This window comes from Odocoileus virginianus, chromosome 3 (assembly GCF_023699985.2).
Source record: "Odocoileus virginianus isolate 20LAN1187 ecotype Illinois chromosome 3, Ovbor_1.2, whole genome shotgun sequence".
In the NCBI taxonomy this organism is placed as follows: domain Eukaryota; kingdom Metazoa; phylum Chordata; class Mammalia; order Artiodactyla; family Cervidae; genus Odocoileus; species Odocoileus virginianus.
Window position 1 is genome coordinate 55,819,168 of NC_069676.1, and position 72,089 is coordinate 55,891,256.

General features: G+C 37.4%; 3 protein-coding genes across 4 annotated transcripts in view; all 3 read left to right on the forward strand.

The window, feature by feature from the left end:
* The window catches only part of LOC110135893 (serine protease inhibitor Kazal-type 6), a 15,114-nt gene extending 10,327 nt beyond the window's left edge, over window positions 1–4,787 (forward strand). For both annotated transcript variants that reach the window (XM_070459417.1, XM_070459421.1), the window contains 2 exons: window positions 2,960–3,075; window positions 4,553–4,787. In XM_070459417.1, the coding sequence (XP_070315518.1) occupies window positions 2,960–3,075; window positions 4,553–4,598 (162 nt within the window). In that variant the 3' untranslated portion in view covers window positions 4,599–4,787. The remainder of the gene's footprint in view (window positions 1–2,959; window positions 3,076–4,552) is intronic.
* Window positions 4,788–20,453: 15,666 nt separating this feature from the next.
* Window positions 20,454–28,174, forward strand: LOC110135892 (serine protease inhibitor Kazal-type 12-like). Its single transcript, XM_020891241.2, has 4 exons — window positions 20,454–20,531; window positions 22,140–22,165; window positions 27,622–27,746; window positions 27,991–28,174. Exons 1-4 carry the CDS (start codon window positions 20,471–20,473, stop codon window positions 28,034–28,036), a joined length of 258 nt encoding a protein of 85 aa, XP_020746900.1. The 5' UTR covers window positions 20,454–20,470; the 3' UTR covers window positions 28,037–28,174.
* Window positions 28,175–34,840: 6,666 nt separating this feature from the next.
* Window positions 34,841–41,066, forward strand: MARCOL (MARCO like). The gene is made up of 3 exons (XM_070457993.1): window positions 34,841–34,988; window positions 38,984–39,834; window positions 41,019–41,066. Exons 1-3 carry the CDS (start codon window positions 34,940–34,942, stop codon window positions 41,064–41,066), a joined length of 948 nt encoding a protein of 315 aa, XP_070314094.1. The 5' UTR covers window positions 34,841–34,939.
* Window positions 41,067–72,089: the final 31,023 nt, after the last annotated feature.

Sequence of the window (72,089 nt, forward strand, 5' to 3'; positions counted from 1 at the left end):
GAGGCCACATTAGGCATCTTCCCCATATGCTGCTTTGTTGTAGACATCTTTGCCACAGGTGTTTTAGTCCTTGTGTAACTAATGCCATAAAAGATAAACCAGTTGCTGGCTTGGGTTGGTATTTCAGCTTTCACTGGTTGACAGTTTGGTTTCATTTCTCCATTGATACGTATTTCCATTTTTATATTATATAAATCTTGGCCCTTATAATGGTCTGGATAGTGAGGAGCACGCTGGCAGTTTTAAAATAGTGGCTAATAAAAACTTCACATATGGGCTTGACAGAAAATATGATGGTAATACTTATTTGGCACTACACCAGGAAAAAACAACAGTGTGAAAGCTTTACAAACTAAAACAAATAGTTACAAATGTGTATTCTAGTATTTGGAAAACAATATCACTCTTAATGAAGGCAGAAATTTTAGTAAAAAAGTGTGATGCCAAATGAAGAGACAAATTAGCAGAAAAAGGTATAATCCTATGAACTAAAGATGTTGAAAGCACATACTTAGGTACAACCCATAAAATTAAACTAGGTATTTGTGCAATATGGCCATGAATCTGACACATTTTAAGTGCATTCAAATATGCTTATATTTTGCAATAAAGTCTTTTAAATTTTGCTATGAAAAATAAATTTCATTATATTCTCATTAATGTCTGTCTTTTATTTTTAGTAATTTTATCTTTTATGGCAAAATTGCTTTATAGTCAATTAGCTATCCATGAAAGTGTTTGTGGCAAAGATGTTTACAGCAAAGAAGTTGACAATGAAAATATTTAGAACCTGTAGGGAGACACATATCTCTGAATGAGATGCCCTTTTTCTCAGTTTCCACGTTGGCTATATTTGTCCCATTGTGGCCTTTATGACAGTGCTGTAATTATCTGCCCTTCTCTGATTCCCAAATGCAGATAAGATGGTAGCTTATTGATATATTTATAACTGCTTCCTTCATATATCACCAGCACCAAACATTGTGTTCTCAAAATACTAGTTACCAATTTGCTCTTTGTGAAATTAAAAAAAAATATGATGATTCTGTAGTTTAAAGAATTTTCTTGACTCAAGCACATAACTGCAAATGTGTACTCTAGTGACATAAATAAAAAATGCATTGTTTTTGTTGTTGTTGTGATTTTTTTTTTTAATATTCTATGATTTCCCTGGTGGCTCAGACAGTAAAGTATCAGCCTGCAATGCGGCAGGTTCGATCCCTGGGTCAGGAAGATCCCCTGGAGAAGGAAATGGCAACCCACTCTAGTATTCTTGCTTGGAAAATCCCATGGACAGAGAAGCCTAGCAGGCTACAGTCCACATAGTCTCAGAGAGTCAGACACAACTGAGTGACTAACACACACACATTCTGTGGTTTATAATATCCTAAAGATTTTCCAGCTTTTATTTTCGATTTAGAGACCTAAAGAAACGATTACCCTCCTGAAAGGGTATGAGAAGACGGAGTTACCTGAAAGAGCAGAGGAGAAAGTGGGCCTATAGGTAGAACAATAAGAAGCCTAGGTATCTTCTATCTGACCCAGCCCTAAGAAAATCACTGGTTAGTGTCATACTACCCAATCTTAATAGTACAAGATGCCACATTTCAACAAAAAGTTATATTCAAGAGTTTTGGATACCTTAAACCTGATATATGTGATAATATTTTTACAACTCAGTTGTATGGCTTTTTTGCTGGGCATCTCCTCATGCAAGGTATATAATGGTTTGCTAATACTTTAAACAAATAATTCATCTTACCTGTGACCAAACAATCCCCTAATAAGTTACTTTAATAAAGTCTACATGGCCTGACTATAAGCAAGGTCAAGGTATATCATGACAGTTGGTCTTTATTTCTCTCAATGAAGATTTGTTGGAAATCAACAATTGTATATTGCCAGAAATTCTGGGTCAGCCATGAAAAGTATGTTCAAGCACTGGTCTCAGTGTTTCTGGTTGTATGGCACTGGTAAGCCACTTAATTTCCTAAGGATCAATATTCATGTCTGTAAACTGGCTAATATGTTTTATACTGTTCAATGTGAATCTCAGCATTAATGTGAGATGACGGAGTTGATACATGTGAGAATCGTTTGGAGATTATGAAGCAACTAATAAACATAAGACAATATTATTTTAATGAAACTATGATGGGGTAAAGTATGGTCCCTATATTCATGTTTAAATGTCACTTCATTCCACACAGCTGCCATCTGAAGGAGTTCAGTTTTACCTACTGCATTTTGCCTGTTCTCTGGAATAAAATGGCTCAAATGTTATCTACACACCAAGTACTGACTCAATTGACAGTGAATTGAAAAGAATCTTAAAACTCCAGACTAATTCCAGGAGATCACTATAACTAAGGAGATATATTAGTAGCATAATCATTCCTTCTATAGAGCTCATGATTATAATTAATTGGTTACAGCGTGTTTTCTCACCAAGGCTTGATGCAACCTCAGAATCCTTCAAAACAGAGCAGTTTAGGGCAGTCATTACTCGGTTATTGTAGTAGGCACAAAAGTTCAAATTCTACAGATTCTGGGACAGAGTAAGTTAATGTAAAGATATTACAATTTTGTTTTCAAGAGATAATAAACTGATATAAGGAGCCACGGGAAAGCTGACCAGTTATCAAATAACATCTGTTAGCGTCTTGCAGTGACCATCCATATCTTTACAGCAATTCAGGAGGAGTGTTTTTGGAGTTACACTAATACAAATTTTCTTAATTATGTTTAATATATTATTTATTATATAATTATTTATCTTAATTATGTTTAATATATTCTAGTTAGAAAAGGAAAGTGATTTTTACTTAGAAAACTTTACACCACAACTATATTTAATAATATGTATAATTTTAAGTTTACTGTCCACAACTTCTGTTCTGAGGGACAGTCCCTTAGACAGAATGCACTAATATCAATGTCACTGTGTTTACTTTGCTAGGTTGACTGTGGTGAGTTCAAGGACCCCAAGGTCTACTGTACTCGGGAATCTAATCCCCACTGTGGTTCTGATGGCCAGACATATGGCAATAAATGTGCCTTCTGTAAGGCAGTGGCGTAAGTATCGTATTCACCAAATCTACCCTGCAAACACAAACTTCCAGAATAAGATTATGACACTTTCCTTGAGACTTCTAGAAAGTTCTACTCATACCCATCCATAGAAACTGAAGTAATAAGCTTCAGGCAAATGAGTTGAAAACAAATGAAACAAAAACAACCCCCTCTCCCTAAAGTTATCTGAAGGTTTCTAAATTATCTAAAAACATAATCTCAGTTATTTCACTTTGTTAGTATTTTTGACTCAGGTAATTAAAAAAAAAAGATTTTATATATCTTTAAGCATTTTGATACATTTTCTTATTTATTTCTAATTAAAAGTACAATCATTTTCATACAACTATGTTTGTTGTTGTTATTGTTGTCATAATTTTGGAAAAGATGAAAGAAAGTTTTAGAAGTGTAGTCAAGTTAAAAAATTCCTCAAAATCAGAAACATGAAAAACTTAGGAGAAAATTTATTATAAAAATATTATCCAAATTATTTTCTGGTATTTATTTTACAAAAAATAATACATTTTGAAGGCACGAAGTTCCATTCATTCTGATGAAAACAGTCTTTCAATAAACAACAGAGAGGATTATCCTTTATTATCCAGACTATACAAATTTTACCAATTATATTAGGAAGATTCTACCAAAGAAAAATATTTATTGAGTTTATATGTTTAAAGGAAACAGAACAAGTGCTATAGATTTTAGTCTATATTATTTTAGTTGACTATTAGATTCCTGATGAAATGTAATTTATATTAAATAAAAATTTATTCAATCAATCAATCAATCTGACTGCCCTAAAAGCCAGGGGATTTAAGCAAGATAAAAATGATCTCACTTCCTTTACCACCGTCATCATTTTCTTGTATTAGAGTTTCTTCTATGAATACCTTAACTTTCCTTAATTAACCCATAAAATTCCTAGGCACAGGGAATATATAAATCTCTATCAATAACAGGGCTAAGCATGTAGAATAATATTAGTAAATACTGAATCAATAAATAATACACACATGCCTGTATTTCTATATATCTGACAAATCACTACCAAAAGTTTCCCAGGAGAAGGGTAGTAGGGTAAGGTGAGATTTGATTTAATGGGCCCATATTACTGAGAGGGCCTGAAAATATGTCTGCTATAAAATGCCAAAGGCCTGAATATTTGGTTCAACTTCTTACATCTTCTATCAGGTATAGTCTCTGCAATTATATCTCCTTTCACTTTTACATTTGTATACATATTGACTCTTAGATAACAAACGGTTAAAACCAAAAGGTCTAAACCTTAGTAAAACTCTGAAGTTTAAGATTCATAACCTTCTGCAATTAGGCCAGATGTTACCTCCAAGTGCATTTAACTAACACCTAATCATAGACATGGATACCTGTGAATCAACTGATTCTATGAAAGAATCAACCTCTGTGATGGATAGTAATGATATCACACTGAGCATATATTTGTGTTTCTTTTTTGTAGGAAAAGTGGTGGGAAAATCAACCTAAAGCACCGTGGAAAATGCTGAATCAGAACCAGTGTTTTCTGCTGATTTGCCAGCTCTCTCATATTTCTTTACTTGCCTCTGCTTTTACTTTACTTTTCTTTAGTGAATCCCTTCAATTTATAAAGACACACCTTCTACTCTACCTTGAGCTTAGGGTGTTCCATATATATTTCCCTTGATTCGCTTGTCAATAAAGTAAATTCTGTAAAATCACTGTTTTTTTTTCTTTTTATAATTTTTCATAAAAACAAAAGAAAATAAAACCTACAGATACAATATAGAATACTGACCTGGCATAAACTTGAATAAAAAGACCTGTTTTTCTGATGGAAACCAACCATGCAGTGGTCACCATGGGAACTTAGGAAAACCCCCTCCCTCCTCTTTTTTTTTTCCACTTTATTTTTTAATTGAAGGTTAATTGCTTTACAGAATTGTATTGGTTTCTGTCAAACATCAACAAGAATCAGCCACAGGTACATCCATGTCCTTCTTTCTCTTTATTCTCAGAATTTCAGTGTATACAGTGAAGGAATTTTTACTGAGACGACCATATGTCTATAATTATTTTACAGTATCTATGATTTAAGTCTTAGATCACAAATTACAGTTTCTTCCCAATTTCAGGAAAAATATTTTATATAAAACATTTATCCTCTCTGGAACATAGTCTTCTTATCTCTAGGGAATGATGGATTATATTACTACATAATAGATACTTCATAAAGACCTACTTTATTTGGTTTCCCAGCAACATCAAAGGATCTAGAAGAAGTGAATATATGTTCAATGAATAGACACAAAGTCTCTAAATGTGTACATTAAGGAATTAAATTAACTGATGTTAATCATGGAATGAGAGAGTTGGATGACATGTGAGAAATCTAAAGGCCCAGAGAAAGCTTACTTATACTGTCAAAGCTCCAGTTAGTAGAAAAGCCAAGGCTAAAACAGCTCTTTTGATAACCAGTTCAGTCTCCACGTAGCTGGCTCAATCATGGGAAGACAAGCTAGATATATAAATATCTCATTCTGAGTCATCCAGGTGGAAGTGCTGAAAAACTACCATTTGAGTACTCTAATTCAACATAGCATGTATTTACAGATAACACCTTCCTGGGTGAAATCACACAGAAGACCCATCTAGATGCATTTACTAGATGATCATCCCTCTGCCAGAAAATATTTACTGGGTGCCTACTCTGAAGGAGGCTCTGGTCTCTATGATTGAAATACAGTTATGGATAGGGATGGGAAAGGAAAAAACATACAAACAAACAAAAAACAAAAAAACCCTATCTTGATGAAGTTTATATCACAGGAAGAGGTAACAGACAAAAAATAATCATAATAAGTAAACAAATAACATAGCAGTACTTAAGGAGAGACAGTAGCCAATTGCAATACTAAGTCAGATTGTTAGAAGAGTTCTAACTAGAAGAAATGGAGATGAGGGAGTTGGCCAAACAAGTATCTTGTGGAACAGCAAAAGGAAAAACTAGAACACAGTCCTTTAGTCTGAAGGACACCTCATTTGTTCAAGGTTCAGCAAGGAAGCAACAGTGACTGAAGAGGGGTGAGTGTGAGGGCAAATTTCTGGTGATAAGGTCAGAGAGGCATAAGCCTAAATCATGACTTTATAGTCAATGTTTTCTCTATGTAGCTTTGTAATCAAGATTTTTTTTTTCCTTTGTCATTCCCATTAATAACTGTATTCCAAGCATGGAGAACAGAGCCTCATTCACAGTAGGTACCCAGGAAATTTTTGCTGGCAGAGGGATTTTTTTCTTTTATTCTTATGTATAAAAGTATGATAACTAAAAACATTAAGACAATTTTTTTTTCTGTTTGTAAAATCTCAATTATATCTTGTGCACATAGATGTTACTCTTTATGTATAAAATTGAAGAAGGTCTAACCAAAATGGGGGATGACTCTGATATTTAGGTAAAGAGCCTGGTGGGGGAGGGGTGCACTAGCTTGAGGAATAATTATTAAAAATAAACACCTTCTACTCGTGTCAAGTGTGGGATTTGTACTCTTCCCTGAATAAAGATGCTCTGCTCTGTGCTTCGTGGTTCAGTTGTGTCAGATGCTTTGTGACCCCATGGACTGTAGCCCGCCAGACTCCTCTGTCCATGGAATTTTCCAGGCAAGAAGACAGGAGTGGGTTTCCATTTCCTACTCCAGGAGATCTTCCCAATCCAGGCACTGACGAAAACCATCCCAAAGAAAAGGAAATGCAAGAAGGCAAAGTGATTGTCTGAGGTGGCTTTACAAATAGCAGAGGAAAGAAGAGAGCAAAAGGCAAGGGAGAAAGGGAAAGATATACTCAACTGAATGCAGAGTTCCAGGGAATAGCAAGAAGAAATAAGAAGGCCTTCTTAAATGAACAATGCAAAGAAACAGAGGAAAACAATAGAATAGGAAAGACTACCGATCTCTTCAAGAAAATTGGAGCTATCAAGGGAACATGTCATGCAAGGATGGGCATGATGAAGGACAGAAATGGTAAGGACCTAAAAGAAACAGAAGAGATTAAGAAGAGGTGGCAAGACTACACAGAAGAACTATACAAAATAGGTCTTGAAGATCTGGATAACCATGGTGGTATGGTCACTCACCTAGAGCTGGACATCCTGGAGTGTGAGGTCAAGTGGACCTTAGGAAGCATTACTATGAACAAAGCTAGTCGAGGTGATGGAATTCCAGCTGAGCTACTTAAAATATTTAAAAATGATGCTATTAAGTGCTGCACTAAATACATTAGCAAATTTGGAAAACTCAGCAGTGGCCACAGGAATAGAAAAGGAGTTTTCATTCCAATCCCAAAGAAGGGCAATGCCAAAGAATGTTCAAACTACTGTACAATTGGGCTTGTCTCCCATGTTAATAAGGTTATGTTCAAAACTTTCAAGCTAGGCTTCAGCAGTTCATGGACCAAGAACTTTAGATGTACAAACTGGCTTTAGAAGAGCCAGAGGAACCAGAGATCAAATTGCCAACATTCGTTGGATGATGGGGAAAGCAAGGAAATTCCAGAAAAAATATTTACTTTTGCTTCACTGACTACAATAAAGCCTTTGACTGTGTGGATCACAACAAGCTGTGGAAAATTCTTGAAGAGATGGGAGTATCAGACCACCTTACCTCTTTCCTGAGAAACCTGCAAGTGAGTCAAGAAGCAACAATTGAACAACTGACTGGTTCAAAATTGGGAAAGGGGTATGACAAGGCTGTATATTGTCACCTAGCTTATTTAACTTCTATGCAGAGTCCATTATGTGAAATACCAGGCTGGATGAATCACAAGCTGGAATCAAGATTGCCAGGAAAAGTATCAACAATCTCAGATGATACTGCTCTAATGGCAGGAAGTGAAGAAGATTTAAAGGACCTCTTGATGAGGGTTAAAGAAGAAAAAGCTAGCTTGAAACTCAATATTCAAAAAGCTATGGTCACGGCATCTAGTTCCATCACTTCACAGCAAAGAGAAAGGGAAAAAATGGAAACAGTGACAGATTTTATTTTCTTGGGCTCCAAAATCATTGTGGACTATAGCCATGAAATTAAAAGATGTTTGCCTTTGAAAGAAAGTTATGACAAACCTAGAGAGCATATTCAAAAGCAGAGACATTACTTTCCTGACAAAGGTCAGTACAACCAAATCTATCTTTTTCCAGTAGTCACGTATGGATGTGAGAGTTGGACCTTAAAGAAGGCTGAGTGCCGAAGAATTGATGCTTTTGAAGTGTGATGCTGGGGAAGATTCTTGAGAGTTGCTGGGACTGAGGAAATCAAACCAGTCAATTCTAAAGGAAATCAACACTGAAAATTCACTGGAAAGACTGATACTGAAGCTCCAATACTTTGGCCAGCTGATGCAATGAGCCAACTCATTAGAAAAGACCCTGATGCTAGGAAAGATTTAAGGCAGGAGAAGGGATGGCAGAAGATGAGAAGGCATCATCGACTCAATGGACATGAGTTTGACAAACTCTGGGAAATAGTGGAGGAGAGGGGAGGCTGGTGTGCTGCAGTCTATGGCATTGCAAAGAGTTGGACACAAATTAGGGACTAAACAACAATGGGTAAAATTATTCCTCTTGTGAAAGGGGAAAACCCACATAATACAAAATTAGAGTAAGGCCATTGTAAGAGAGGGAATCTTTGAATCATACTGACCAGAATGTGAGTCATGACTCTGACATAAGCTATGTGCTTTTGAACAAGTCATCTGGCTTATTTGTATTGTGGTTTCAGTTCAGTTCAGTTGCTCAGTCGTGTCCAACTCTTTGTGACCCCATGGACCACAGAATGCCAGGACTCCTTGTCCATCACCAACTCCCAGTGTTTACTCAAACTCATGTCCATTGAGTTGGTGATGCCATCCAACCATGTCATCCTCTGTCATCCCCTTCTCCTCCTGCCTTCAATCTTTCCCAGCATCAGGGTCTTTTCAAGTGAGATTGTGGTTTACTCATCTGTAAAATGGTGATACTAGTCCTTACCTCCTAAATGTACTGGGAAAACTGACTGCAGTAGCTTCTACTATGATGTTCTGTCATCAATTTCAGCATTATACTAACTTTATAAACCATTGGTCAGGGCATCTTTGCTCTCTTTCTCAGTATTTACACAGTTTTTAAAATGCCTACAGAGATTCCTTAAAAAACATTAGGAATAAAACTATCATATGACCCAACAATCCCACTCCTGGGCATATACTCTGAGGAAACCATAACTGAAAAAGACACGTGTACCTCAGTGTTCACTGCCGCACTATTTACAATAGCTAGGACGTGGAAGCAACGTAGATGCCCACTGGCAGATGAATGGATAAGGAAGTGGTGGTATATATCCACAAGTGAATATTAGTCAGCTATAAAAAGGAGCACATTTGAGGCAGTTCTAATGAGGTGGATGAACCTAGGGCCTATTATACAGAGTGGAGTAAGTCAGAAAGAGAAAGAAAATACCATATATTAACACACATATATAGAATCTAGAAAGATGGTACAAATGATCCTACGTGCAGAGCCACAAAGGAGACATGGATGGAAAGAACAGACTTGGACTCAGTGGAAGAAGGAGAGGGTGGGATGATTTGAGAGAATAGCGTTGAAACATACACATTATCATATGTAAAGTAGATAAACAGTGCGAGTTTGATGTATGAAGTAGGGCGCCCACAGCCCATGCTCTGTGACAACCTGGAAGGATAGGGTGGGGTGGGAGGTGGGAGGGAGGTTCCGGATGGAGGGGACACATGAATTCCTGTGGCCGATTCATATTGATGTATGGCAAAAACCTTCATAATAAAGTAATTATCCTTCAATTAAAATAAATAAATTTTTTAAAATGCTTATCTTCTATTCATTTACCATTTTTGAAAATTCACATGGTTTTATTTTCTATCACTTTTATCTGTATACTAAATTCCCTGCTTATTACAGAAATTAAGCCCTCTTTGGTTTCTAATCCTTGAAATCATTTAGCTATTCTAATGTCAACATGTAGAGTGCTATGTGTATTTTGATAACTGAATCCCTGCACGTTTTTGGAAGTACTACCTTTCCACATGGCTCACTCCTTCTTTCCCCTGTTAGAACTGTCCCCTCCGGCCAGGTGAGACTCCTGTTGGCTGTCCACATAAAAATTACATTTCCACCACTTCACCTTCTCCTGCCTAAAAAGCCTCTTGTGCCTTCTTCTGTCACTCTGCCTGTCCTGTATTCCTCATACAAAATTCTTATCTACATCTTAAGGCTATTATTTATTCCCAGGCTTATTTCCAGTGCCATAAGTGAATAAGTGAGCAAAATACCATCTCTCGTCTAGTTCTAAGCTATTCTTTGGGTATGAAAGGGAAGCATGTAAAAAGCAAACCAGAGAAGACCAGCCAATAATGTTTCTTAGAAGAAGCAAGTCACGTATATAAAAATAAACACTCAAAATATAGAAGTCTGGGTTTGGTGATGCATACATTTTTTAAAGTCTAGTGAATACACATTAAAGATTTATGTATATCACAATTTGCAAATTTTATATCAAAACAAAAAGTATAAACATGCACTGCAGTCTTAGCTATAATATACATAGTGAAGTTCTTACAGCAAAGGGTAAAGATATCTGCAATTTACTTTGAATTGCATTAAAGGTGGATTAATGAATAAATGGATCCATATAGGATGAAACAAGTGCAGTGAATACTGACAGTTCAATCTAGAAGATGGGTTCATTATAAAGTTATTTTAACATTGCTGTTATGTTTTAAACTTTTCTGTAAGTTTTTTTTTTTTTTTTTTAGTGATCTTTTAAAACACAGACACTCTGCCAACAGGAGCAGAGACTCATAATAATCTCATTTATGTTCCTCATTGTTGTGATCCAGGAAAGAACACAATGTTTCAAGTATAGTTTGTACTCTTCAAAACATAAAAAAAAAATTCATTTGATCTGAACAACCATACCTATCATTATAATTTCAGATAAAAATGGGAACTTTGTCAAAACTGGGTCATAATAAACTTATAACCATTAACTATCCTCAGGCAAGTTTTTTTTTTCTTTTTCTGTGCCACCTGTTGCCAAGTCACGTCCTCAGCTTTTCTCTTCTCACTGGTTTTTTGAAGTGAAATTCCTTGCAAATATGACATTCTATGTTAACAATTAGGCTTAAGTGAAGGAGGCAGGTATAGGGGCTTTTCTGTGCCAATGTAAAGGTTTATTGAAGTAGACACACAAACTCACACACATGCACTCTAAGATAAAAAGAGGGACAAACAAGAGGGAAGAAAAGAGCAGAGAAAAAAGAAACTAAGATAAAGACTGAAATAATTCACCACTAATAAGGTTAATCAACTACTTACTATTTCCCACGTTCAGGATGATAAGCACACAGTCATATTCACATTTAAAGTTAGTAACAGCTGTGAAGTTATAGTCCCATTTTATAAAAGAGAAGCCTTTAGTAGAGAGAGATGATTAGGCCATGATCCTACAGCCAGTGAGTTTCAAAATCTGGATTTACTCAATATGGTTGCACCAACCTCATGTTCATAAACTTTCACGTAAGCATAGTAACTTGAGTGACTTGGATATGTGTGTTAAATTAGACAGATTGTCAAATGTACTTGGAGACATCAGAAATAGAAATATTCATAATTCAAAAGGCTTAAGTAAATACATAAAGAGGGTGACATACATCTACCATAATTTGTAATACATGAACGTGTCCAATTCGTTGCGACCCCATGGACTGTAGCCCACCAGTCTCTTCTGTCCATGGGATTCTCTAGGCAAAAATACTGGAGTGGGTTGCCATTCTTCTCCAGGGGGGTCTTCCTGACCCAGGGATCGAACCTGGGTCTCCTGCATTGCAGGCAGATTTTTTAACATCTGAGCCACCAGGGAAGCCCAATATGTGAACAATTATGTTAATTGTGTGATGGTCTACAGCTCTACCTGAGAAGTCCTGGTTCGAAGAAGCTACTAACCATAAAACAGGCATTTAGTGAAATATTTTCTGTGTCTCTATAACTTTCCTTTTTACTTTCTCAGTGCTGGTATCTGTGACTTTACAGAATTTTCATTCATCACAGTTCAGCAGTTTGACATAAAGGAAAATAAGCTGAAAAAAAATTTTTTCTTTCTTTAGTTTGAAAAGATAGTTACCCTGCTTATTTAACTTATATGCAGAGTACATCATGAGAAACACTGGGCTGGATGAAGCACAAGCTGGAATCAAGATTGCAGGTAGGAATACCAATAACTTCAGATATGCAGATGACACCACCATTATGGCAGAAAGCAAAGAAGAACTAAGGAGCTTCTTGATAAAAGTGAAAGAGGAGAGTGAAAAAGTTGGCTTAAAGCTCAACATTCAGAAAACTAAGATCATGGCATCTGGTCCCATTCCTTCATGGCAAATAGATGGGGAAACAGTGGAAACAGTGGCTGACTTTAATTTTCTGGGCTCCAAAATCACTGTAGATGGTGATTGCAGCCATGAAATTAAAAGACACTTACTTCTTGGAAGAAAAGTTAAGACCAACCTAGATAGCATATTGAAAAGCAGACATTACTTTGCCAACAAAGATCCATCTAGTTAAGGTTATGGTTTTTCCAGTAGTCATGTATGGATGTGAGAATTGGACTATAAAGAAAGCTGAGTGCTGAAGAATTGATGCTTTTGAACTGTGGTGTTGGAGAAGACTCTTGAGAGTCCCTTGGACTGCAAGGACATCCAACTGGTCCATCCTAAAGGAGATCAGTCCTGAGTGTTCTTTGGAAGGACTGATGTTGAGGCTGAAACTCCAATACTCTGGCCGCCTGATGCAAAGAGCTAACTTATTGGAAAAGACCCTGATGCTGGGAAAGAATGAAGGCAGGAGGAGAAGGGATGACAGAGGATGAGATGGTTCGATGGCATCACCGACTCAATGGACAAGAGTTTGAGTAAACTCCAGGAGTTGGTGATGGACAGGGAGGCCTGGCATGCTGCAGTTCACAGGGTCGCAAAGAGTCGGACATGACTGAGCAACTGAACTGAACTGAACAAGAAAAAAGGTAGGCCCAGTTTATTTCACCACAGCTACACCTTAGATTTGCTAAGACAAGCATACTAAAAGAATGTACATAATAAATCACAACTCCATAAGTTTAGGTATTTTGTTTCTGTTTCCATTTGATTCAGGCTTTCCCCCTCTTTTGATCTTTCCTTTGCCCCACTGGTTCTGTTTTTGGAAAAGTGTTGTTTAACTTCACATGTTTGTGAATTTTCTAGTCTTTTTCCTACTGATTTCCAGTTCAGTGCTATTTTGATTAGAAAAGATGTTTGATATTGATTTCAACTTTTATAAGTTTGTTAAGACTTGTTGTGTAGCCTATGATCTATGCTGGAGAATGTTCTCTGTGTACTTGAGAAGAATACATGTTCTTCTGCTCTTGGATGGAACGTTCTGTTTCATGTGCTCTCTCTTAGGCCTATCTGATCTACAGTGTAATTCAAATCAGATGTTTCCTTAATGATTTTCTATCTGGATGACATTTTGCTGAAAATAGGATAATGAAGTCCTCTCCTATTATTGCACTATTTTTCCTTACAGTTCTGTTAATATTTACTTTATATATTTAGATGCTCCAATGTTTAGTGCATATATGTTTACAATTGCTATGTCCTGTTGATGAATTGACACTTTTATCACTGAATAATAACCTTCTTTACCTCTTATTAAAACCTTAATGAAAGAAATTGAAGAAGACATAAATAACTGAAAAGATATCCTGTATTCATGGATTGGAAGAATTAATATTGTTAAAATGTCCATACTACCCAAACTATTCTACAGATTCAATGCAATCTCTATAAAAATTCCAATGACATTTTTTACAGAAATAGAAAAATCCTTAGATTCATATGGACCCACAAAGACCCTGAAGGTTTAAATCAATCTTTAGAAAAAATAAAGCTATAGACAACACACTACCCGATTTCAAATTTTATTAAGCTATAGTAGTCAGACCAATGGAACAGAACTCATATGTATACAGTAAACTGACCTTCAACAAAGGCACCAAGAATACACAATGATAAAGAATAGTCTCTTCAATAAAAGTTACTGAAAAACTGGATATCCTCGTGCAAAAAAATGAAATTGGACACCATTCTAATATCATACACAAAATCAAGTTGACCTGAAATAAAGATTTAAAAACAGTATCCAAAGTTTTAAAACTCCTTAAAAAAAGAGAGAGAGAGAGAAATATCTTTGACGCTGGCCTTGACAATGATATTTTGGATATGACACCATAAGCACAAGTAACAAAAGCAAAACTAAACAAGTAGGACTACATCACAGGAAAAAAAAAAGGTTAACAAAAGTGAAAAAGCAATCTATAGAATGGGAGAAAATATTTGTAAACTTTGTATCTGATATGAGGTTAATATAAGGAACTCATATAGCTTAAAACAAATCAGATTAAATAATGGGTAGAGCATATATAAAATAGAGAGCCAGTGGGAATTTGCTTTAAGATGCAGGGAGCTCATCCTGGTGCTCTGTGACAACTTAGAGGGGCAGGAGGGAGGTTTAAGAGTGGGGAAGACACATGTATATTGATGGTTGATTCATAATGATGTATGGCAGAAACCAATACAATATTGTAAAGCAATTATTCTCCAAATAAAATAAATTTTTAAAAATGATGGGTAGAGGAAATGAACAGGCATTTCACCAAGGAAGACATACAAATGGGCAACAGGTACACAAAAAGGTGCTCAATATCACTAACTATCATCAAAAATGCAAATCAAAACCACAGTAAGCTATCACTTCACATCTTTAGGATGGCCATTATGAAAAATCCAACCTGGAATAACACTCTTTGACATAAATCACAGCAATATCTTTTTTGACCCATCTCCTAAAGCAATGGGAATAAAACAAAAATAAGCAAATGGAACCTAATTAAACTCAGAAACTTTTGCACAACAAAGGAAACCATAAGCAAAACAAAAAGACAGCCCACATAATGGGAGAAAGTGTTAGCAAATGATTCCACCAAAAGGGATTAATCTCCAAAATTTAGAAACAGGTAGCATGGCTCAATATTTTTTAAAAAATCAATAAAAAAATAATGGGCAAAAGACCTAAATAGACATTTCTCCAAAGAAGACATACAGATGGTCACGAAGCACAGGAAAACATGCTCAGCACTGCAATTACTAGAGAAATGAAAATCACAATAGCCAAAACAGGGAAACTTAAATGTCCATCAACAGATGAATGGATAAAGAAGATGTGGTATACATTTATACAGTAGAATATTACTCAGCCATGAAAAAAACAATGAAATAATGCCATTTACAGCAACATGGGATGGACCTGGAGATTATCATACTAAGTGAAGTAAATTGGAGAGAGAAAGATAAATATCATATAGTATCATTCATATGGGGAATCTAAAGAAAAAAGATACAAGTGAACTTATTTACAAGACAGAAATAGACTCACAGCCTTAGAAAAATATATGGTTACCAAAAGGGAAAGGTAGGGGGTAAGGGTTAAATTGGGAATTTAGGATTGACATATATATACATATATATACACATATAGATATATGGAATAAATTGGGAATTTGGGATTGACACATATGCATATAAATACATATCTATATTTAAAATAGATAATCAACAAAGACCTACTGTATAGCACAAGGAACTATGCTCAATATTCTGTAAAAACCTAAATGGGAAAAGAATTTGAAAAAGATTATATGTATAACTGAATAACTTCACTGTACACCTGAAACACAAACTGTAAATCAACTATAGTCCAGTAGAAAATAAAAACATTTAATAAAGAAACAAGTACTGGCAAAAAGAGAAACTCTCGTACATTGTCGGTGAGACTACAAATTGGTACAACCATTATGGAAAACAGCAAGGAAATTCATCAAAAAATTAAAAATAGAACTATCATGTTGTTCAGCCACCCCACTTCTGTGTATATACTCTAAGAAAATGAATTCGGGTCTCAGGAGCTATCTGTATGCCCATGTTCACTGCAGCTTTTCAGAATAGCCAAGATATGGAAGCAATCTAAGTGGCCACAGATAGAGGAACAGATACACTCTGGTATATATTGTTAAAAAATAAGCTGAGACACATTAAAATCTACAAGAGTTTATTTGGGCAAACATCCATTCAACTCAGCAGATACTAAACTGAAAATGTTTAGGAGTGCTCTGCTGACAAGCTAGGGGAAAGGTAAAGAGAAGATGTGGAAGTAAAGCAAAGGAAGCCTTTGATTAGCCATGGATTAAGTGACTGTCTTATTTGAGAAAGCCAAGCTGACAGAGATTAGCTGTTCTTAAGTTTTGTTTTCTTGGATTCAAGTGCACTGATTCTGGCTCCGTTTGGGTTTGCTTACTAGGTACCTACTAAGGAATTAGAGCCACCTCCGTCTAATGGCTTCCTTGTTTATTACTCCAAGAATACATACAACTGAATATTATTCATCCAAAAAAAGTAACGAAAAAAATCCTGCCAGCTGTGACAAGAAGAATGAATAAACATTATGCTTAACTATAGTGTCCAGACACAGGATGATGAATATTGCACAATCTCACTTAAACTCAAGGAATCTAAAAGGTCAAACTCACAGAACCAGAGAGAAGAGTGGTGGCTGCCTAGGGTTGGGTGGGTGGAGAAACGGTACAAGCTTTCAATTATAAGATGAATCAGTGGTGGAGCCCTATTGTACAGCATGGTGACTAAAGTTAATAATACAGTATTGAAAAAGTATGTAAGAAAGAAGTGTGTAAGATGATCTCCTGAGAAAGGGAAGCAGTAGTGGGAGAAGGGAACCACACCATTGTCAGGTCAAAGCAACAATGGCAGTTACCTGAATTATTTTAATTTTTCTAAGAATAATTTGACTTAATAAATATCTTTAAGTTCCCATTACACAAAAAACTATTTGCTCATCCAATAAAATCTCACTCATGTTGCGGTAATAGTCTTGCTAGATGTGCAATGCTTTGAAAACTGTTTTATAGACAGTGTAAGCAGACATCATTAAATACCTTCTTACTGAGTCTCTAAAGAGGCAGTGATCCCCTCCTACAGATGTTATAACTATAACCTAATTTGTGGGACTTCCTGAAAACCATCATACTCTTTTACATAACTGAAACTGCACAATCTCATAAACATGTCCCCATGTACCATTTCATCTCCACCACTCTCAGGAACCCAAGCTTTTTGTTCCCCAAATTCTAGAATCTGGGAAGAGATTGTGTCTACCTGCTAATAAGCTCTTTATATGCCTGGTGGAAACTGTAGAACTATGCTGCCCAGGTGAGAAATACAATACTGCAGAGACACACTACAAGGGAAGCTCTGTTTGACAATGTAGACCGTGAAACACAAAAGATGGCGAGAGGGAATAAACATTCTTTCTCATGAATTCCTATTTTTGATCCTCTAGCTCAAAGGTTATCTTTTCACTAGGGGCCTTGACAACCATAGTCCTCACCATCAACCCTATCTGTGTTAGCAATCACTCTGTCTGTGCTTTTGGTACATATGTGCTTTCATTGGTTTGTCAGTATATTTTCTGGAAAAGTATCAATCATAATAAAGAGATCCAGCAATGACACAAATTATATAATTGATAGATGAGATCATTAAATTAGTTATCCCTTATGTTCAAGAAGGTAGAAGAAAAATAGAGCATGTGAAGTAAACAGATGGAAGATGTATCTGGATATAAAAATTTATAGAAATAAAGAAATAGTGTATTGAGAAAGTGAAATGTTTGAAAAGAAAAATAACACCATGTGATATTAACAGCAGATTAGCTACTGTAGAAGAGATTAGTAAACGTGATCAGTTCAGTTCAGCCACTCAGTCATGTCCAACTCTTTGTGACCCCATGGACTGCAGCACGCCAGGCCTCCCTGTCCATCACCAACTCCTGAAGTTTACTCAAACTCTTGTCTACCAAGTCGATGATGCCATCCAACCATCTCATCCTCTGTCGTCCCCTTCTCCTCCTGCCTTCAATCTTTCCCAGCATCAGGGTCTTTTCCAAATGAGTGAGTTCTTCGCATGAGGTGGCCAGAGTACTGGAGTTTCAGCTTCAGCATCAATCTTTCCAATGAATATTCAGGACTGATTTCCTTTTGGATGGACCGATTGGATCATCTTGCAGTCCAAGGGACTCTCAAGAGTCTTCTCCAACACTACAGTTCAAAAGCATCAATTCTTTGCTGCTCAGCTTTCTTTACAGTCAAACTCTCACATCCACACATGACTACTGGAAAAATCATAGCCTTGACTAGACAGACCTTTGTTGGCAAAGTAATGTCTCTGCTTTTTAATATGCTGTCTAGGTTGGTCATAGCTTTTCTTCCAAGGAGTAAGTGTCTTTTAATTTCATGGCTGCAGCCACCATCTGCAGTGATTTTGGAGCCCCCCAAAATAAAGTCTCTCGCTGCTTCCATTATTTCCACAATGGATATAGCATTGGAATTGAACAAAAATGAAATACAGAGAAAAAAAAAGAAAACAAAAAGAAGTACTGAAGAAAGGATTAATGAGTTGGGGGACAACTTCATGAAGCTTGGGAGAAGGGTGATGAGGGAATAAAAACATGTATTTGAATAAATAGTTACATAACTTCTAAATTTGATGACACAAGAAGCTCACAGATCCAGAGATGTTAAAGGACTCCAAGAAATACGACAATCCTTAGCAAAGACTGTGAAAGCTGTTATCTTAAGGCCTGCATTAAGTCTAACCATTGCTCTCATTTCTAAACATATACCTTAGCTCTTGTTTTCTTTTTTCTATATGATTTCTTATTCTTGAAATAATGGCTATCACTTTATGTGTCTCTGATTTTCTAATAACTCTAGGAAGCCTGGTCATGACCACCTCCTCTCTGCCATGCCTTCTTCACCCTACTCAGAGGAATGTGCTCTTTTCTGAGCTCCCCTTGTATTTGTCTGTAACTTTAGTCAGGTTGATTTCTTCTTGTTTTGGTTGTGAACGTCTATTACTCATCTTTAAATTTCTAGGATCAAAGTTCCTGGAACCAGTAGGTTTCACCCAGTAAGTGTTTGAGAAAAGAATGATGAATGTAGCTGTATGAATCTGTCTTTGTTGTCACTTCATTTCAGCATTTAGTAATACTTGCAATAATTGGTGTTCAATTATTATGTTAGAGTGAAGGAAGCAATTTTACTAATTAGCATTTGTAAAATCAGAAAGATGTTTATATGCTTCTGTGTGCAAGCCATTGTTCTATGTGTGGAGATACTAGAGTGAAAAAAGATCCATGAGCTTATATCCGAGTGTATATGTATTTGTCTATATGATTGTATATATTTGGTAGTTGGGAAATATACAAGTAAATAATTATGTAAGAAAGATAATTTAGATGTTGGAAAGCATTATGAAAGCAATAAAGCACACTGATCTGAGTTGGGATGGAGGTATTTTGAATTGACAGGGAAATCTTCACTGAGCAGGTAGTATTTGAACTGATATTTCTTAAAAACAAAAAAAGAAAGAAACTAGCTATTTAAGTTTCTTGGCCAGGAGTCTTCCATTTGGAGGAAACAATAAGAGCAATAAGAGCAGGAGCCATAAGGTGAAGAGTGCTTGATGTATTTGAGAGAAGCAAGAGAAGTGTGAATGGTATTTATGCCCAATAACTGAAATCCATCTGTGAAATACTTGTTAAAATAAAAATGTTAAGTAAGAATCACCATATATGTTTTGCCTAACAGCAAGGGGTTGAAGAAAACAGCCCCTAATTCACATTCACAGGGAATATCAAGGGTTTTTAATTCAATGACCATTAGGAGTATGCTCTCTTAGTCCAATAAATTCCTCGACCTTAAAATCCCTCACATTAGCATTTTTATTTTCCTAGTAGTTGTGACACCAAGCGTTATTAATATTGTGCACAAATTACACAGTTTACTGCCTGATGGAAGCGTTCTTGTCCCAAGGCTCTGCTGGGAACAGGTTCATATATGCAAATTGCTAGAAAATGACTTGCTCACAACTATTACTGATTGCTGATGAGAGCAAATTCTGGGTGTAATACATATAATTCATTTTATTCTGTCTAAACAACATTTCAGGCTATTGTTCCTGTCTAAAAAAGGCAGGAAATAAGCTTCTTTGGTTTCTGATGTCGCTAATCACTGGGGACATAGATTATATAATCAGGGTGGAGAATCTGGCTGGCTGCCAAATGTATAGGTACTCAGAAGCATGCATATGGATCTACTTATAAATACAGCTTGTAGAACATCCACAGTGGTAAACTCTTGTTAACACATTCCCTGCAAACTCGGCAAATTCATTCATCATGAAGTTATCAGGCACCCTTCTGCTTATGATCAGTGTGGCCTATTTGTTCATCTTGGCAGGTGAGTACTATACACACACACACACACACAAAATGGAATTCTGGTCAATGTTAGCAGTCATGATGTGATGTCTTTGTTTATGATGATGATGATGGTGATAAGGATGGTTATTGATGGTGACCACCTATAATGCTTTAATTTAGAGGAAACTTATAATTTATCACTATAATACTATGAATTATGATACTATGATACTATTATGAATACTATGATAATATTATGAATTATCACTATAATACTATGTAAGAGATAGTGTCATCTACTTGCAAAAACAATGTTATAATTCATAGGATGAGATGGCCTGTCCTAGACCAAATGCACCTCAAATGCCTAATCTAAAAGTTCCAGGCCAGGAATTCCCTGGAAGTGGTTAGGGTTCTGTGCTCATACTGCCAAGGGCCTGGGTGCAACCCCTGGTCAGGGAACCAGTATCCCACAAGCCAAGCAGTGAGGTCAAGGGGGAACAAAAAAATAGAAGTTCCAGGCCAGTTGCAAGCTAGCAAATCATAATTAAGAGCATAAGATTACAAATAAGTTTCATTCTTCAATGAAACAGCTTATATTGAAATTATAACAGAAATTATTACATAAAGTCACCTTCAAGAAATTCTTACCTAAGGAGCTTCAGCTACTGAAATGTTCCTGAGATGCTTCCATTTTACTGAAAACTGAGGCATTCTTAATTAGCCTCTAGGTATGCAAAGAAAAAAGAGAGAATGAGTGGAAGAGCCCAAGAGTAGGATTTTAATATTTGGCCTCTAATCTTCATTGTGCTACTATCTTTTTCTTTAATATTGAGCAACCTACTTCTTTTCTCTGGCTACTGTTCATATGAAAATAGAGTTGTGACCCTTATGTGCTCTAAGACTTGTTTCAATAAAAGGTTATGGTTAGGTACATTGTCTTTAGAATCTAAGACCTGGGCTTGCTTTCTGGCTCTATCATTTACAAGGTACATGCCCTCAGATGAGTTATTTGCCCCAGGTTACAATTTCCTTAGATTTAACACAGAACTATTAGTATGACTTAATATATGTAAGATTTAATACAGTGCTTGAAATATAGAAATCCCTTAGTACATGGTAGATACTGTTAGTGGAAATAGGGATCAATTATATGATTTTTTTTCAATGCTCTCCAAAATTATTTTGTATTTTATTGTTATATTAGCTCTTTGTTGGCCAATTGTCTTGATTATCCTTTAATCTAACGGTTCCTAGATTTTGAAATTTTCAACTTCTTTCTGGTTAAATATATGCCACTTCGACATATATTCTTGCCTTCCTTTCTTAAGTTAAAGCCTGGTTTTAAGATAAACATTAAAGAAGTGAATATAATTAAGTAAAAGCCACACAGATCATAAATAGCAAATGTAGTGAAAAGAGCTTTGTACCGGTTGTTTGTAACCTGGCCTCTGGTTCAGCTGTGTAGTTAACAAGCTGTGTGTCCTGAAGAAACTTTCTGCCCTTTTCTGGGCCTTAGTTCTTCATCCTAAATATGGCAGTTATAATATTAGAAGGTCTCTGTGGATCATTTTAACTCTAACACACTGATTCTGGAATCTGCCTGTCCTGTTGTGACCTATCATTGTTTGTTCTCTCCTTGCAGAGGCTGTGAGCCAAGGGGGCTACCAGGTATGTATTTCTCACTCTTAGGGGCCCTCTATCACAAGAGGCTGTCTTACAACAAAGGTGATTTTGAGTTGGGAAGTACTGTGACTATTTCATTAAGGTCTTCTGAGTTCATTTGGTTGCTCTGGTGAGAAGGTGGGATGGCCACATGATATCCTTATTTAGAAAAAAATGTCATTATTAGTGCAGATGCCTTTTCCTTAACTGTAGAAAAGCACTTAAAAATTACTTCCCATTTTCTTTAGATGAGCCAGATGTCACATTTCCAAAGAAATAGTATGTACACAGTTAAAGCCTCTAAAATAATACATTGCTTATAAAAATATAGGATGAATATCATTTATTTTCTAAATAAGGATAATTTTGAGAGTGAAAGTAGTATTTACACAGTTTTATAGAGAAGACATAAACTGAGACTTATTCAGCCAACTCAGAACATACAGTTACTCTAGATCTGAGTACCTGTTCAGAAGTCTCTACGAATGCTTCATGAAATGCATTCCTGTTTCCTGCACATACATATTAGATCTTCTGATTGAACCAGGATGTCTAGGGAGGGATGCTGAGGCCTAGGAATCTACATTTTAAGAAGCCCCTAACATTAAAATTGGAGAATCACTGCTCTATATCTTAATAAACACACTTAGGTATGGAGAGAGAGTACTTGCCAGACTCACAGACACTAAATCCTTTGGTATCTTGGAGTATGTGTTAGTCACTCAGTCATGTCCGACTCTTTGCAATCCCATGGACTGCAGCCTGCCAGGTTCCTCCATCCATGGGATTCTCCAGGCAAGAATACTGGAGTGGGTTGCCCTTTCTTTCTCCATTTCCTTCTCTTCTTTGTGTACATATGGACAGGTGGCTTGGTTGGCAACTAGTAATCACAGAATCTACACAACTGAGAGAATAATTTGTAATAGGGTCTATAATCATAAGAAATAGTTGTATATCTTAAATTTTTTAAAAATGTAGTCAGAGTTTCCTTTTTGAAATATGAGTTTTGAGAAAGAATATTCAGGTTTATAATCCAGCCCTATTACTCAATAAATGTCTGGTCATTGGTAACTTACTTCACCTTTCTGTGCCTCAGTTTCTTTATCTATAAAATTCAGCTAATAAAGTACTCAATTCAATACTACATGAGCTAATTTATATATAGCCCATAAGACTGTTTAGTGTAAATACTAAATAAAAATGAACTATTATTAAATTTTTATTTTAATGATTTAATCCTAATAACTAAGTCATATTTATCCAATTTTAGTTTTCTAACTAAAGGGTAAATATTTTAAATGAAATATTTATAAAGAGATATAAAGAGAAACAACTCTAGAACTTAAAAAAAAATTAATTCATTCAACAAACATCCTCCATGCTAATTCCAAAAAATTCTAACATTTTAACTTTATTCACATGACTCTCTTACTTCAAAATCATAGATAATTTTCAAATGCCAAGAAGATAATATCCAAATTCTTTGGCCTGGCTTTCATGTCCCTTATCAATCTACTGGCTGTCTCCTTGTTCAGCCTCATTCATTCTCTTACTACCCTGTGATCCAATTCTTTGACCACACTAAACAGCCTATTGTTTCTAGCATACCAAGACCTCTTACATGCCTCGGTTAAGGCTATTCTTACATTCTGAAATACAATTACCAGTCACACCACTGTGAAAAGTGTGCTCATGCTCTCATTTAGAAGGACCTTCATATCCTCCCTCATGTGGAAATCTCCTGAGAACAACATCAATTTTTCTCTATCATCCCTATGAATGATTTACTAAGATCTCATCTGTATTTTTACTGGATTTTACTGATATACTAAATTCAACATTTATCATATTATGCTATCCATCACAGATAGCCTTCTCTCTTAGAAAGTAAGCTCCTTAAGGCCAGAGGAAGTGTTTTCTCTCTTGTTCAGATCCTAGGTCTTTAAATGTGGCACAGCTTCAATAAAAATCTCACCTAATAAATGGATAGATGGTTGAATGGATAAACCAATGGATTGATAGCTAAAGAGATGGATTTAAGAATGAGTGAAAGATTCAACAAATGTTAGAATGTACAAGATAATAACCGATGTGATATATAGTATTTCTACCTTTTGAAAACTACTAATTTACCTACAAGAATTTTGAGATAAGGTTTTATAATCTATACATCTTACCTAAAAGTTTAATTGAAGATGGAGGTCTAAATTAACTTTTGGACCCTTTTATGTTTTAAAAAAATATTTTCATTTTGAAAAGTAGCCCAAAGAAATATTACATACTATGTATCTTTCATGCAGCTCACATTACATAACTTTGGTACAGTCATCAAAATCAGGAAATGAACACTGATACAGAACTGTACACCTAACTTGTTAACCTGAAATCCTGTTCAAACTTCACTAGCTACCCCAGAAATATTATATGATTCTCTTGTTGTAGGATCTAATCTGAGACCACATATAGTTTTTTGTCTGCTCAGTCTCTCTTCAACTCTAAGCAATAGCTACTTTCTTGAGGCAAAATTCAGTTGTAAGATTTTAATTAGAAATTTGATAAGACTACTTTGGAATTTCTAGTTACTGGCACAAAGTAGGCATTCAATATTTGTTGAGTGAAAAGTAAAGAAATAAAATTGATTTCTCCATAGAACCATACAAAAGGGAATTATAAAGGAAACTAAGCAACAAAAAAGAGAAAAAGAAAGTATGAAAATCAAATCATGCTGAATAAAAGAAAATACAGAAGAGAATGTACTATCTTTAGAAATTAACTTCTGGTAAAGCATATCCCCTCTTTCACACCAAAATAAACTTTCTGGGGCTTCCCAGGTGACTCAGTGGTAAAGAATCTGCCTGCCAATGCAGGAGACATGAGTTTGCTCCCTAGGTCAGGAAGATCCCCTGGAAGAGGAAATGACAACACATTCCAGTGTTCTTGCCTAGAAAATCCCATGGAATGAGGAGCCTAGAGGGCGACAGTCCATGGGGTCACAGAGTTGGACATGAGCGAGCGACTGAGCACACACACATGTAAATTTTACAAATCAGAAATTGTTTTTGCGAAAGAAAATGTTTAAAAAAGACAAATTTGGTCTTGCTTAAACTGTACTATATGAAATATACAGAGTTTTTTTAAAAATGTCTTGTCAATTCACAGACAATTCAATTTCACTTAAATCTTTAATCTACTGTGCTTTGATACAGCCTAGAAGTTGATTCTTAATGCCTTCTATTCCATGTGGTGACAGCAGAAAGCATAAAAGTAACAAGTCAGTTCCTTAACCCATGACAATTTAGAAAGTCATGCTATTAGAGTTGATGAGACTCTCCTTAACTTTGATTCTTCTGATGTTTAGGGCGAGAAAACTAACAGTTACATTTTGTTCTCTTTACTATACGAGGAAAATTATATTCTGGGAAGCAGGTGGAGTTACATATTTTCATGTTGAACTTTTAAGTCTAGAAATATATTTGAAATATTACTGAGATTAAATAATAACTTTATAAACTGCATTACTCTCAGGAACTTCTTGAGAGGAGGGACTTAGTATGCAAAATTAGGTTCTTGGAAAAATGGGTTTATGATAGATAAAGAAGCAAACTGGAAAATCACAATGTAATGGTATGAAAGCGATATGAAAGTGAAAGTTGCTCAGTCATGTCCGCTCTCTGCGACCCCATGGACTATACAGTCCATGGAATTTTCCAGCCCAGAATACTGGAGTGGGTAGCCTTTCCCTTCTCCAGGAGATCTTCCCAACCCAGGGATCGAACCCAGGGTTCCTGTTTTGCAGGTGGATTCTTTACCAGCTGAGCCACAAATGTAATGGTATATCTAGGTTTTAATTCTGTCCTCATGTCATGTGAAATGCTGGAAGAATGTCTTCCAAAAGGAATTGAGCCTTAGTGTCCCCATCTGTAAAATTAGAGCATAGGAAATATTGCTTTTCAAAGAAATGCCCTTCAGCTAAACTGAAAGCAAAATCTCAACAGGTAAAAGTAACACCAGATAAACACAGACTTTCTTTGCTTGAAGTAAGGGTAATGAAAGCAGAATAAAAAAGATGGCTACTAAAGTCTGTACTTTATTCCCGTGAGGAAAATCTGTGAGCAGATATTCTTTCATTCTACCTATGAAGTTGTGTAATTATATAAAAACACTTTCACACTATTCAACAAAGTTCCATGAGTTTCCTATTATGGTCAAGGCCTAAAGGAAATAGAAATATGAAAAAAAAAAAATCCCTGAAGTTTTACTTGATAAATGCATCTAAAGTCTTTAAAAAGGCAAATTAAAAACAGAGGGTTTTTTTACTTCTAGAAATGAAGCCTAAGGAAAGAACTGAAAATGCATTTATACAGATATTCCTAGCAATATAGATTGCATTAGCAAACAACATGGAAACAAACAAACAAGAAAAGGAAAAAACATGGAAACAAACCAAATGTTTCCAAATAGGGAACTGAATAATAATTAATACAATATATAGTAACTATTCAAAATGGTAATATAGAATGTATACTGATGCAGAAAGATACTGAAATAATATTTCAAGTTTAAACCATTTTATAAAATGCTATCAATGGTAATGAGACTTAGGAAAAATATATAAACAGAGAAGATGTCAGGAAAGGTACTATCAATAGTGAAAGTTTCTGAATAGTGTTCTATACGTGATTTAAATCTATCCCTTTTGTGCTGCTCTGTATTTTTAACGGTTCTATTATACCATGCATTGTATGATAGGTAGTTACAGACATAGCTAATGAAGCAATCAATTATAGAACTATGATTATATGCACATATATTTTATTATGCCTTACTCCTAAGAGTGTGCATTAAACCCGGGTCTCCTGCATTGCAGGCAGATTCTTACTGTCTGAGCCACCACAAAAGTCCAAAGTAAAACAAAAATAAGTAAACAAAAGCAAATATAAATAAAAATATTAATAACATTTGTGTACTACTAAAGGTTGATGTCAGCTAATAAACTTGTATGCATTTGGAAACAGAAGCAATCTTTTCTCGCCTGAGGATTATCAGGAAAATTTCAGAGTATGAGATGGTATTTGAGAGGTGTTATTTCATATCATTAAAGAATGACATAGAAGAGAAAATTTATTGCAGGAGAAAAGAGTAGTATAGTGCTGGGAAAAAAAAGCAAAATATTTTCACAGGTTATTAATGGCCAATGTGGCTAGATTAGTGGGTTCCCGTATGGTCAGAATGATATAATGGCTAAGAGTATAGGCTCTAGAGTTAAAACTGTCCTTGTTTGAATCCTGGTTTTACAAGGATTCAATAATAAAATAATGATAATAATAATAAGAGTTTAGTAATAATAAGAACTTTTAAAATGGATTTATAAGCATAAATAGAATATTTTTGTTATCACTTGAGAGAGGTAGTGATGTCAATGCCATTATTCATGAAATTAAAAAAGAACTTTTTAATCACAGGCTTTTTGCAGCAATTATGAGAAAACAGCTACAAATGGAAAACCTTGTCCCAAGATTAACAAACCAGTATGTGGCACTGATGGACAAACTTACCACAACCTCTGTGAATTCTGCAGAGCAGCTAAGTAAGCACCCGAAAGCTGTCTTTGGAATAGCATCTTTGGTTGAGGTCAATGGGGTATAAGTCAGGGAAGTTATTTATTAAGCCTTTTACCATGCTAAGTATTTTACAGATAGTTCTTATTAAAAATAAAGCAATATTATTAGCCTAACACCTAGAAAGCTTAAGTATCATTTCCCAATGCATTTATACTGGGCTTAACCCACATCTACCACACTTCACTGTGAGCAGTATCTCTATTCTTTCAGGGAAAGAAATGGGAAGCTCAATTTCAAACATGAAGGAAAATGTTGATTCGCCTGATGCTGCAAAGCTGGAAGTGCCTACAATATGCCTTTTGCATCAGAAGATTCAGTCTCTGTTTATCCAGTCTCCACTGCTATGTATTTCCCATCAGTTATTTTGCATAAAGAAAGCACTTTCAATAAAGTTACCTCGGCAGACTGACTACATTGATGTTCTTTTCAGCTAACAATGGAGCCACCTTTATTTGATTTAGACTAACTGCTAGACTGCCTTAGTACAAAATGATACAATTTGAAAACAAACCACAGACAGAAATTATCATCACACTTTTCAAATCCAGAATTCTCCAACCAGTACTCTGAGTCTCAATTCTTCAAAATTTATGCAAACGAAGTCAAGGACAAGAAAGCTCAATCCAAGAAAATATACATCATCTGATACAAATTAGCATCCTTTCAGTTCAGTTCAGTTGCTCAGTCATGTCCGACTCTTTGTGACCCCATGAGTCACAGCACGCCAGACCTCCCTGTCCATCACCAACTCCCAGAGCTTACTCAAACCCATGTCCATTGAGTCGGTGATGTCATCCAGCCATCTCATCCTCTGTCGTCCCCTTCTCCTCCTGCCCCCAATCCCTCCCAGCATCAGTGTCTTTTCCAATGAGTCAACTCTTCGCATAAGATGGCCAAAGTATTGGAGTTTCAGCTTCAGCATCAGCATCAGTCCTTCCAATGAACACCCAGGACTGATTTCCTTTAGGATGGACTTGTTGGATCTCCTTGCAGTCCAAGGGACTCTCAAGAGTCTTCTCCAACACCACAGTTCAAAAGCACCAATTTTTTGGCACTCAGCTTTCTTCACAGTCCAACTCTCACATCCATACATGACCACTGGAAAAAGCATAACCTTGACTAGCATTCTTTAGTATATATTTGTGAAGTATTTTTTCTTAGGGACATATTGAGTTAGTTTTAGAGCTTCTCAACTTGTACCCTGAGACAAGAAATAAGTAACAAATGAGACAAAATGTTGGTCACCTCAGTTATTTGGGGCAGCTGAACAGGTTATGCAACAGCTGAAGGCTTTAGGTTAGTTGTCTCTGGCTTTATCAGTTTACTACATAAAATAATTTTCTATGCATGATAAATTGTGAAAAACCTTGAAAGTATAGGTTTACTGGCATGTAGTATGCCCTCAGAAATCTAAAGATGGGTAGACAAGATTGTATCTTCAAACTGTTTGGAGGGAAAAATTTACAGCAACCAACAAATGTATGGCTCAAACCATAAAAAATTTGCATGCAATGCAGCAAACCCGGGTTTGATCCCTGGGTTGGGAAGTTCCCTTGGAGAAGGGAATGGCTACCTACTCCAGTATTCTTGCCTGGAGAATTCCACAGACAGAGGAGTCTGGCGGGCTCTAGTCCAGGGAGTTGCAGAGTTGGACACGACTGAGCAATTAATATTTTCACTTTCAAAGTATAGTTTGTTACACTTTTATTTTATAAAACCCCTATGCATGAATTATTTCATTAATCACAAATAATTATTCAATGCTTATGATAGATTCCAGGAGTCCCTGGTAGCTCAGACGGTAAAGAGTCAGCCTGCAATGCGGGAGACCCAGGTTCAATCCCTGGGTTGGGAAGATTCCTCCCTGGAGAAGGAAATGGCAACCCACTCTAGTATTCTTGTCTGGATAATCCCATGGACGGAGGAGCCTGGCAGGCTACAGTCCCTGGGGTCACAAAGAGTCAAACACGACTGACCGACTTCACTTTATGCTAGATACCATTCCCAGGATAGGGCAAACAAGACAAGATCCCTGGGGGCATAAGAATAAATATTTAAAAAATATTTTTCAGTTATTAATCAATTTATAAAGGAAGCAAAGTTGAGACATATAACAGAGAAAACTGGGTACATTTTGGAGAGAGTAATTATTTGAAATCAGTTACTTTGAATTGAACCCTGAAAGCTGAAAAGCATTTGGGCACAAGCAAATTTAAAGGAAGGGTGCTCTGAGTAAAGAGAACAACAAACATAAAAACAACAAGACACCAAAAACAAAACCCTGAAATGTAAATAAGGTTGCCATGATCAAGGGTGAGAGAAGTCAGTTTATAGAGAGCCTTGGGAGCCAAGGCTCAGCATTGGGGTTACTTCGACAGATATGCTAAAATATCTTTACTAGGGTTAACTATGTGGAAACAGCTAGTTAATGACACTGTGCTTGAGTTTCCTCAACATATTTTTAAGGCTGTGACCAAATACTGCTTGAAGAAGTTAATGAGATAATGTACATAGAGCTTCTCATACATGGTACCTATTTTGGTTATCATGGGGTCTTGATTCAATGTGAAAAAGTAATCACTATCTTGTCAACAGTATTATAACAATTATCTCTCTTTGCATAACAGATCATCTCCAACTTACTGGCTTAAAACAAAAACAGTAAGTTACAGTATTTGCCCACAATTCTGCAACCTGTGCAGGCTCAGCAGAAACGGCCTGCCTCTGCTCTAGATGTTGCTGGCTGTGTGGCTCCTCTGGGATCCACGAAGAATTCAGCCACATTTCTGATGTTTCAGTGGCAGTGCTAGAGAGGTTTCTCTTTGTCTCCCTGTCTCTGTCTCTCTGTAGCTTCTCATTCAACCCTGCCAGGCTCTTAAGGCTTAGACCTAAAAATGGCATGTTGTCATGTTCACTACATTCTATTGGTCAAAGGAAGTCACTGGCCCAGCTCGGATTCTAGGGAGTGGGATGGATTCCCCTGTAGGAGAGGAGTAAGTTGCATGAAGAGGATTTGTTAATGCTAATCTTTATAAATAACATTCTGAAAATATACTCTTTCCTTTAAAATATATTTCTAAGACTAATTATCAGTGGACATCATACAGAGGATGACTAGAAATATGGTTTAAGAAACAAGTAACAGAAAACTTGGACTCAAATGGTTAAATAAATCTGATGATCAACAGAGGACCAGTAATTTATTTACTCTTAAGTATGAAAATAAGGTTTAAAAAAGAAGTCATTGTATTTATGGTAGTGAAGAGGAAGTTAATCTAGGTGTGAGAAGCAGATTATGCTTCAGATTTTATCCCTAGAATTTGCACCCTTGCACATCAATGAGAGTCTAGGCAATGTCAGTAAACACCTTAATTATAACAAATTTAGTTCATGATTATCATAATTATGTTCTACCTTATATTTTATTGTTCTCCAGTCACATCATGTGTATTCAACTAAAGTAAAGATGGGAGTAGTCATGTTTCTAAACTCAAATGTTCACCTAAGTATACTAACAATAGCTAACATTAATGTGTATCAGATATCTGCATCATCTCAAATAATGATGAACTTGAATATATTTGAATTTCAGTTTACATGAAGACATTATGTGTTAAATAAAGAAACTGACAACCAAAGCAGAGAAGATGCCCGAGATTCTATCTTAAGCATCAGCCACTCTCCAGGACTTTAGTGTTCTGAAACTAATGCCTCCAATGGGGTCAAGACTGGGTGAAATGAGCAAATAAACTGAGAAATGGTGAGGAGCCATAGGTAGAGATTACCTAAGTGCTTGATCTTTGGCTTCTTTCTTAATATTGTGAAGTATTTAATGAAACTTGGTAACCAACTGGCAAGTCTCCCCCTGACAATTTTGGCAAAGTGACATGGAGTTTAAGATGTACTATGTCTTCTACTCCAAAAACCAAAGCAAAAAATCAGTTTGCCTGCTGAATTCAGTTTAACCTATTTGCATCTATGTATGAATAACCTATGGAGAAGGGATGGCAACCCATTCCAGTATTCTTGCCTGGACAATCCCATGAACAGAGGAGCCTGGTGGGCTACAATCCATGGGATCACAAAGAGTCAGACACGACTGAGTGACTAACACAACAACAACATGTATAACCTAATGAATGCCACGTAACTGATGTCTTCGGTCCTTTATTGTGCTCAATCTTTACATATCTCCTTGGAGTCAAAGAACAATACTTGACACATGTTAGTCCCCATCCTCCCAGAAAGGATTAAAAGGAAACATATTGGCTATTCACCAGGAGAAACTAATAGAGAGTTCAAAGTCTCCTTCCCTTTAGCTGCATGACAAATGGTTAGTTGAGATTAAATCAGGTAACCAGACAGAGTGCTGCAATAGCCCACAGTCAGAAACCAAAATTACTAAACTGCAGGTGTGAACTTTCTAAACCATAAAAACACTTAGCAAAATTTGACTCTTTCAGTGGAGTATTATTATCATGATTTTAGAAATAGTAAGGAAGATGGAAAAAGGCAGATGGAAAGAGAAAGATAAACTTGTGTTAAGATCACATAGCTAAATGAGAGGAGACACACAACCTCAGGTCATCTGACTTCACTGCTATTATTATTATTTCCAGCCAGATACAATGACTACTGAAAGGATATCTTCTATTTAGAATCTCACTCCAAAACATGAAACACCTTCTTCCCTTCTCTAACAAGTGACTGTGGGAAGCATTTTCTGAGCCTACTCCACAATAGAATTTCGACCTTATTCCAAAGTGTAAAGGAAGATACTAATGGAAGATAATTTTAAAGGTTGGAAAGTTCCCACAATTAAAGGAGAAATTAGATTTCCCATTTAGGAAAATTTGAGGATTAAAAGCAATTATTCAAAAAGCTCTTTGGAATGGTTTGGAGAAGAGATATGTTAAAGAGAGATAAAGGGCTACCTTACTCAGCACAATCAATGATACCTTCAGTTAAGCCACAGAGGCAGTGCTGAGACCTCAGAGCATAGGCTTCCATGAGACTTTACCTTCTAACTGCAGTATCCTCACATACAAGGCACTCATCATATTTGTTAGTTTTTACATAGGCTGTTTTCAAGTATGACAAAGCTGAAGTCAGAAAAAAAACATGGGTAAGATAGACATGATGGCATTATGTAAGAAGCATTTGTTTAAAGTAAAATGCAGATGCAGCTCTTGTGGTCCATTTGCTGTTATTTGAGAATTTACTGCATTGGAATCTACACCTGAGTATCTGGAGTAAAAATAATTTGCATAAAGTTTACCCATTTTTATCAATACACATGGTAGAGCAAATGATGACCTAAAGAATCTTGGTGGCGTGTATGTGGGCTTTCATTGCAAATTTTTTTAACTTGGTATTTTGAAACTTTTTGTAATAAAGTTTTAGTAAAAATTATAGGATGTTTAAAAACAATATACACATATGGGGTATTATATATACATTTATTATATATATTTATTTATTAATAAAATATATGCATATATAAACATACGGGGGCTTCCCTGGTGGCTCAGCAGTAAAGAATCCATCTGCCAATACAGGAGACTCAAGTTCGATCCCTGGATTGGGAAGATCCCCTAGAGAAGGAAATGGCAACCTACTCCAGTATTCTTGCCTGGGAAATCCCATGGAAAGAAGAGACTAGTGGACTATACAGTCCTTGTGGTCCCAAGAGTCAGACACATCTTAGTGACTAAACCACTGCCACATAAACATTTATGTATGTTCAAGGCCTTCTGGATCAATACAACCTCTTCTGACATTCATATGAAGCCCAGTCAGAACAAAGAAAAATTAGGTAGGGGGGAAAGTTACCTTATTACTGAAAATTCAAAATTTTCCTTTTTGATGCCTTAAAATTGTTAGCTTGGTTAAAATAAATCATTTATCATTTTCAAAATTTCCTTTCTAAATAAGCTGAAGTGAAAATCAAACACAATTCAGAACCACTAAATCTGAGTATCTTAGAATTGGAAGGGATTATAAGAATCACTTAGTTCACCACCCTTTCCAAAGCAGAAATCCTAAATTTAAAACAGTTTGTCTTGCACTTTCTTACATTGGAACTAGTTCTGCCATCTGAACTATGCAGATCAAATAATATCTTGTATCTCCATACTAACACTCTTCAAATGATGACTCGAATGGCAATATTATTCCTAAGTCTGCTTTTACTCAAGCTATGTTTCCTAGCACCATCAACCAACCTTATTAGGCTATATGGTCTCTTAAGCCTCACATTATAAAAGTCACCTTCTTTTGGCCATGCTTAATTTTCTCTTGTATAGGGCAGCCAATCTTGAACACAATACTTTAGTGTTTCATAATACTGAGTTAATTACTGACTAAAAGTCCCAAGGTGATACTCACATGAGCTTGTTTGGTGTAATAGCTTAAGGCAAAAGGGCCGATAGTATAATGTTATTCTCAAACATGAGATCCTTTGTCTCTTCTACCTCATAAAAATACATTACCCATTAGCATTCCCCACTGGGTGTACTCATCACTTGCTAGTGACAAATATCAATGCATTGTCACTTGTTTATAAAATATAATTTGAAGTAAACATTTTGCACATAGCTCATTTGTAGGAAAATTTCGTGGGAATCTCTACAGTGTCTCTCCTGTGACACTCTAAACTTGGAGTATCAATAATAGTACTGACTGAAGATCAGTCATCTCTTAACAAAAAATGAACAGTGAATTCATCACTTTCTCAGATGGGCTGCTGCTGCTCAATTGCATCAGTCGTGTTCAACTCTGTGCGACCCCCATAGATGGCAGCCCACCAGGCTCCTCTGTCCCTGGGATACTCCAGGCAAGAATACTGGAGTGGGTTGCCATTTCCTTCTCCAGTGCATGAAAGCCTTTTAAATTTTTTCTGTGAGGAAGATATCTGATAGGAGCATATTAAAGTTTGAATATTTATGAGAGTTAGGGTGTGAAGCTAATTTAAACATGATAATCTACTTAAGAAGGAACACCTTTCAGGTTTCAAAAATTACTGTAATTTTTTTTTTAAACACAGCGACTGTGTTTAGCAACAAGGGTGGAGAATTTTCCAAATATATAACATGGTGGCAATCAGCATGGTTTATTCAGAAAGTATCTACTGAACATCCAGCAACCAACTGGTTCTAACATGGAGGCTTTCATTTTCCTCCCCTTCATGTTCTTGGCCATGTTCTCAGGTAAGAAAAGTTACATTCAATGGCTTTCTTTCCAACTCTAAATGTAAAGAATTAGAAATGTTGAGTGATTTAGTAATGTTTTGTCAGAAACCTTAAAACAGGAAATCTTTGTCAGAGGAATGAAAGAAGGTAATTACAAGCAAGCAACTTAAATATAGACCAAAGGCACAAAGATAGTGACCAGGTAAGACAACAGTAGGTTGGTGTGGCTTAAAGAGAAAAGCAAGACATTAGGCTGGAAAGAAAACTCAGTGTGACAGGATCATGAGAATTTGTGTATATTCAAGTTCACATTCCACAAAGGATACAGCTTTGTGTGATGATCCAGGGCAGTGTGGTCAACTAGAAATGGGTTCAAATCCTTGGCAGTTCAATTTTCTATTTATGCACCTTAACTTTTAAAGGCAATTTAACTTTTTCAAGCCTCAGCTTTCTCATTTGCAAAAATGGAAATAATTACACATTTATACAGGTTATCACAGGAATCATGATAACATTAGCTATCATTACTTGAGATCTTCACAAGCAACTCTCCTTCAACATGCTTCTCTCTATTCCTTACCTCAATGTGTTGAGGTTGTCTGTTTTCAGAGGTGTAAATTCCTAGCTAGCAATACATTTGTCAAGATAATAAATGATACAGATAATACATTTCTTGAGATAATAAAAGTATGATAAATGAAACCAATTCCACTGTACTAATATCTCCAAATTATGACCTCCTACTTGACCATTTTCCCCCTACATCTAGTAAAATGAAATAATGGAAGTAAAGTGACTATGACCTTCAGCTGCTTAGAATGGGAACACAGAAATAATGATTCTCTTCTCATTGAAAACACTGCACTTATTTCAGACTGTTGAGTACAGGGGTAATCAGACCCATTCTGTTCTGGAATATCAGTCTACAGTGATACTGAAAATGAATTACATGTGAGAAAAGTTGTACAGAAGTGACATTTAGGGATCTGCTGAAGTAGTAGAGTCAAGAAATAAGAATAGAGAGTGAAGTGATGGAATGGGAGAAGGGAGGAGAAAAGAGTATACATTTCAGAAGAAATAAAGCATACAGCTGCCACTGGTCACTAGAACAGGTATGTTTCACAATGACAGGTACCGTATCTCCTGTGTAATTCAGCGTCTCGCTGAATGACATTTAGTGTGTATTCAATAGTCATTTGTTAGTGAAAGAACATATATTAGTATCAAACATGGTGACTACATGGATTTGGAGGGTGAAGGAGAGAGAGGACTCAGGAATGCCTAGTACAAATATAAAGCTGTGCCAATCACATATTTCGAATTTGGGTAAACCAGAAGAGAAAACTACAAAACCAAAACTAAAAATACTTATTTTACACAATTTTAGCTTAAATAAATAGATGGATAAAACACATTCTTATATCTTAGTTATCTTTTTAACTAAAAATCCCACTCCTAGTTTCTATTCTACAAATTTATATTATCCATGTGAGAAATGATATAGGATAAATAAATATGAGGGTTTTCATAAAATCATTGTTTGTAATATTAAGAGAGGAAAATAAACCAACTACTCATTGCTAAAAGACTGGTTAAATAAATTATGGTAAATGTGACCAATGAGATGGTATGCAGCCACCAAGGAAAATAAAGAAGTTGCTCTGCAAGCACTGATCTAGAGATTGCCTCACTGTAGTGTCAGGGAGAAAATGAGTAGAACAGCATATATGGTATGCTACCAATTTTGTGGGAAAATATATTCAAATATGATTGTAAACACACAAGGTATCTCTGGAATGATACAGAAAACCCTGGGAAATGTAATTGTGTCCTAGGTAAGGATATGAGGGGATTGGAACAAGAAAGGAAGGAAAAGTTACTCTAAACTGTTTACACTTTTGTATTTTTAGAATTTGATGCAATTTACTCGTATGACCTATTTAAAAAACTAAACATAATTAACAAAAAAACCCCAGATTGACCAATTAATTTTTTCCATTTCATCCACATCTCTATTCTCATTGATTTTTACTTGAAGTTAGTGCTGTTAATGAACATTTCTTAGAATTCATGCATAAACTCATCTGTCAAAAATATTTCTCTTCTTATCCATTTTTCAGGCTATGGCCTGTATTTCTTATATGTCACCTCCTTCAGGAAAGAGATATGATGCTCTACTCCTTGCTATCTTCCTCTCGGTCTATTGTCTAATTTACTTCTTACATAATACCACTGATCATTCTACTATAAATTCCTATTTGCTTAGTTGTACCCACTATTACACAGACCCCTGTCAGCCTCTTGAGGGCAGAATCATACATGCATTGTTCAGAGTTGTTATCTCTAGATTTTACTATAGTTTTGGCATAGTAATGGACTCTCAATATATTTTTTGGTACATTGAGTGAACAGCTAGATTATACCCACAGACCTCACCTCAGGCTATACCACAGTTGAATAAACCATGTTACTAACTGCTAAACTCCTACGCCCAGGTTAGGACCTTAACCACTATCAATGTAGAATACCACAGCATACTCAATAAAAAACAATTTATGAGGCATTTGACTTGTAGCTAAATCTAAAGACACACTTATGGAAGTGTGTATATTCATGGAAATATAAAGCAGGACCAATTGCAAATGCAAGTGAAATCCTGGTATACTTTCCAAAGGTTTGGAAGTTCTCTTAAGAAGGGAAATGACTGCCTTTGAGACAGTGACTAGGGGGAAAGAAGATGACTACAGAAAACAAGTATGGAGATGGGAGAAAGGATGTGGAAAGAGGGCTCATGCCTGATAGCTTTTGTCTGTAAAGTTAATGATGGCATCTTCTGTACAGTGAGGTTGAGTATGTGTATTCCGTGATGTGCTGAAAGCTTTCAGTTCAGTTGCTCAGTCATGTCTGACTCTTTGCGACCCCATGAACCACAGCATGCCAGGTCTCCCTGTCCACCACCAACTCTCGGAGTCCACCCAAACCTATGTCCATTGAGTCGGTGATGCCATCCAACCATCTTATCCTCTGTCGTCCCCTTCTCCTCCCGCCCTCAATCTTTCCCAGCATCAGGGTCTTTTCCAATGAGTCAGTTCTTTGCATCAGGTGGCCAAAGTATTGGAGTTTCAGCTTCAACATCAGTCCTTCCAATGAACAGGATGGACTGATTGGATCTCCTTGTAGTCCAAGGGACTCTGAAGAGTCTTCTCCAACACCACAGTTCAAAAGCATCAATTCTTCGGCACTCAGTTTTCTTTATAGTCCAACTCTCACATCCTTACAACAGGCATTAAGTAGAGGCTGTCTGATTAACTGAAAGTGAAAGTCACTCAGTTGTGTCTGTCTCTTTGTGACCCCTCTTGGAATTTTCCAGGCCAGAATACTGTAGTGGGTAGCCTTTCCATTCTCCAGGGGATCCTCCCAACCCAGGGATAGAACCCAGGTCTCCCACATTGCAGGTGGATTCTTTACCAGCTTAGCCACCAGGGAAGCATTTGATTAATTAGTAATCCATTAAATCAGGACTTTAGGGTAATCTGAAAAGTGTTAGTCGCTCAGTTGTGTCCGACTCTTTGTGATCCCATGGACTGTGGCCCACCAGGCTCCTCTGTCCATGGGATTCTCACGGTGAGAATACTGGAGTGGACTGCCATTCCATTTTCCAGGGATTTTCTCAACCCAGGGATTGAACCAGGGTCTCCCGCATTACAGGCAGGTTAATCATCTGAGCCACCAGGGAAGCTAGGGATAATGTGAAGGCCCAGTTCAAATAATTCAGACTCTGATTTCGAAAAGGGGAAAGATGACTTGACACCATTATTTTTGGAAACCATGTAATACAGTCAAGAAAAAAAAGGAGGACTCAAAAAATCAAGTTATGAGACATAGTGGGAAGACTCCAGCTTGGGGTTTGGTTTTAAAAGATCAAAGAGGCATTAAATACATGCTATATCTTGGGATGAATACTGTTGATTTTATATTCCTAAAGATAAATAATTTTGTTTTTGTGCTTATAGTTATCATTCCAGTATCTTCAACCCAGCCTTTGAAGACAAGTGTTTTTAAAGTAGGAGACAGTCTAGAACCTGCACTTATTCTAGAGAGAGAAAATGAAGCTAATCAGCAAGGAGGACAAAAAGAACCTAAAAGGGAAACAAGAAGCAACACCCAAGGAAAACCAGGGCCACTCATTCTGCAAGGACAACCAGGGTATTCTAATCAGCCAGGAAAACCAGAAAATTTTAAACAGAAAGGGAGGCCAGGAGTTTTCAATCAGCCTGGGAGTCTGCAAGGGAATTCAGGACTATCGAACCAAAAAGGGAATCCAGAAGCTTCTAATGAGCAAGGAAAACCAGGATCGTTTAGCCAGCAAGGGAAGCCAGGGTCATCTAGCCAGCCAGGGAAGCCAGGGTCGTCTAGCCAGCAAGGAGAGCCAGGGTCGTCTAGCCAGCCAGGGAAGCCAGGGTCGTCTAGCCAGCCAGGGAAGCCAGGGTCGTCTAGCCAGCAAGGAGAGCCAGGGTCGTCTAGCCAGCCAGGGAAGCCAGGGTCGTCTAGCCAGCCAGGGAAGCCAGGGTCGTCTAGCCAGCCAGGGAAGCCAGGGTCGTCTAGCCAGCCAGGGAAGCCAGGGAAGCCAGGGTCGTCTAGCCAGCCAGGGGAGCCAGGGTCGTCTAGCCAGCAAGAGGAGCCAGGGTCGTCTAGCCAGCAAGGGGAGCCAGGGTCGTCTAGCCATCAAGGGAAGCCAGGGTCATCTAGCCAAAAAGGAAAGACAGGATTGTCTAGGCAACAGAGAAAATCAAAGTCTTTTTATAATCAAGAAGAAAGAAAAACTGGAGTCAACACTTTGAATGACAATACAATGGAGATTCAGGTTAGTGTTAATTTCTTTTTTTTTTCCTCAGTCAACTTATTTCAGTTATTCTATTTTCTAGTTAAAAGAATACACTGTACTAATGACAAACAGTTGGTGACAACATTGCTTTAACAAAATGAGAGGGAACTGGAGGTGGTTACTTTCCTATATACTTATAATCATTAGGAGTGTCGTGCTCTTCCATTCTGTCTCATTGTCTTCTACTGTTTTCCACTTAAGCCTTTCCACCTATAATTGGACTAACGCAGACACTCAATAACTGAGTCCCCATCCCCACCAGAATTAACTTTCATGTCTATTTTCATCCCACCCATAATATACAAACCACTTAAATGATATTTCTGAGTCACAAGTCTATCACTTCCCTACTAAAAATTCTTCAGTGAAACCACACTACCTAGACAATAAAACCCAAACGCCTGAGCATGGCACATAAGATTTTGTCATGATTAGACCGACCTCAAGCCTAAGATTAAACATGATTGGATACTTCACGTCACTCTTGCTCACACACCAGCCACATTGTACCGAATCCTGTAGTTTTCCAAGAATGTATTCTTGATACTAATGGTATCTTCTACCATAGAATGGACATTGTTGTTTACAGTTGACTGTTATTCAGTTAGAACATTAACTTCTTAAAGAAAGTGCCATTTTAATTTCATTTATTTATTTATTTGGTCATGTGGCTTGCAGGATTTTAGTTACCCAACCAGGGATCAAACCCATGCCCCTTTCAGTGGAAGCCCGGAGTCCTGACCACTAGACTGCCAGAGAATTTCCAGACAAAGTGCCATTTCTTTTCAAACTTGTATTCCCAGACCCTAAAACAAGATAGGCATATAATAATTTCTCTTGAACTATTTGTCAGATGAGGAAGTGGCTTGTATTTGAGAGGCATCATTGCAAACAGGTACATATCCATGACTCCCGTATTCCCTTCTAAGTCCTGCTATGCTTTGCCTTTCCTCGCCAGTCTCTTTCCCAACATCCAGCTTTCTAATTGCATTCAGCAATGGCTTTGGACACTCCACTTAGTAGATTCAAAACAGTTTTCTAGAACACTTCCTCCACCTTGTTATCTTAATGGAGACTTCATTTTTTACCTCATAACGTGTCATTCATTAATATCCTTTCAAGTAGAGGCAGCCTAATGCGCCTTGCCCTTATGCCTCTTCTAGCATGTAGTAGTTAATCTCCCAGGGACATCCCTGCTGTCCAGACCTTAACGCCATCACCTGAAGGTTTCTGAATGTTTAAATCATCACTTAATCTTTCTCAATTTTATATTCTTTTCTAAAATGGGGGAGATAGCCCTGTCCAATGCACAGAGTAGATGTGAATGAAAATAGATGTATATAAAATGAGGAGCAAACCTCTGTCATTTCCAGTGGTTTAGAGTTATCTGTCAACTTCCTTGGCTCTAGAAAGTCTAAGCTCCCTACTGGAGGTACTCACCATTCCATTTAGTGCCTCTGCTCTCATTTGCTAGTCAAAGCTTCTTTATGTTCACAGCCTTCTGCCATGCTATAACTTGATTCTGAGATATGCTTCAGGTACGATTATAGCTAACTGAACCCTCATAATCCCACCTCCTGACTCATTTTCTTTTATGAAACAAGAAAAAAGAAAGGTTCAATAAGTAATGACCATGTGTGTTTTGTATTTGCCAGTTTGTGTACAAAGCATTGGAGTGAGGCAGTCTGAGATACATAGTAAGAGCAGAGGTTCTGGAATCAGATGACTCAGTTTCAATCCCAGATTGGGTAGTTAGTTCATACATGATTTTGTGCGTGTCACTTAAATGCACTGTCCGCCTGGAAAAAAATGAACTCTTCTCTCATACTGTTGCACGGATTACATTAAAATGTAAAGGGTCAACAAAATAATTGATTTAGTACAATGCTTAATCAGTAGTTAATGAGTAATAAATACATGTTTTATTGCAATAACATAATTAGAGTATTCTATATTTACCTAATGGTGTTTCATATTACTGAAGACTGGCCGTACTACCAACAAGAACCCAACCGGAAAAACAAAATGTCAATCTAAATATGAACCAGTCTGTGGTTCTGATGGAAAAACTTATGGCAACCGCTGTGCATTCAATGAAGCAAAAAGGTAAGAGGACTTTAGGTTTGTTTGTATTAGGAAGTACTATTCTGATCCAAAGGGACTAAATGAATATTTTTCATTACATCTCCATAGTTATCTCTCAATAATACTTTGGATGTTTGTCCAAAGGAAACCTAAAAGGACACTTGAACAGTAAAGTCAGTCATTTCCTGACAGAATGTGATACATTCAGCTTTTTAAATAGGTGGAAGCTTATTACTGAGTCATTCACTTACCAAATATTCATTAAACATCTGCTATGTACCAGGCATTGTTTGAAGCACTAAGATGGTGAGCAAAATACAGAATCTCTTGCTTCCATGGAGCCTTCATTTTTGCAAGGAAAGGCAGCAGACAAAATATATTAGGAGGCAAAGAAGGATTATGAATCTCATGGATTACTAAGTGTTGACTACTAAAATATACTTTAAATTTAAATAATATTAAATTTTGGATTTGGTAAGCCAAGCCAAATTTTAAGAGTTACACTCTTATCTATGAGAAATAAGATGACAAAGCCATTTAAAATTGCAATGTGTGGCTAAGAGATAGTTCAGCTTTCAAAATTAATGAATACATCTCTGAATGAAAGGAATAAAGTAAAAATCACACTTCTTCTGTTTTGGACAGTTCCAGAATTTATTAAGGTTAATGTTAATGTAAATATTAAAGGTAAGTGTCCTCTACAGCTATAAAATATAAGTTGGAAGGCAGACTGGACAGCTTCTCATTTTATAGATAAGGAACCTGGCCCAGGGACAGGAAAAGACTGCCACAGAGTATACAAATTCTGAGTACTCCATGAGAAACAGGCTAGCCACAGCTAGGCCTGCCTTTCCCATTTGTCTCTTTATGGTCATGCCACAATTACCTGGTCCTTGATTGCTCTCATTATCTTGTTTTCAGGTTGAGTAATGGAAAACTGAGTCTGAACCATGAGGGGAAATGTTAAGCATTTGTTACAACCAACAACCTGGAACCTCAGAATCCACTTTCAATTCTCTTTAAACAATGGATTTCCCTGGGAGTTCTACTGAGGCCAGCAGGAGTCTTATAGATACAATGGATCTTACACTATTCTCTAGATTTTTCCACTGCAAATAAAGTCGGTTCCAGAGACGCTTCCAATTTCTGGGATTGTTTATTTTCTAGACTTTCCCAAACCTTGCATCTATGACCCACCTGTTCCCAAAGTGCCAAAATGGCTAAGGCTTTAGGACCAGCAACTTGAGCAGCAATTTGGAAATCCTAATTAATATAAAAATCTCAGGATCGCATGTAAAAAATAAAGATTCCCCAGTTGAGAAATAGTGGTGCTGTAGGTCTCTGCTAGAGCTCAAGAAAGTAGAGCTTGAAACCACATTCCAGGTATTTCTAACGAAGGTGGTCTCTGGATACTTGATATAAAACTGATTCAAGATTTCTTAAGGATGCAATGATTGGCTTCAGAGGGTCTATGGAAATAATATGCAAAATAAATTCTCTGGAAACTTTTTTCTTAAGAGAGTATCCAAATCTTTTGTTAATTTTTATTTATTTATTTCTTTTTTTGCCACTCCTTGTGGCTTCTGGGATCTTAGTTCCCCAATGACCAGGAATCAAACCTGGACCTGGGGCAGTGGAAGTGCTTAGTCCTAACCACTGGACTGCCAGGGAATCCCCACATTAGATTCTTAAAGGGATATGTGAGCACAACTAGAGTTTAAAACCACTGATCTACAGACCTGAAACATAGAAACTTACTGTATTATCTGAAGTTGTGTTTGACGGCTGGCATCGTCCTAAAACAGGATGCTTAGAAGGAATCTCATCAGGATGTTAATCATATTGGTTAGCAAGATGGGGCCCAAGAAAGGGAACAAGATCCAACATGATGTTGGGATCAGAGCTGGTGATAATAATGGTTTAATGAAAATGAAGTCAGAGAGCTTGCACTAGCTCTATAGGTCAGTGATAACTACAGGTCCTTTTATATCCACAGGAGCCCTATTCAACAGTAAGGGGTTCAGACGGCAATCTATGTTTGGAAAACATGGGTAGAACCCAACAAACATAGCAGGATACAGACAATGGAATAAGGCACATGGTCCAGATGAAAATGTAGAGGGAAGCTGTGGTATCAGACATGATAAGTGGTTAAATCTAAGGAGAGAAAAACATAATGTGTCACGGTCTGGGAAAGTGAGGGGGGGAAAAAAAGATGCAGAAAGCTATCACTGAGGGATATGCGAGTCATTAAGAGGTATACCAAGGGCATTCAATTCTGCATATCTAATTGGCAATGAACAAACCTCAGAGATCAACTGTGGAATCCCCTCATACATCATTCAACTAGAAACTCAATCCCAAATTCAAATGGGTAGAATCTAAGCAAACTGTTATCTTGGACTTTTCCTAGTGCTCCAGGATGTTTCCTTGTGATTCTGTTTAATTAAAAATTAAACAGAGGGGATGACTGAGCCCGGAGCAAAATGCCTCATATTGTGGAACTAAATAAATTATTTTTAAATTAATATACACTTATATACAGAGTAGAATTTAATGCTGGAAAATACCTCAGGACTTAATTACCATTAAGGTTAAATAAGTTAGTTTAGTTTTATTTGCCTGTGCCTCACAAACAAACCAATTCATACTGAACACAGACCTCAGAATTCAGACACAATGATGCCACTGCATAGACAGAACTTGTAACTTTTTCTTAAATACTTAAGGATAAAAGATGTAATGAAGTTCTATATCTACCCAGATTTGTTTTGCACACACGCATAAATAAATTATTTCTGTATTTTTACTATCACAATTATCCCAGGAAAATGTTCTGTGGCAGAAGCTACAACTGAGTATGCTCACAGTAATTAGTCTGTAATATTAAAGAGGCATTTAATAATCATATGATAAGACATTAATGCAATCTTTCAAATATACAGTGAGCATCTTGAGGGAGAAATTTTTAGACTTTTTTTGTATGCAGAAGAGACTTAGGAAATTTGTTTTAATGAATGAATCATTGAACAATCAATGCAGAAGACCAGTGAAACAGGTGCTGTTCACTTCTCTCAATTGCCTGTATATTAGTGCAAGCTACTATTCACTGTCTTCCTCCTGAAACACTGCAAGATCTCCTTAAATGGTTTGTGTCCTTTTACTTTCCGTCATAGAGTAGCAAGAGTGACCTGCTTGAAATATGCATTTTATGATGTACTACTGCTATCCTAGCTTACAACCCTTGAGTCCCTAATATTTAGGACAACCTTCATATTCTACCCCTGATCCACAGGATAATCATTGTCCTAATAGCTAGTTTGACTACAGCCACTTTTGATCATTTCAAAGAGTTTAGAAATCCTTTTCTAAAAACACTGCACATTCTTTTCCTTATCATCAATACCCTTAATCCTTAGTAGCTCGTGAGACTAGCAAGTCCCTGGCTCCTGTCTGTTCAAAGTCATTGTCTGCCTGGACTCCTGGACTCCTCTAACTTTTTCTGTCCTAACCACAGAGATCTTCCCACTATCAGAATCCATGAATTACTTACAAATCAGGAGCTGTGAACTTTCTTAGTCCTTCTGCAACACTGGAGTTAAGAACTTCTTGAAATCTATTCTCCTACCATCAGTCAGTTCAGTCGCTCAGTCATGTCTGACTCTTTGTGACCCCACGGACTGCAGCATGCCAGGCCTCCCTGTCCATCACTAATTCCTGGAGTTTAGTTAAACTCATGTCCATTGAGTCAGTGATGCCATCCAGCCATCTCATCCTCTGTCATCCCCTTCTCCTCCTGCCTTCAATCTTTCCCAGCATCAGGTGGGAAGAGCATCAGCTCTTCAAATCAGGTGGCCAAAGGATTGGAGTTTCAACTTCAGCATCAGTCCTTCCAATGAACACCCAGGACTGATCTCCTTTAGGATTGACTGGTTGGATCTCCTTGCAGTCCAAGGGACTCTCAAGAGTCTTCTCCAACACCACAGTTCAAAAGCATCAATACTTCAGCACTCAGCTTTCTTCATAGTCCACCTTTCACATACATGCATGACCACTGGAAAAACCATAGCTTTGACCAGACCAACACTTGTTGGCAAAGTAATGTCTCTGCTTTTTAATATGCTGTCTAGGTTGGTCATAACTTTTCTTCCAAGGATTTTAATTTCATGGCTGCAGTCACCATCTGCAGTGATTTTGGAGCCCCCCAAAATAAAGTCTGCACTGTTCCCACTATTTCCCCATCTATTTGCCATGAAGTGATGGAACCAGATGCCATGATCTTAGTTTTCTGAATGTTGAGTTTTAAGCCAACTTTTTCACTCTCCTCTTTCACTTTCATCAAGAGGCTCTGTAGTTCTTCATTTTCTGCCAAAAGGGTGGTGTCATCCTGCATATCTGAGGTTACTGAAATTTCTCCCAGCAATCTTAATTTCCCAAATTGAGAAAGGTGTATGTCAAGGCTGTATATTGTCACCCTGCTTATTTAACTTATATGCAGAGTACATCATGAGAAACACTGGGCTGAATGAAGCACAAGCTGGAATCAAGATTTCTTCCAACAGGCAAAGGAAAAATTAAATCTTTCTGAGCATGACTGAAATGAGAGATTTCTATTAATATGGATGCTTAAACTAACACGTAGCACTAAAGGCATCTTGTTAATATTTCCAAAGAATAATTTTTTTTTTTGCATTGAAAAAGCCCAGCTTATCTGGTAAAGTAAATAAAGCAAGGTGCAGAAAAGTTTATGCTTCTACTAAATACAAAACCTCTGGTTTACAGTAGTAAAAAATGGCTGGAATGGGGTTCCAGAGATATTTCTACCTCTCGTTCTGTTCCCCCCAACTGTAGCCACATATTTAGCTTGGATACTTTTAAAGATCAACGCCCAAGGTCTAAGGCAGAGCACCTGAATCACGATCTGAGAAGGAGACCAGGTGCTGTTTATAAAGCTCCGCAGGTGATCATCATATCTATCAACTGTTTTTACTACCAAGGTTCTAGACTTTCCTTATTTTGAAGGTCTTGATAGTCTTATATAGCACTGGTCAGCTATTTTGTAGAATGTTTCTCATTTGAGATTTGTGTGGTATTTTTCTAATGAATAGATTGTGATTATAAATTATTTGAGAAAATGTAAAAAAATTTGAGCCGACTTTACGATGCTGACCAGGTAATTCACTGCCCTGAGTCTTAATTTCCTTATCTGTGAAATAGAACCAGCTGTCCCTTAAGTGTCTTTTTTTTGTTGTTTTCTGGAACACTTTTTTTTCTTAAATGAAGTGTGGTTGATATATAAGATATATAAGTTACAGCTGTGAATATGGTGTCACAATTTTTAAAGTTTATACTTCATTTATTATAAAAGAATTACTGCACTACCTATGTTTTACAGTACATCCTTACAGATTTTTAGAAAATTTTTCATGTATTTTTTAATAGGAGGTAGATTATTTTATACATAATAAGTTGTATTAATACCTCTTAATCTTCTACCTCTATCTTGTCCCCTTCTTTCTCCCCACTGGTAACCATTAGTTTGTTCTCTATATCTGTGAGTCTGGTTTTTTTTTCTTGCTATATACACTAGTTTGTTGTAGCTTTCAGATTTCACATACAAGTGCTATCATACATACAATATTTGACTTCCTCTGTCTGACATTTCATTTAGCATAATACCATCCAGGTCCACCCATGTTCTTGCAAATGGCAACATTATATTCTTTTAATGGCTGAGTAGTACTCCATTAGGTATAGAGACTTCACTGGAAAAGGGAGCACACAAAATTGCACAGGCTCTGGCACAGGGCGGAAGTAGTGACTTGGCTCCCTTGACCAGGAGCCTGGCCTGGACCCACCTGCTGGTCTTGGAGAGTCTCCCGGAGAGGCGGACGGAGAGAGTAGGGAGCTGCAGCTCACCCTGGGGATGGATACAGTGGCAGCAGCCATTCTTGGGAGCTCCAGCGCTGGTAGGAGCCACGGCAGAATCCTCCCTTCACCTTATTAGTGCCAAGACCTGGCCCCACCCAACAGCCTGCAGGCGCCAGCGCTGAGATGCTTTAGGCCAAGCAACTAACTGGATGTGAATACAGTCCCACCCTTCAGCAGACCCACAGCAGAAAATACTTTGGAGCCCACAAAAGCCTGTGACACACACGCCCTGCCCACCTAAGCGCCAAGACTCAGATCTATTTATCAGTGCGCAGGAGCAGTCCCAGAATCCCCTGGGCCCTGGCCCTGCCCTCCAGGAAGCCGGCCCATGCCTCTGGAGCAGTCTCACCCTCTAGGGGGCAGACACCAGCACAATCCCATAGCCTGCAGACCGGCCTACCCACAGAAAGTCAGACCCTGCCCTGGAAGCAGCTGGGTCCTGGTCCTGCCCGACTGCAGTTCAACACAAGCTTCAGGATACCCCAGACCCCAAGTCCAACTGTGTCAGGAACCAGCCCAGCACTGACACTGGCTCTGGGACCCCTGGGTCCTGCAGCCAGACTCTAGGACTCAGCTCTGCCTGCCAATCAGCCAGCATTAACCCCAGGACCTGGCTTCACCCACCAGCAGGCGAGCAACCGTCCCGGAGTCCTCAGGACCCCAAGACAGCCCTAGTCCCAGGGCCCTCTTGTGACCCGGCTGCTGCGCAGGGCTGGGCCTGGGGCCAGCCCCACCAACAGACCGCCCACACAGTCAGCTTGCTGCAACGGAAGGCCTACCCCGCCCTCAAGAGAGGGAAGCCCTAGAGCACGCAGCCTGGTGGGTGCTGCTGGGATGCCTAGGACTTCTCCAGCACAAGGCCAATTCTCCAAGGTTAGGAAACCTACAAGATACATAAAAATACAAACAAAAGGAGCATTTTCATAAGTGATTTTTTAGACCATTGTGCTTTTGTAGTCCTTTAAATATAAAGTGAGCATGAGAAACATGGTTTCAACACAAGAGTGAGGCTGTTTTGTTGTTTCTCGGTCACTGTGTGCAACTTGTGGGATCTTAGTTCCCTGGCCAGGGATTGATTCTGGCAGGAAAAAACATCAAATCTTAACCAATGGACCACTGGGGAGTTCTGGGTTCTCTTTTTTAAATCACCCCTTCCCTGGCCCCCAGAAGGTAAACAAAATATACATTTTCTTAACTTTTTCAGTCCAAAGCTATTTCCTTTTTGTCATAAATTTATTTTTATTTGGGATTATTATCCCTCCCATATTAGTGTATGTGTCAGTTCAGTTCAGTTCAGTCACTCAGTCGTGTCCGACTCTTTGCGACCCCATGAATCACAGCACGCCAGGCCTCCCTGTCCATCACCAACTCCTGGAGTTGACTCAAACTCATGTCCATCGAGTTGGTGATGCCATCCAGCCATCTCATCCACTGTTGTCCCCTCCTCCTCCTGCCCCCAATCCCTCCCAGCATCAGGGTCTTTTCAATGAGTCAATGCTTCGCATGAGGTGGCCAAAGTACTGGAGTTTCAACTTCAGCATCAGTCCTTCCAATCAACACCCAGGACTGATCTCCTTTAGGATGGACTGGTTGGATCTCCTTGCAGTCCAAGGGACTCTCAAGAGTCTTCTCCAACACCACACTTCAAAAGCATCAATTCTTCGGCGCTCAGCTTTCTTCACAGTCCAACTCTCACATCCATACATGACCACTGGAAAAACCATAATCTTGACTAGACAGACCTTTGTTGGCAAAGTCATGTCTCTGCTTTTTAATATGCTATCTAGGTTTGTCATAACTTTCCTTCCAAGGAGTAAGTGTCTTTTAATTTCATGGCTGCAATCACCCTCTGCAGTGACTTTGGAGCCCAAAAAAATAAAGTCAGCCACTGTTTCCACTGTCTCCCCATCTATTTCCCATGAGGTGGTGGGACCAGATGCCATGATCTTAGTTTTCTGAATGTTAAGCTTTAAGCCAACATTTTCACTCTTCTCTTTCACTTTCATCAAGAGGCTTTTTAGTTCCTCTTCACTCTCTGCCATGAGGGTGGTGTCATCTGCATACCTGAGGTTATTGATATTTCTCCCGGCAATCTTGATTCGAGCTTGTGCTTCTTCCAGCCCGGTGTTTCTCATGATGTACTCTGCATATAAGCTAAATAAGCAGGGTGACAATATACAGCCTTGACATACTCCTTTTCCTATTTGGAACCAGTCTGTTGGTCCATGTCTAGTTCTAAATGTTGCTTCCTGAACTGCATACAGGTTTCTCAAGAGGCAGGTCAGGTGGTCTGGTATTCCCATCTCTTTCAGAATTTTTCACAGTTTATTGTGATCTACACAGTCAAAGGCTTTGGTATAGTCAATAAAGCAGAAATAGATGTTTTTCTGGAACTCTCTTGCTTTTTTCGATGATCCAGCGGATATTGGCAATTTGATCTCTGGTTCCTCTGCCTTTTCTAAAACCAGCTTGAACATCTGGAAGTTCTCGGTTCACGTATTGCTGAAGCCTGGCTTGGAGAATTTTGAGCATTACTTTACTAGCGTGAGAGATGAGTGCAATTGTGTGGTAGTTTGAGCATTCTTTGTGATTGCCTTTCTTAGGGGTTGGAATGAAAACTGACCTTTTCCAGTCCTGTGGCCACTGCTGAGTTCTCCAAATTTGCTGGCATATTGAGTGCAGCACTTTCACAGCATCATCTTTCAGGATTTGAAATAGCTCAACTGGAATTCCATCACCTCCACTAGCTTTGTTCATAGTGATGCTTTCTAAGGCCCACTTGACTTCACATTCCAGGATGTCTGGCTCTAGATGAGTGATCACACCATCGTGATTATCTGGGTGGTGAAGATCTTTTTTGTACAGTTCTTCTGTGTATTCTTGCCACCTCTTCTTAATATCTTCTGCTTCTGTTAGGTCCATACAATTTCTGTCCTTTATCGAACCCATCTTTGCCTGAAATGTTCCCTTGATATCTCTGATTTTCTTGAAGAGATTTCTAGTCTTTCCCATTCTGTTGTTTTCCTCTATTTCTTTGCACTGATGGTTGAGGAAGGCTTTCTTATCTCTCCTTGCTATTCTTTGGAACTCTGCATTCAAATTGGAGTATCTTTCCTTTTCTCCTTTGCTTTTTGCTTCTCTTCTTCTCACAGCTATTTGTAAGGCCACCTCAGACAACCATTTTGCCTTTTTGCATTTCTTTTCCATGATGATGGTCTTGATCCCTGTCTCCTGTACAATGTCACGAACCTCCGTCCATGGTTCATCAGGCTGTCTATCAGATCTAGTCCCTTAAATCTATTTCTCACTTCCACTGTATAGTCATAAGGGATTTGATTTAGGTCATACCTGAATGGTCTAGTGGTTTTCCCTACTTTCTTCAGTTTAAGTCTGAATTCGGCAATAAGGAGTTCATGATCTGAGCCACAGTCAGCTCCTGGTCTTGCTTTTGCTGACTGTATACAGCTTCTCCATCTTTGGCTGAAAAGAATATAATTAATCTGATTTAGTGTATGTGTATATATATATATATATATATATATATATATATATAATTTTTCCTTCTACTTAAACTGTTTTTAACCTTTATTTTTCCAGCTTCAATATCCTCTATCAGCCAATGATTCTGAATTTCCACAGATCTCTGTCTTAGCATGTATTATTATATATATATATATACATATATATATATACACACACTACACTCTATTGGTAATGATCTCATTGACAATAGAAGTTTCAATTATGACATATCCATAAAGAATACTCATACATTAAAAAAATTTTTTTCACTCATATATTTTTATCTGTGTCCAGAGTTTTTAAACACATATTCACTGACTTATGATATTTGCACTTGGCTGTCTCAACTTCAAAACGTCACTTTGAATCTTTAAGCTCAGAATGTCAAAACTTAACTAATATCCTTCTCCTGCTCCACTGCAATGTGCTTCACTTACGAGGTTTAAAATTCATTGGGTGGTACAACCACACAGCTGATTACACAAGTCAGAAATTCTGAATCTCCTTGATGCAGCCTCTTGTCCACTTCACCAACAGTGTTGTCTTTCAAAGTCAATTATTATGTCTCTTTACTATCAACCAAATAAGTATAAGATACTATGTTCTCTTACTCAAGACTATTGCAATGATTTCCTAAGTATTTTATCTATATCCATCCAGCCATTTTTTTTTTAATTCCACTGCTATAACCAGAGGAATATTTTTTAGGGGTCAATCTTATCATATCTTTCATAAAGTACTTCTAATGCATCTAGGGTCCATGGCAATCCTATGAAGGATTGTGACCACATTCCTTATCATAGCCTTAAAATTCTGTATGTTTTGTCCTTCTTTACTGCTCCCCTGTACCTTTTATTATGAGTCTTTTTTTTTTCCTTCCTACTCTTGACTTTGGCATTTCGTTGTTTACATGGCAAAGTGTTATACTTACTGACCCTACACAAAGAACCTTACTGACTGCTGAATTCAAATCCATCACAGTGGGCCCATCCATACTAGAAAAGGACTCTCTGGATGGCTAACTTGTTTCACGAGCTCCATAAAAACTTTCCAAATCTTTCTTACCATTCAGGGTGGTCTAGGGCTCCAACCACTCATCCCTCCCTCCTTCACCCGGAAGGAGCTTGTGATCTGAAACTCTGACAGCCTTTCTATCTCTCTCCCCATTCCACCCCTCCCCTTCATCCTATATAGGCATTTCCTCCTGCAAAATTTTTGCACTTTTAATTTGTAAATTGCATCTGTTTCTTGGACTTGGAATAATACAGTATGTAAAGGCTTCCCTTTCTTAGGTCAGGTCTGAGTTCTGAGTCAGGTCTGAGCATACAGGAAGTATCAAGAGACACTCTGCCCCAAAGGGGAGAGGATATGTGCAAGGACAGGGAGCCAGTGAGGATCATCTGCTGGAGGAAATGGAGCACAACCTCTTCACTGTGTCCAAGTTCAAATCCTTCTTATTGAGAAACACTTTGTAGATGTCCTCGGGAGTTTGTGTTCTTTTATTTCTTTTTCTTTCTCTGTAACTCATCTTTCTCTGAAGGAAAAGTGGACAGAACTCTATGAAGATGGACATTTTTGATGGAGCTACATAATAGTATGCCTTTTATTTTTACTCCATTTTGCAGCAGATTCTATAAGTACTCTTCATAATTCAGGCTCTTGTGTTCCTAAACCAGGTGAATCCTTCTAGAGAAAATAGGAAGGAATGTAGGATATTCAAGGTCCTGATCAGTTCTAAGATCTTATGACTTGAGGATTTTAATTTCCATCTTCAGTCAATGACAGTGAAGCATACCTTAATTAGTTTACAAATTGTCTTGAGGAAATTTAGTGAACATACTTAGCAGGCAGTTTTTACCAATGGTGTTAGAAGTATTAAACGTGAGCAGTCAAATAATGAATCTGAAAATACCCCACAACTTTACTAAAAGAGTAAACCAAAATGAAACAGATTTAAGTGTTTAAATGTAAAAATGAAATTATCTTCTTATAAAAACCTTTTATAAGAGAATACAGAAGAAACTATTACTGATCTACAGTTAAATGAAGAGTTCTTAGAGTTTAAACAAAAACATAATTTATTTTAAAAAACATATCATAAATTGACTTCATTAAATTTAAAAACTCTGTTCTGGCAAAGACCCTGTTACAAAGACGAAAAGTCCAGTGACAGAGCTGGAGGGGAAGGGTGAAAATCAAGTATCTGAAAGAGATTTGTATCCAGAATATAGCCCTCTGTAAACTCAACAGTAAGAATACAACCAGCCCTGTGTGTGTCAGTGTGCCTGTATTTGAAAGGGAAATAAGCACATGGAAAAGATGTTCAACATAACTGTCATTAACCATGAGAAAAATGCAAATTAAAGCCACAGTGAGATACTTCTGCATGCCTATTTGATTGGTAAGAATAAACAATACTAACAGTAGGTAATCCTGTCAAGGATAAGGAAGAATTGGTTTATCATGTATTGCCAGGTGCAGTGTATACATACTTCAAAAATCAGCTTGGCAGATTCTTAAAAATTAAGCATACACTTGCCATATGACTCAAGAATTGTACTCCTAGACGTTTATCCTGTACAAAGCAAAACTTAGATTTATACAAAATCCTGAGCCTGAATCTTCCTAAAAGCATTTTAAAAATAATATCCCCAAATGGGAAACAACTCAAATGTCCTTCAATGGGAGAACAGATAAACTATGGTATATCTGTACAATACAATACTGCCCAGAGAGGGAAGTTTGGGGAAGAATGGCTACAAGTATATGTACAGTTGAGTCCCTTCACTGAAACTATCACAACACTGTTTGTTAATCAACTATACTCTGATATAAAATAAAAATTAAAAAAAATTACCCAGAAATAAAGAGGAACAGGCTAAAGATGTATACACCAATCCAAGTGAACACATTATGATCAGCTATATTATAATCAGGAGGTAAAAATTCAACCTCAAAATCTTATTTACTTTATGGTTCTATTCATATATCACTATCCAAATTGCCAAATTATAATGATGAAGAAAAAAGGAATGAATGGTATTGGTTATGGCTGGTGAGAGAGAGTATCAAGGGGAAGCAGTCAGTCAGTTCAGTCGCTCAGTCATGTCTGACTCTTTGCAACCCCATGAATCGCAGCACGCCAGGCCTCCCTGTCCATCTCCAACTCCCAGAGTTTACTCAAACTCATGTCCATCGAGTCAGTGATGCCATCCAGCCATCTCATCCTCTGTCCTCCCCTTCTCCTCCTGACCCCAATCCCTCCCAGCATCAGGGTCTTTTCCAATGAGTCAACTCTTCGCATGAGGTGGCCAAAGTATTGGAGTTTCAGCTTCAGAATCAGTTCTTCTAATGAACACCCAGGACTGATCTCCTTCAGGATGGACTGGTTGGATCTCCTTGCAGTCCAAGGGACTCTCAAGAATCTTCTCCAACACCACAGTTCAAAAGCATCAATTTTTTGGCGCTCAGCTTTCTTCACAGTCCAACTCTAACAGCCATACATGACCACTGGAAAAACCATAGCCTTGACCAGATGGACCTTTGTTGGCAAAGTCATGTCTCTGCTTTTTAATATCTGTCTAGGTTGGTCATAACTTTCCTTCCAAGGAGCAAGCATCTTTTAATTTCATGGCTGCAATCACCCTCTGCAGTGACTTTGGAGCCAAAAAAAATAAAGAGTGACACTGTTTCCACTGTTTCCCCATCAAGGGGGAAGCAAGAGGGAGCTTATTTGTGATGACTGAATTCTACATCCTGAATATGGTAGTAGTTATATTAGTCTGTACATGAAACACTTTCCATAGAACTATGCATCAAAGAATTGAGTTCATTTATCAAATGTTGAAATTCAAATAAGGTACATAATTCAGTTAACAGTAGTATACCATGTCAATTTACTCATTTCCTCTGTATTGTGATTATGTAAGACTTTATCACTGAGGAAGATTGGCAAGACAAAATAGGACCTGACTATATTGTTTCTACAGCTTTCATGAATCTAAATATATTTCGACATAAAATTGGTCAAATATAGTAAAGAGAAATCAGATTAGTGGTCCCCAAATGCTAGAAGAAGGGGAACAAATTGATTACAAAACAGCAGAAAGGAAATTGGGCGAGTTAAAGAAATATCCTATATTTTTATTGTGGTGGTGCTTACACAATTACAGTAAGTTTGTCTAAATTTATAGAACTATACAACTATGAAAGTTGAGTTATACTGTATACAAATTATAATTTAATAAGCGTAAGAAATAATTTCAAAATTCAGTCATCCTTTTTAAATAGTTGTATTATCTAAACCCAGTTCTGTTATCTACCTCTGGTTTAAGAAAAAAATTTTTTTTTGCATTCAGAATGTTATTTCCTTAAAAGAGACCTGGGCTCGATCCCTGGGTTGGGAAGATCCCCTGGAGAAGGGAAAGGTCACCCACTCCAGTATTCTAACCTGCAGAATTCCTCCATGGGGTTGCAAAGAGTAGGACACAACTGAGCGACTTTCACTTTCACTTTCCCTAGAAGAAACTGCAATGTCTTGATGAAGAACAAATATTCTCATAATATTTTAGGTTTTCTTGTCCTGGACAAGTGAGATAAGAGTTGTTCTTGTCCAGATATTTATATTGATCATAGCCTGAGGTATCTTTTAAAGCATGCTATATGGCACCCAATAACTTGAGTTGAGTCTCTTCTAGGACAAAAGGCAGACTAGAAGACTTCAGTCTCCTTTGAAATACTGGTAAATGGAGACTTTTGTTATTCTCTCTTTAACAGTATAAAGTTTCCAAAAAACAACAGATCCCCCAAACAAAACACACTTTGTTCAGTGACCAGGGGAAGTTCACATGTGCATCTTAGTTGCTGTTTTACATGTATAGGTTAAATTCAGTAGCTCTTTCTTCTTACTGCCCAAAGTGCTGGGTTACTTTGCCCACAACATATGAGACAGTGACACCAGAGAGACTAGAGACTGCTCTTATTTCCTATTTTTCTCTCTCTTTTAATACCCTTATTATGTTAAATACAGAGTATTTTTCTTGCCTCTGGGTCAAGTTGAGTAATATGTTATTTTTTAATCTTTATGGAACTTTTAATTCACACATCTAACATTCCCTCTACTGGCTAGGTAAAAAATGAAAATATTGTAGCCTGCTGTGATTCATAGGCAGTCTCTTCTGCTTTTAATCTCTGCTGACACACATATATAAAAGGAGAGATCTAGTGTGTGCAACCTGAAGACATTTCAATTCTAAACTTCAGTTTACTTTTCCTCAAATGTCCTGCACCAGAAGGACTGGTGTACTGCAGACACTTCCGGTTGTAGTTATGTAAATAATTCAAAGAGCTACGGCAAGAGTAACATGGACTGTACTATAATGACAGAGTACTTTCTGCACTCATCAGATTTTGTATTCTCTGATTAAGTTGGAACTGAACACTGCTACACTCAAAGTTTCCTTTCTAAATCCTACATTTCTCCACAGCTATAAAAGGCAAGTTAGATTATGGTGGCAAATGTAAATCTACACCAAACCTGAAGGCAGATTATCTTAATACTTTATCCCTGACATCTAAGAGGCAGAAAGTGTCAGTTCCCTATTTAAAATAAAGAATTTTTATATTAGAAATTCTAAGTAGTGTGTCATGGTTACTGAGTGGTAGTATTTGAATTTGAATTCAAGTCTTTCAACTGCCAGAACTTTTTCTAGAAATCAGTGAAGGAGATGCATTATTTAGGGAGACAATGACTGATTAAATATTATCCTACTTCAAAGCCTCCAATGTCACCCACTTACCTTATTTAATATAGAATTTAAGGCATTGCTCCATGTGGACTCAACCTCACTCCAATGAGCCTTCTTTTATTTTCTCTAGTTTTATTGAGATATAGTTGACACATAACATTGTGTAAGTTCGGGGTTCCAAAACTGTCCCAATACTCATCTGGGAGCTTTGCAAACATACCATTGCCCAGACCTCATATATTCAACAATTGATTCACAGTCTTGGTATTGATAACCAACACTGATAAAAGGTCTCCAGCTGATGTCAATTCCTGGTGGGGACTTTGTACTGTAATTCTATAAGACATTCCCACTGGGAGAAACTTGTTAAAAGAGACAGGAGAACCTCTTTTATTTCTGACAACTCTGTGTAATAAATCTACATCTATCTCAACATAAAAAGTTTAAATTTAAACTTTAAGGAGAGTCTAAATTTACAATAAATCTGGAGTCTACAGTGCTCTGTCATGAAATAGAGGCTCTCAGCATGTGTTTAATTATAGTTCACAAGACTCTCCTGACTTTGATTCCCTTGTCCTCTCCAACTCAATAGCCTGAAAAGTTTCCACATCTCTTCTCTATCTTAAGATCTATCATTTTTTGTATTTCTTTCTCCTCTCCTCATAGTTCTGGGTTCATCAGATAAAATTGTTCCAGGCCTCCTATAGAGAGAGGATCTGTGTGAGATATTTGTGAGAAAGAATACAGAAAACCTCAGAGTCTTATCTGCTGGAGACCATCTGTTTCCCCCAACAAGGCTCCTCACCAATAGCCCAATAAAGGAGACAGCTCAGCGGGGGGAAGTGGCTGAAAAGAAAAGGAGATAGAAGCAGGCGCAGTCCCTGGAGCCACTGTCCTTGCTTTCTGCCACCTTCTCTGTGTCAGATAGGTTAGGTGGGGATGCTATGGAGGCAGCCCTGGCGTGTCACACTGCCGTGAGGACCGCTCCAGGTCAGTCCTTCCTGAAAATAACTGTTTCTATTTTCTGAGGAAAAACTGAAATTCTTTAAATGCAGCCAGGCTCCTTGTGGGCTGAGCCAAAAGTTGGTTCCCTCTGAAGTGGACAAACAGGACCTCTTCTAGCATTTCTCGCAAGTCTGTACAAGGCCTTCTGTTCACATATGTGTCATGCTGATTCTATGGGTTAAGGGAGGAGAAGGGAATAGCCCACTATAATTAGGAGTCTGTGGGGCTGAAAGGGTTTCTATATCATAAGAAACTTTCATCTAGAAATAGAAATTTGTCTCCGTGTTACAAACATGTCAAAGTTTCCTTCCACAGACTTGACAGAATGTCTCTCTTCTGACCATGGATCAAAGCTATTTTCATCATTGCCTTGGTATTTCCTCTTTATTCTGGTGAGTGAATTTTCCAGTGCAAGGTGAAATATTTTACATATGTTAGAAAATGTGGGAAGCAACTTCTCTAATCTAGGAATGAAGAAGGTTGTTTTTTTACTGGGCTTGTAAATCTTAAACTGATAAAGTGAAAAAGGGCATATTACAAATGTCTTTTGAAAGGCATCAGTGGGTTGCTTTTTCTCATTTCCTGTTGGACAAGTAGAGACAGAGTAGAGCGGGTTAGAGTGGGCAATAGAATTTTGCTCTTTCTTTGTCTACAACTATTGAACATGACCTATGTTTTTATTCTTTCTGGTGGTCAGATTGTTAAAGGCAAACCTGGGGGGAGAAGTGATCTTTTCTAGGTCTGGTATTGCTTGATATTCTGATTTTTTTTATCACCCAATCTGAATCCCTTATGATACCTTCAAAGAAAGCTGTTTGGAATTCAAAAATATGTCACATTAATTTTCACAGAGTTTGAATAATTGAATAATAAATAATAAAATATTTCCAAATTTGGTATTGTTTTATGATTTTTTTTTGTTTTGTTAATGACAGGAAAGTCTTGCTTCATTAGTTGTGGAATCTCTAATATTTGATGTGCACATGTTTCTGCTACTAATAAATATGGGCCTTGTTTACTGAAATTGATTCTTCTCTCCCCCTTCCCTTTCTCCTCCTCTTCCTCCTTTTTCTCCCTCCCCACTCCTTCTATTCCTTTCTTCTCCTCCTCTTCTCTTTCTCCTCCTCTCCATCTTCCTTTCTCTCTTTCTCCTCCCTTGCCCCTTCCCCCCCTTCTCCTTCATTTTTAACTTTCTTTTTTTACCTATGTGTTGGTTGCAGAAATTTATTCTGAACGTGATTTCAGATATCCGGTAAGTTAACCAGATGAGGGCTGAAAAAGATAAGCAATTAACTTTCATGTATTATAAATTTTAACAGCAAAAATTCATCAAAAATTGTGCATCAGGGAGGTCTTTCCAAAACTAAAAAGATGGTATTACAACAACCGGAGAAGGAAATGGCAACCCACTCCAGTATTCTTGCCTGGAGAATCCCAGGGACAGAGGAGCCTGGTGGGCTGCCATCTATGGGGTCACATAGAGTTGGACACAACTGAAGTGACTTAGCAGCAATAGCAGCAGCAGTATTACACCAAGGTCAAAAAATAGAAACTTAGCCATACAAAGCTATCTGTCATTATCTAGACAACATAAAAATGTGCATATCCTGTTACACAAAAATTTAATTAATGGGCATAGATGTTGCTTCATACAAGCATCTGAGAAAGGCTGAAGGTGTTTAGAGTAGTAGTGTTCATCTTAGCATAACAAAGGAAAAAAAGAATCAACCTAAATATATATTTAAGATGAAAATTTCTATAGATCCACATAGTATGATATTACATAAAGGTGAAAAAAACCTATAGCTCTAAATATCTGTATAAACAGTCACACATTTAAAAAGTAGATGATGTAAGCAGATACACAGTATTTTTAATTATGTCAATTACCAAAACTGTCAACAGTAAACAGACTGCATTTGTATCTTCTGTATATCTATATAGATAGATATAGATACACACACACACACATATACACACACATGCACAAACACATAGATTTAGTTGGAATTATCAAGAAAGGGAATGAGAAAAAGAACAATCTAATTTCATGATTTCTTCTTGAGTTTGAAAGGGAAGTGAAGATGATGGTCACTAAATTAAAAAAACACATTTAGCCAGTTATATGACCTTTTTGAAAAAATTACAGCAAGTTTATGAAAACAATAATATTTTAGTTTTAAATGGGATATGTGTTAGTTTTATAAGTTCTAGTGTTATAGATAGTAGTTTTTAAAACTATAACATAGGTTGCTTCCCTGGTAACCCAGTGGTAAAGAATCTGTCTGCCAATTCAGGAGACATGGGTTCAATCCCTGAACAGGAAAAATCCCACATACCACAGAGCAACTAAGCCTGCATGCCATAACTATTGAGCCTGTGCTCTAGAGCCTGGGAACCACAACTACTGAGCCCACATGCCACAGCTACTGAAGCCCACGTGTCCTAGAGCCCATGCGCTGCAACAAGAGAAACCCTACAGTCAGAAGCCCATGAACTGCAGCTAGAATAGTCCTTGCTCACCACAACTAGAGAAAGCCCACATAGCAACAAAGATCCAGCAAGGCTAAAAAAAAAAATTATTTTTTAAAAACCTAAATATAAAATATATTCCCAGTTTTCATGCATGGCACTTCATATCAAGATTAAATAAATTTTACTCAGACTTTCATTGCCTGATGAATTTTATGTTCTCTACATTTAACAGCCAGACTGTCAACTGTATACAGAAGTTTGCACCAGAGAATACGATCCAATCTGTGCAAGTGATGGAAAAACCTATAGCAATGAATGTACTTTCTGCAATGAAAAGATTTATGTACACAATAGTAAATGTTTAGTCTTCCAAGGTATGAAGAAATCATCACAAGGTGATGGTAAATCTGTGTTGCTGATTGTACCAAGGCACAATATATGTATATAGAAAATAACTGTAAGTTCATTGTAAAACATTAGGGGCCACTCTTGTTTCTTTCCCTGAAGTTCTTGTTTCTGAAAGTAATTTTGTGTTTGGGCTATCAGTAACTTTGATTGATATTGTGCAAATGTGTAAACAATTAATTTAACTTAATTATGAGTCACTAATGGCAGATTAACAACCAATATAATGTAATTCCAGAGCCCAGATGCAGAATGATAGCTCTCTGTGGTGGCCATGTGATTGACCCTTGCAGACTAAGCTGAAGGGAGCATAATTGTTCAAGAACCAAACGGACCACTGAATTCAGAAATTTATCATAATCAGCCCATTCATGTTAGAAAGGGATTCCTGTCAAGGTTGACTATGTCTCAAAAACTCTATGCGTGTGTTAGACACTCAGTCGTGTCCAACCCTTTGAGATCCCATGAACTGTAGCTTGCCAGGTTCCTCTATCCATGCAATTTTCCAGACAAGAATACTGGAGTGGTTACCATTCCCTTCTCCAGGGGATCTTTCCGACCAAGGAATCAAACTCGGGTCTCCTACAGTGCAGGCAGATGCTTTACCGTCTGAGACACTGTGACAGCCTCCAAATCTTCCCTGGAGAGCAGGGCATTCTAGAGCACCTCTATCTAATCTCCCTTTCTGCCTCCTTCCTTTGAGGGAGTCTGCAGTCTAAAGATTCAGCCAGCCTTTCTACCTCCTGCCTCATTTCCTCTCATGGGGCATTTCCTCTCACAAAATCTTTGCACATTTAATCCCCAAAAAGGCATGTGCTTCTGCAAGACTGCTGAGATAGTCTCCAATCTCTCCTCTCTCAGATCTGGGTGGGTCCCAAACCTGAATCAGGACTGAGCACACAGGAAGAGTCAGATGGGCCAAGATGGGGACAGGACATGTGCCAGGCCCTAGGAGCAAGCAGAGTCCAGTTGCTTCTGCAGGTGGAACACAGCCACTCTATCTTGTTCCATTTTCAAATCCTCCTTATTGAAAAGATTTTTGGAGTTTTTTTGTTTAACACCCAAACTTTATTCTGCATGCATATTATCTTCTGTACCACAGAAATGACTCCAATCTGTACAAGCTATGGTAGAACTTACAGCACTGAGTGTAATTTTCTCAGTGATACTACACTGGCAGTCTAAAATATTCCTTTTTAAATAAAAATTTATGGTGGGGTAATTCTAGATTTACAGAGAAATTTCAAAGATAGTACCAAGTTTTTGTATCCTTTATCCAGTTTCTCCTAAGATTAACTCCTTATGGAAATCTGGCACATGTGTCAAAAGTAACAAATTAACTTTGGTTTATCACTATTAACTAATCTACAGAATTTGTTTGGATTTCACCAGTTTTTCCATTAATATCCTTTTTAATTTTTTAAAGTGTAATATACTTTATTTCTTCCTTAAAACTCTAATTGTTTCCTCTCTTTCTTTATAGGAATAATGATACCGATATTTATTTTCAATATTTTGGTGAATGTGAATATTGATGAAGCAACTCATAATTTCGCTTTTATTGTAATTACATTTTGTGGTGCATTCTACAGGCAATTAGAGCCTTCTCAATCAGAGCTGACCAGGTCAATTCTATGAAACAAGAGCTATTGATAGAATATAGAGCATTCAGATTCTTTCCAAAACTAATTTTTTATGATTTCAGGATTTTCATTCTTTGTGTTCAATTTATTCAATGGTAGTTTGAAAAACTAATGTCATTTGCATGCTTGATAACATAAAATCTAGTGTAATTTAAAATAGTAAATATTTCACTTATTAAAATGTTAATAATGGGGAAGTGGGAGGGGGGATCAGGATGGGAAACACATGTAAATCCATGGCTGATTCATGCCAATGTATGGCAAAAACCACTACAATACTTTAAAATAATTAGCCTCCAACTAATAAAAATAAATGAAAAAAAAGAAAAAAATGTTAATAATGGTGTTATCTTTATTAAAATATCCTTTATTTCAATAAGGGGTTAGGACGTATGCATACATTTGATAAGTATAATCAAATATATTTTCAATATTTTCAAAGATGAAAATTTGAACTATTTCAAAATTATTTGGTATTTACCAAAAGTACAAACTCTTTGGCTCCTTTCTATCCTATTGAATCAAATTCTCCAAGAAAAAGGGACTAGGAAGTTGAATTCTAATAAGCACTTAAGGTTAATGATATGACCACAAATGTTAAACAATAAGAACCTTAATTAGTTAAATAATTAATTAGAACTTAAGTTCTATAATTGAATTAGTTGAAAAATCTATTCAAAGATAGCATAGGACTTCTGAAGCTTGGGGAAGAATTTACATGTTATTTTCTTTCTGTTTCATAAATAAGCCAAAATGTAGTTGAGTGATATTCAAATGCTAGATGGGACTGCTTTCCTCAACCTAGGCCATCCATTTCTAGTCTAAGTTAGTCTAAGTCTGATGATGGCTTTCCACTACTTTCCATCTCCCACTAACAAGAAGCAGACATTGACTAAGGGGCCTGCTGCTCATTTAAAGCTTATTATAGTAAAAGAAATGTAGAGATAATGCTTTAATATATCTTGAGGGAACAGTGAAACTGTTTGCAACAGAGAGGGGACCCTTTCCTCCCTCATGAGGGTTGTTAAAGAGTTCCAATTTCTCCATATTCTCAAACAATCATATTTTTAAAAAATTATATTTATCCTAGTGGGTATAAATTAATATTCAATTGCGGTTGGATTTACATGCCCTTATGATTAACAGTGTTTAATGTTTTTTCATGTGCTTATTGGCCACTTGCATAACTTCTCTAGAGAAATGTCTATTTAAATTCTTTGCCTTTTTAAAAAATTGTTGTTCAGTCATTATGTCTGAATCCTTGAGACCCCATGAATTGCAGCATGCTAGGCTTCCCTGTCCTTCCCTATCTCCTGGAGTTTGCTCAAACTCATGTCCATTGTGTCAGTGATGCCATCCAACCATCTCATCCTGTCACCCCATTCTATTCCTGCCTTCAATCCTTCCCAGCATGAGAGTCTTCTCAAATAAGTCAGCTCTTTGCATCAGGTGCCCAAAGTATCGGAGCTTCAGCTTCAGCATCAGTCCTTCCAATGAAAAATCAGGGTTGATTTCCTTTAGGATTGACTGGTTTGATCCCCTTGCAGTCCAAGGGACTCGCAAGAGTCTTGTCCAGCACCACATTTGAAAGCAACAATTCTATAGGGCTCAGCCTTCTTTATGGTCCAAATCTACATCCATACATGACTACTGGAAAAATCGTTTGACTATACAGACTTTGTCAGCAAAGTGATATCTCTGCTCCTGAATATGCTGTTTAGGTTTGTCACAGCTTTCCTTCCAAGGAGCAGACGTCTTTTAATTTCATGGCTGTCACCGTCCACAGTGGTGACTGCAATGGAGCCCAAGAAAATAAAACCTGTCTGTTTTTACTTTTTCCCCATCTATTTACCATGAAGTGTTGGAACTGGATGCCATGAGCTTAGTTTTTTGAATGCTGAGTTTTAAAAGTTAAGTTCTTAAAATTCTTTTTTTTTAATTTGATAGAGTTCTTTATATAATATGGTTACTAGGCACTAGTAACCAGCTGAGCTATTTCAAATCCTAGAAGATGATGCTGTGAAATTGCTGCACTCATTATGCCAGCAAATTTGGAAAACTCAGCAGTGGCCACAGGCCTGGAAAAGATCAGTTTTCATCCCAATCTGAAAGAAAAGCAATGCCAAAGAATATTCAAATTACCATACAATTGCACTCATTTCACACATCAGCAAGATAGGCTTCAGCAGTATGTGAACCGAAAACTTCCAAACATACAAGCTGGATTTAAAAAAGGCAAAGGAACCAGAGATCAAATTGCAAACATATGATAGATCATAGAAAAAGCAAGAGAATTCCCCCCCAAAAAACAGCACATTTACTTCTGCTTCATTGATGACACTAAATCCTTTGACTGTGTGGATCACAACCAACTGTGGAATATTCTTAAAGAGATGGGAATACCAGACCATATTAATTGCCTCCTGAGAAACCTCTATGCAGGACAAGAAGCAACAATTAGAACTGGACATGGAACAATGGACTGGTTCAAAACTGGGAAGGGAGTATGTCAAGGCTCTCTAATGTTACCCTGCGAATTTAATGAATGTGCAGAATATATCACATGAAATGCTGGGCTAGATGACTCACAAGCTGGAATCAAGATTGCAGGGAGAAATATCAACAACCTCAGATATGTAGATGATACTAATTTAATGACAGAAAGTGAAGAGGAACTAAAGAGCCTCTTGATGAAGGTGAAACAGGAGGGTTAAAAAGCTAGCTTAAAACTCAACATTCAAGAAACAAAGATCATGGTATCTGGTCCTATCACTTCATAGCAAATATATGGAGAAAAAGTAGAAACAGTGTCAGATTTCATGTTCTTGGGCTCAAAAATCAAATAAGTCAATCCTAGGGGAAATCATGGCTTCCCTCATAGCTCAGTTGGTAAGGAATCCACCTGTGATGCAGGAGACCCAGGTTCAATTCCTGGGTTGGGAAGATCTGCTGGAGAAGGGATAGGCTACCCACTCCAGCATTCTTGGTCTTCTCTTGTGGCTCAGCTGGTAAAGAATCCACCTGTAATGCAGGAAACCTGGGTTTGATCCTTGGGTTGGGAAGATCCCCTGGAGAAGGGAAAGGCTACCCACTCCAGTATTCTGGCCTGGAGAATTCCTTGGACTATACAGTCCATGGGGTCGCAAAGAGTCGGACATGACTGAGCGACTTTCAGTTTCAAAGGAAATCAACCCTGAATATTCATTGGAAGGACTGATGCTAAAGCTGAAATTCCAATACTTTGGCAACCTGATACAAAGAGCTGATTCATTGGAAAAGACTCTGATGCTGGGAAAGATTGAGAACAAGAAGAGGAGGAGACAACAGAGGATGAGAGGGTTGGATTGCACTACTGACTCAATGGACATGAGTTTGAGCAAACTCAGGGAGATAGTGAAGAACAGGAAGGTCTGGTGTGCTGCATTTTACAGGCTCTCAAAGAGTCAGATATGACTTAGCAACTGAACAACAACACAAAAGGCCCTTATTAGATATACAACTTGTAAATATTTTCTCCATGTTTGAGCTGCCTTTTGAACTTTCTTCACAGCATCTTTTGATGTAAAATATTTCAAAATTTAGTGAACTTCAACTTCTCTCTTTTTCTTTTATTGCCTGTGCTTTTTATGTTATATATAAGAAATTACTTCCTGATCCTATCTCAGGAAGATTTACTCCTAGATTTCCTTTTAAGAGTATCACAGTAATAGTACCTGCATTTATAGCTCTGATCCATTTTGAGTTAATTTTTGTATATGGTGAGAATTATGGGTAAAAGTTCTACTTTTTCATGTGGTTATCCAGCTGTCACAGGACAATTTGTTGAAAAGAATATTGTTTTGCATTTTAATTTTCTGAGAAAAGATCAATCAGAAATCAGGAAAAAGACTTGTCAAAACTCAACTGATTAGCCAAGAGTGTAGTATTGGCAAAGAAATACATAAACAAAACAGAATGGAGAGACTAGAAATTGTTGTTGTTCAGTCCTTCAGTCGTGTCTGACTCTGTGACCCCATGGATTGTGCCTCACTGTCCCTCATTGTCTCCCAGAGTTTACCCAAGTTCATGTTCATTGAGTCAGTGATGTATCTAACCTTCTCATCCTCTGTTGTCTCCTTCTCCTCTTGACTTCAATATTTCCCAGCATCAGGGTTTTTTCCAATAAATCAGCTCTTTGCATCAGGTGGCTAAAATATTGAAGCTTCAGCTTCAACATTAGTCCTTCCAATGAATATTCAGTGTTGATTTCCTTTAGAAATGTCTGGTTTGATCTTCTTGCTGTCAGAGGGACTCTCAATAGTCTTCTCAACACCATGGTTCAAAATTCTGCATCAATTCTTCAGCATTCAGCTTTCTTTACAGTCCAATTCATGTATGGTCCAACTATACATGACTACTGGAAAAACCATAGCTTTGACTATAAGGACATTTCTCAGCAAAATGATGCCTCTGTTTTTTAATATGTTATCTAGGTTTGTCATAGCTTTTCTTCCAAGGAGCAAGCATCTTTTAATTTTATGGAGCTCAGAAATAGTCATTCATAAATATAGTTGACTGGTCTTTGCCAAAGAAGCAAAGGCAATGCAATAGGTCAAGGACAGATTTCTCAACAAACAGTGCTGGAACAACTGGACATCTATATGCAAAAACATTAATCTAGACACAGACCTTATAACCTTCTAAAAAATGAACTCAAAATGGATCACAGATCTACATGTAAAAGGCAATACTGTAAAACTTCTAAAAGATAACATAGGAAAAAACCTAAATGACCCTGAGCATGGCGATGGCTTTTTAGATAAAATACCAAAGGCTTGACCCATGAAAGAAATAAAGGACAAACTGGGCTTCATTAAAATTAAAAATTCTGTTCTGTGAAAGATATCAAGAGAATGAGACACAAACCACAGACTTGGAGAGAGACTTGCAAAAGACCCATCTGATAAAGGACTGTTATCCAATATATACAAACAACATATAAATCTCAGAGATAAGAAAGCAAACAACCCTAAAATGGTCATACTATCCAAAACAATCTACACAGTTAATGTGATCTCTATCAATTACCCATGACTTTTTTCACAGAACTAGAACAAATCATCCAAAAATTTACATGGAACCACAAAAGAAAGAGAATTGCCAAAGTAATTCTGAGGGAAAAGACTAAAGATGGAAGCATAACCCTTCCAGACTTCAGACAATACTACAAAGTTAGAGTAATCAAAACAGCATGGTATTGGCACAAATACAGACAGGTAGATCAATGGAACAGACTGGAGAGCTCAGAAGTAAATTCATACATCTACAGTCAATTAATCTGTGGCAAAAGAGGCAAAGATACACAATAAAGAGAAGATAGTCTCTTCACCAACTGATGCTGAGAAAGCAGGATGGCCATATATCAATCAATAAAATTAGAATACTCCCTCATGTCAAATGAAAAAATAAACTCAAAATGCTTTAAAGACTAAATCTAGGACATGGCACCATAGAGTTCATAGAAGGGAGCATAGGCAGAACATGCTATAACATAAATCATAGCAAAATCCATACACCCACAAAATGAGAGAAAATATTTGTTAATTATGCAACCAATAAGGGTTTACTTACCAAAATATACAAATAGCTTCTATAACTCAATATCAAAAACACAAACAACTTAATCAAAAAATGGGCATAAGACCTGAATAGACATTTCTGCAAAGCAGATATATAGTATATATATATATATGGGTATATATGGGTAACAGGCATATGAACAAAATGTTCCAAGTCACTAATAATTAGAGAAAAGCAATTCAAAGCCACTGGTATCATATCATGCTCGTCAGAATGACTTTTGTCAAAAAACCTGAAAATAATAAATGCTGAAAATGGGGTGGAGAGAAGGAACACTCCTATGCTATTGATGGCAGTGTAAACACGCTGTACGGAAAACCATATGGAGGTTCCTTAAAAAAACAAAAAATAAAACTACTATATGATCCACAAATCCCACTCTTGGGTATAAATCTGGAAAACATGAAAATTCTAAGTTGAAAAGATACATGCAACTCAATGTTCATAGCAATACTCTTATAAGAACCAAGACATGGAAGCAACTAAGGGTTCATCAACAAATGAATGGATATAGAAGATTTTACACATGTATACACATAAACAAACAATAGAATACTATTCAGCTATAAAACCCCTTCAAGGATCACTGCCTTGTCGTGTTGAAGGGGTTTGCATAACTCAGTGAAGCTATGAGCCATGCCATGTAGGGCCACCCAAGACGGACTGGTCATAGCAGAGAGTTCTGACAAAACGTGATCCAGTGGAGGCGGGAATGGCAAAACACCCGAGTATGCTTGGCCTGAGAACCTCATGGACTGTACAAAAGGACAAAAAGATATGACACTGAAAGAAAAGTCTCCCAGATCTGAAGGTGTCCAATATGCTACTGGGGAAGAGCAGAGGAGAACTAATAATAGCCCCAGAAAGAGTGAAGCAACTGGGCCAAAGCAAAAATGACACTCAATTGTGGATGTGTCTGGTGATGAAAATAAAATCTGCTGTGGCAAAGAACAGTATTGTATAGGAACCTGAAACGTTAGGTCCATGAATAAAGATAAATTGGACATGGTCAAGCAGGAGATAGTAAGAATAAACATCAACATCTTAGGAATCAGTGCACTAAAATGGACAGGAATGGGCAAATTTAATTCAGGTGACCATTAAATACACTGCCATTGAGAGGGTAACAGGCAGGAAGGCCAGGGGTCTCCAAACGGAGGAAAGAGGCTGCAAGTGCCAGACATTTTTATCTCTCTTAAGCGGCAGGAGGAAACAAACCAGCAATATTTTTTCTTCTCTATATACAAATTTTTTTTTAAATGAGCATAATTTTTTCAAGAACATTTATACATCTGTTTAATTAGATTAGCTTTACAAGCATTTTGAGAGCTTTTTTATATACAAATTTAACAGGAGGTTTCTCTTAAAATGCTGTGTTGCCATGACACCTGGTTTCACCTGAAGCTAACTACTCTCAAACCTTGAGTTGACCAAGACATTTCTTTTTCTTATGGAAATGTTGTCTTAAACTATGACTCTATCTTTAAGTTGGTTTCCCAAATGGCCCAACCTACTTACTCAGGTATTGTTCCCCTAATCTATGTAAACGGAACTATTTGTTGGTAATCTGCCCTACAAGATTCAAGTCAATCATTTTATGGCCAGGGATGAATTATCTGGTACCGTTCTAAGTTTTATGACATTCTAATTCATTAACAGATTGTGAGTGACTATATAACAATAATGTATCCTGCCTGAGGACAGTCTTTGGATTAAACCCTCTGGCTAATTCTGTTATCTTAAAACATAAATTATGGGAGTAGGTCTGGTCTTTACAAGGATGTATCCTGCCTGAGGACAATCTTTGGATTAAACCCTCTGGCCAACTCTGTTATCTTAAAATGCAAATTATGGGAGTAGGTCTGGTGAGGTCTTTACAACCTCCAGACATTCTTTGGATTCATTGAAGAGTATATAATTCCATTGCTAACACTAGCAAATGGGGTACTCTTTTGCCCCCTTCTGATGCCTATGTCAGAAGCTTTCTCTATCTCCTTTATACTTTAATAATACTTTATTACACAAAAGCTCTGAGTGATCCAGCCTTGTCTCTGGCCCCGGATTGAATTAGTCTCCTCCGGAGGCCAAGAATCCCGGTGTCTTATCGTTCAGCAACAACCTTTCACCATGGGCAAGAATCCAATAAAAGAAATGGAGTAGCCCTCACAATCAACAGAGTCCAAAATGCAGTACTTGGGTGCAATCTCAAAAACCACAGAATGATCTTGGTTCATTTTCAAGGCAAGCCATTCAACCTCACAGTAATCCAAGTAATCAAGTAATCCCTACCACTGATGCCAAAGAAGCTGAAGTTGATCAGTTCTGTGAAGACCTAGAAGACCTCCTAGAACTAACACCAAAAGAAGGTGTTCTATTCATCACTGGGGATTGGAATGCAAAAGTAGGAAGTCAAGAGATAACCTGGAGTAACAGTCAAGTTTGCCCTTGGACAACAAAATGAAGCAAGAAAAGGTTAACTGAATTCTGCCAAGAGAATGCATTGGTCATACCAAACAGCCTTTCAAAACAACACAAGACATGACTTTACACATGGACATCACCAAATGGTCAATACCAAAGTCAAATTGATTACATTCTTTGTAGCTGAAGATGGAGAAGCTATGTACAGTCAGCAAAAACAAGACCTGGAGCTGACTGTAGCTCAGATCATCACCTTACCACAGCAGAATTCAGGCTTAAATTTAAAAAAAAAAAGTGGGGAAAACCACTAGGCCAGCCAGGTGCAACTTAAATCAAACCCCCTATGAATATGAAGTGGAGGTAAAAAAATAGATTCAAGGAATTAAAACTTGTAAACAGTGTGCCTGAAAAACTACAGACAGAGGTCAATAATACTGTACAGAAGGCAGTAAACAAAACCATCCCAAAGAAAAAGAAAAACAAGAAGCAAAGTGGTTACCTGAGGAAGCCTTACAAATAGCAAAAGAAAGAAGAAAAGTGGAAAGCAAGGGAGAAAGGGAAAGGTATATTTAACTAAACTCAGATTTCCAAAGAACAGCACAGAGAGACAAGAAGGCCTTCTTTAGTGAACAGTGTATGAAACTAGAAAGAAACAAAGATAGGCACAATAAAGGACATAAATGTTAGAGACCTAGTAGATGCTGAAGGAATCAAGAAGAGATGGAAAGAATACACAGAAGAACTGTACAAAAAAGATCCAAATGAACTGAATTACTGTGATGGTGTGGTCAGCCACTCAGAGCCAGACATTCTGGAGTGGGAAGTCAAGTGGGCCTTAGGAAGCACTGCTGTTAATAAAGCTGTAAAATTCCAGTAGAACTATTCAAAACCCTAAAGGATGAGGCCATCAAAGTGTTGCATTCAATATGTCAGCAAATCTGGAAGACTCAGCAGTGACCACAGGACTAGAAAATATCAATCCTCATCCCAGTTCCCAAGAAGGGTAGGACTAAAGAATGTGCTGACCATCAGACAACTGTACTCATCTCATATGCTTCTAAGGTCATGCTTAAAATCTTGTGTGCTAGGCTTCAGCATGTGTGAACCAAGAATTTCCAGATATCCAAGCTGGGCTTAGAAAAGGAAGAGGAACCAGAGATCAAATTGCCAACATTCACTGGATTACTGAGAAAGCTAGGGAATTCAAGAAAAACATCTACCTCCGCTTTATCAACTATGCTAAAGTCTTTGATTGTGTTGATCATACTAAACTCTGGAAATCTCTTAAAGAGACGGGAATACCAAACCATCTTACCTGACTCCTGAGAAACCTGTATGTGGGTCAAGAAGAAACAGTCAGAACCCTGTATGGAACAAGTGA

Bases quoted from the DNA above. Each gene is read 5' to 3' on its own strand.
- LOC110135892 (XM_020891241.2), top strand. From the start codon at position 20,471: ATGAAGTTATCAGGCACCCTTCTGCTTATGATCAGTGTGGCCTATTTG. The intron at 20,532-22,139 runs GTGAGTACTATA...CTCTCCTTGCAG, and splicing joins CTATTTGTTCATCTTGGCAG to AGGCTGTGAGCCAAGGGGGC. The intron at 27,747-27,990 runs GTAAGCACCCGA...CTATTCTTTCAG, and splicing joins GAATTCTGCAGAGCAGCTAA to GGAAAGAAATGGGAAGCTCA.
- MARCOL (XM_070457993.1), top strand. From the start codon at position 34,940: ATGGAGGCTTTCATTTTCCTCCCCTTCATGTTCTTGGCCATGTTCTCA. The intron at 34,989-38,983 runs GTAAGAAAAGTT...TTGTGCTTATAG, and splicing joins GTTCTTGGCCATGTTCTCAG to TTATCATTCCAGTATCTTCA. The intron at 39,835-41,018 runs GTTAGTGTTAAT...TGCCTCTTCTAG, and splicing joins ACAATACAATGGAGATTCAG to CATGTAGTAGTTAATCTCCC.